Source organism: Elaeis guineensis, chromosome 12, assembly GCF_000442705.2.
Source record: "Elaeis guineensis isolate ETL-2024a chromosome 12, EG11, whole genome shotgun sequence".
In the NCBI taxonomy this organism is placed as follows: Eukaryota; Viridiplantae; Streptophyta; class Magnoliopsida; order Arecales; family Arecaceae; genus Elaeis; species Elaeis guineensis.
Genome location: NC_026004.2, coordinates 33,221,086 through 33,293,174, shown reverse-complemented (window position 1 = coordinate 33,293,174; position 72,089 = coordinate 33,221,086). Strand labels below are relative to the sequence as shown.

The window sequence follows — 72,089 nt, the reverse complement described above, 5'->3', positions numbered from 1 at the left end:
AAAAAGATGAGTGAGCCAGTGAAGTTTTAGATTTGATACATATTGATGTATGTGGACCCATGAACACAAGTGCCAAAGATGGGTATCATTATTTCATTACGTTTATAGACGACCTATCGAGGTATTGGTATATTTATTTAATGACATATAAGTTAGAATCGTTTGAAATATTCAAACGATTCTGTAATGAAGTAGAGAAACAAACTAGCAAGAGTATTAAAACTCTTTGGTCTGATCGAAGAGGTGAATACCTCTCCAGTAAGTTTTTGACATACTTAGAAGAGAATGAAACTCTCTCATAATAGACCCCTCCTGCAACACCACAGCATAATGGTGTATCGAAAAGGAGGAATCAAATCCTGTTAGACATAATTCGATCTATAATAGACTTTGTAAGTCTGTCGATCTTCTTTTGGAGATATGTACTCGAGTCGGCTTGTTATATTTTAAATAAAATTTTAAGTAAATCCATAAGTAAAACATCATATGAGATCTGGACAGGCCGTAAGCCAGTATTTTCTCATCTTAGGATTTGGGGGTGTCTGACTTATGTCAAACATTTGAAAACTAACAAGCTTGGATCTAGGTCTGACAAGTGTCTATTTGTAGAGTATCCAAAAGAGACAAGAGATATTACTTCTACCTTACTGATAAACAGAAAGTGATCGTCAGCAATAGGGCAGTCTTTTTAGAAAAAAAGTTTTTTTGGGAAGGAATTAATACCTCAAAGATTGAACTTGATGAAGTTCGATCGGTAGAAAAACCGACACAATCTAGTAAACCCATAGAATTAAATTTGATTAGATCAAATCCAGAACCTATTGTAGAAATATCTTTAAGGAGATCCAGTAGAATACCGCATCAATCAGACAAATATTATGATTTCTTGGTCCAAAATGATGATTCAGTTGAACTCAATAAAAACAACGAGGATCCGATCACCTACATAGATGTGATGTAGAGGTCTGACTTCGATAAGTGGCTAGAAACCATGAAATCTAAAATGTAGTCCATGAAGGTCAACGATGTATGGACATTAGTTGACTTACTTGAAGGGATAAAACCTATAGGGTGTAAGTGGATCTTCAAAAAAAAGAGAGTTGCAGACGGAAAGGTTAAGACCTATAAAATCTATCTGGTTGTCAAGGATTATCATCAATATTATAGTATTGACTATGACGAGATTGAAAGAAAAGTATCCTATAAGCCAATCGCAAGTGTGTTGCGATGAAACTTTCTTTACAATTTTCCAACTCATGAAATGATATTTATTATTTGAAGCATTGATTCATCATATTAGCTGCATCATATTATATCTAAGATTATGATGAACCCCAAAGATTAGGACAATGATTTTAGGAGACATGAATGGGTCATGCTAGTGAGACCTAAAATCTTAATCTTAAATATTCCTGATCATAGGAGCATTGAGTCAGGGATCAATGTTTTAGATAGACTAGCACATTCTATAAATGCTCAATGAAGAGGGTGGCAGATCTCACTAGCCACTTGTGTCAGACACTAATATAAGGATGTGGGTGCTCATTTGAGAAATGAGTCCACTGAATCGACTCGATGAAAAAGAACATCTTATGGAAGCCTTATTTGCATGTCAAAGATGGTTCTCTAAGTGAGAGTTGTGCAAGTGATCCTTAGACCTAAAACCATCATGAAATCTTGTGCACATAAATTCATATTTTGGTTCATACCCAGGCATGACATTAAGACATGTATGGGGTGTTCTGGATATGATAGAGTGTGTATGAAGATTGTGAGTAAGTCAACATAGAATCAATCACTCCTAATAAGAGGAGATCGCATCCTGTATATTCTCAATCCTAGATGACTCGAGAAAAGTCTTTTGGCCAAAAGCAAGAAGGAGATTAGAAAGAGTTTTTAAGCTTCTTCATTGGAGTCATCATTGGTTAATTGAGAATCGATATGAATATGTGTTTGAATTTGACATGATTCTATACTAATGAATATATTCAGGGTGCAAGGATGATCGAAAGATTGAATTGTACGATAATTTATCACTGAATGATATATTTGATATTTTTATCAAATTTTATATCTTCTAAATAGTCATGTTACATTGCTAGATATCAATCTTGACTTATAGATTTTTTATCGAATTAAAGAGTTTAATTCGATCGTCAATTAGAAAGGATTCTAATTGTTGAACTCGGATTAGCTCAATTGGACGTAAATCGCTTAGATTGAAATATAATCAAATTTGGTCAACTTATATCCGGACCTACTAACGACTAGATGTGGAATCCAATGGGTCACACACATATAAAAATTGACCAAGGATCCTTTTGAAAAAGATTGATTGGAATTTTGGATTCAATCAGGGTTTCGGTAAGCATGCTAGCACGTGTGGAAACCCTTGCTCCTTTGGAGACCAATTTGGTCCCATCCCTTGTTAATTAGCTAGCCCAATTTGATAGATATTTAGGTCAGGTCATGATACCTAGAAGCAGCCTAAATTAGGCACCACATCTCATGGTAACGCCAAATATGAAGAGTCCAAGTTGTGGTGGACTCTTGGTGTAAAACAGGTTCTGCCTATAAGTGTTGGCATGGGCAGAAGAAAAAAAATTTTTTTTTATGGGATTAAATTATGTGTGGTAGCTTACATTACCCTTTATCCTCTAGTACATATCTTAAAGTATGAGATATATTTTTTCTAGAGTTTTTTGAGAAGAAAAAAAATTGAGAAAAGAAGGATGTCTCACGCGCGTGCGCAGAAGTGTCGCATCTCTCTATGATTTGGAGAGTCCTTCTCCCTATCAAGTGCTTTTATATTGGAATAATTTTTGATGATAATATTTTAAATTTGATAATATATTTTTGATAATTTTTTTAGAATTTTTTCAGACTTATCTGGATGCCAAACGGATGCCATAAGTCGGTCCTGATGCCTGCGCGTGCGGTGATCAGCATTCATGTGAAGAGGTGCAAGGATATCATCCTTTTGTGAGAATTTTATCACTATTTTTGATTTTTTTGGAATCTAAATTGAATCCCCAATCCACATAGATTTTTGAGGATTTTTCTGATTTGAGAAGGGATGTGAAAATATCCCTTCTTTGGTTGCACGTGCACAGACCAGGGTGCTGATCGATGTATCATGGATAAGAGTCCTTCTGCTTGAAGGAACTCTTATCTTTGATAATTAGATCAGATATGCCTTTTGGATAAGGCATGTCCCTCTCTTTTGGTATCCCTCTAGTGGCTATAAATAGGCTGGGGCACTAGGTATCCGATGAATCTAAGAGGGGTTTCCAATTTCTCTCCTGTTGCTCTCCTTTCTTTCTTACAATCTATCTTAGTTTTAGGACAAGGCTTTGGGATTTAAGACAAAGCCTTATCTGATCCTAACAAGGGTTATAAGGGTCCTAAAAATGAAAAATCAGAAGTCCAGAGGAGGTTCTAAGAGGGTGAGGTCAGATTCTTGAAGAAACTTGACCGGTACGAGGCTAGTCGAGTTTTAGGGGCTAGAACTCTTGAAGCAAGATGAAGAAGGAGCACTGTCTTTGGTTCAATTTTCATATGGATCACCATTGGAGGGTGGACACTTGGATGCTTTGTGAAAATTGAGATTAGCGCTACAGGTATTCTTCTTATCCTAATTTATATTTATTATGCTTTGATTATTATAGTCAAGAATTTCTGGGCATTAGAACTTTCGGTGCATTGGGTGTTTTGAATAAAAATTTTAAACACCTAACCCTTCTGCTGCGCCACTGGAGACCAATAGAGATGTTTTCTCCTATGGTAATGCTCAAATCTATTCGGATTATGCTTGTGATAGCAGCACATTTGGACTATGAAATCTGGCAAATGGATGTGAAAATAGCCTTCCTAAATGGAGAGCTAGAAGAAAAGGTGTATATGATACAACCGGAATGTTTCATATCCATAGATGAGCCTAAGATGTGTAAGTTTTAGAGGTTCATTTATGGACTTAAGCAGGCATCTCGGAGTTGGAACATGCATTTCGATAAAGTGATCAGAACGTATGGCTTCATTAAGAATAAAGAAAATCACTGTATATACAAGTGGATTAATAACTCTGTGGTAGTATTCTTGTTTTATACGTGGATGATATTTTTTTAATTGAGAATAACATCCCTGCATTACAGAGAATAAAGGTTTGGCTGTCATCATAGTTTTTCATGAAGGATTTGGAAGAAGCATCCTACATCTTTGGGATGAAGATCTATAGAGATAAATCTAAGAGGTTGATTAAATTATTCCAGTCCACGTACATTGATACTATGCTGAAAAAGTTTAGTATGGAGAATTTCAAAAAAGACTATCTTCTGATAGGTCATGAAATTTTTCTCTCAAAAAGTGATTGTCCGACAACTCCTCAAGAAAAAGAACGTATGAGTAAAATTTTATATGCTTTGACAGTGAGATTTATTATGTACATCATGACATATATGAGATCGGATGTGACATATTCACTAGAGATAGTGAGCAGATACCAGTCCGATCCAGGTGAGAACCACTGAAAGGTCGTAAAGATCATCTTTAAGTATTTAAAAAATACTAAAGATCAATAACTTATCTATAAAAAATCTGACTTAAAACTTGTGGGGTTTATGGACTTCAATTTTTAGTCGGATCTGAAGCGAAAATTCAATGCAGGGGCAAAATGGTAATTTTAATTTTTTTTCAAAATTACTATTTTACAGTGGAATTATTAATTAATCTCATTAATTAATACTAATTAACCCTACACTAGGATCTAAATATGATACAACAGCATGCATTTAAATTTGAAATTCAAATTTGAAACAGTAAACTTTTTACTGTACTGTGTTTAGAACACATCACCTTTTGCGGGTAGTCGATCATCGTAATCTGATCACCGTCGGAGGGTTCTGATCATCACGTCATAGTCATACTAGTATCTGGCCTCTGTGAATCATTCACACAAAGCTCCCGTCTGATTGGCTCCTCACGAATGCTAGTTCGTGATTTCATCCTTTTGATGGCTGATGTTGATCAAACTCCTTCGATCGATGTGTGCTGACTCCTCGGATGCTCTGGATCATCTACACGATTGGTTGAGAGGCTGATGGATCTCTCTCTAAAATTTGGTGGACTCACGACACTCGTGGCACACCAATCTCACTTCCCAAACCCTAGGTAGAAACCCTAGGGTACACACCAAAAACCCTGCGCCCAATTTTTTTTCTTTTCTTTCTTTTTCTCTCGAAAGGTTTTGGACCTTCACCTTATGCACAAGGCTTCCTCACACCCCACTTTCTTTCTCAAAATTTTTCTACACATGCCCCAGCTCCCTATCTCTTTTAAAACAGTTCAAAACGTGTCTTATCCGCGTGAGAGGATAAAGACAAGTGGTTACACATTTGAATTCAAATCAAATTTGAATTCAAACTAAAACCAACTCATCCCTATCCACTTGGGTGTGAGAAGAGAAAATGCGAGTCTGCTTTGTGTATGGAAAGGTTTCACGAGAAACTCTTTCTCATGTGAGATGTGGGGCGCTAAAGTGGATAATGTCATGTATGCGCAAGAGATAAGTTATCCATTCAAATTCAAACATGCTTTGAATTTGAATGGCTAACTAATCATCTTTATCCAAATATTGATGCACAAGAGTGGGCGTGAGAAGGGCTTTGCGTGAGGAAAAATTCACGAGAAGTTTCTTCTCGTGAATTCAAATGGGCGCAGAGATTTAAGGTGGTGCAGGGATTCAAATTCAAATGGTGGTTTGATCTTAATTGAACCAACCTAATCAAAATAGGTTAAGCACAATTAGACTAAATTAAACCCAACTTAATTAGGCTTAAGTAGGCTCAATAAAATCTTAATCAAATTAAAAATTGACTAAGCCCAACCCCTGATCAAATCAGGGACCAAACCATCTCGACGATTAGGTCAACTCTTAACCTAATCGGGTCAAACCCAACTGAATCCAATTCAATTAGACTTGATCCAAAAATAATTACTCAATCAAATTGAGTTAATTAATGATCAAATCACTAATAAAATCTCTCATAATTATTGAGTCCAAATCCGATGGGCAATCGGGTATCAAAGTCCATCAATATGAAACCTTGATCGAAGAGTTCAAATTTTAAATTCAAAATTTGAAATTCAAAATTTTGACCCCGATACCCAAAATGTGTGGAACTCATCATCAGAGAATCCTAATTCTCAATCATAGAGTTCCAGACACATAAGACTCATGATCAGCCATCAGATAAGAAAGGAACCTCTAATGTGTGTGACCCCGCAGGTTCGAACCTAAGCCGGTAGCATCGGAACCAATTTCTGTACTAATCGAAGTGACCATCTAGCAATAGTACCCGATGATCGGATAGGTCGAATAGTCGCAATCGCAACATTCAGAACCTACGTGAATATGGTTACCGTATAATTCATCCCTTTTGACCCCTGTGTTTAGGATGACTCAGGGTTAAACTGTCAACCCTGATAAGATCATCCGAATCGTGCTCAACTCAATTAGTCCTGTGACTCCTCACTAGGACTACCCTGGCCAAGATTTTGCTAAATTGAAACACGACTGTACACAGCTCCTAAACTGGAGTGGTCAATCCCATCTTGACACACGCACCGATAAGTCAAGTACTTGACTACACCCAGCAGCCTTCCGTCACTGAATTAAAAATTCAGGTAGTCCAGTGCCTAAGTGCAATGAGTTGCTTGCAAGTCACCATGGCGGTCTCAGGTCGGAGGGACATTTATACCCATATCCCATCGGAGCAAATCTTGACAGCAGAAATAGCTCCGGAGTCGGTTACGTTCGATGCAGATGTACCATTACATCTCACCTGTATGCCATACCAGTGTCTCCACACTCTTTGGTTATGAGGACAACCAACCCATATGGCACATAATGACCTATGCTCGATAAATGTTGTCGTCCTTGGTAACAACGTATCATTTGATCGCGAACAGGTTTAAGGACTCAGCGATAAATCCTCCTTTGTCGAGTCTAAATAGTCCTAAGGGCTTCACCACAACACAGGAGTTCATTAGAAGATGAAACATTTATGATGAAAAAATGCCAAAATAACTTTTATTTATTTATAATTCATGTACTAAAATAAAAGGAGCACAACCGTCAACAGACTGACGATTGACTTTGGGACACTATTTCCAACAGGATCATGATGACAGTAAGAGCATATCGGGATATATTTATATTCCGAACGATGAAGTAATTTACTAGAAGAGTTTTAAGCAGCACACCATGGCCGACTCTACATGCGAGGTGAAATATATCACGGCATCTGATGTTGTGAAAGAAGCTGTGTGGTTACGAAAGTTCATCAACGAGCTCGGAGTAGCACCCTCCCTTGATGGCTCCATCTTGTTGTACTGCGATAGCACTGGCGCCATTGCTCAAGTGAAGGAACCAAAGTCACATCAGTAGACCAAGCACATTCTACGTCGCTACCACCTAGTCTGAGAGATCATGGATCGAGGTGACGTCGAGTTTCAGAAGATCGATGAAAAGGAGAATCTGACTGACCTAGTTACTAAAATTCTCAGTGCCAAGGAGTTCGAAGATTATAAATCAAAGATGGATATACGATACTGTACCTATTGACTTTAGTCCAAGTGAAAGTTATTGAGAATTATGTCCTAAAGTCGATCGTTAGTCTATTGATGGTTGAGCTAATCATTGTAATTATATATAAATTATTGAATTAATAAATATTATTTAATTTTTTTATCACTGTGTGTACATCTTATTTGAACTCCTGTATTTTGTAATAAAATTTTTAGGACTATTTGAATCGATATATGAGGATATATCGACCAAATGATATGCTATTATTAGGACGATAGCTATATCAAGTATAGGTCGTTATGTGCGATGTGTGTTGATTGTCCTCTTGACCAAAGAGTGTGAAGACACTGACATGACATACAAGTAACATGTAGGAGTACATCTCGCTGAACATGACTAATTGCTGAGCACTCTGCTATTAAGAGTAGCTCACGAAGGATATGGGTATAAGTATCCCTTCGACTTGAGATCACCATGATGACTTGCAAGCAACTCACTGTGCTTTGGTATCGGACTATCTGAATTTTTAATTCAATGATGAAAAATTTTTAATCCAAAAACTCCCATGATTAATCCACTGTGGTTGCACTCAATACAAGCCCATGTATACCCATGACTCGATATACTCTCACCCTCTTGGATCCAAACTTAGTCCAAACATGGATTAGCCCACTCAAGATCTAAATCTACTGGGCCTCAAAACCATTAAGCCCCCAATCTTTGGGCCTCAAGACCGTGGAGGGCAAAACCTCCACCCTGGGATCAAATTGATCCCAGCCCTAGGATCCAAATCTGTCCTAGACTCATCGAGTCAATATCATGGCTCCTCATCTGACCTTCCAAGGCTTAGAAGCACTATACCTAAGCTTACAATCTTCATCTTGACGTGCTAAAGCTTTGACAAATTTTGCACGGTATATCTGTACCAACCTACTATCGTCGTGTACCCTGACAGTATCCTGTGCAAACTCTATCACCAATGCCAAATTCTTTAGCCTTGAAGCTCTCTAGGAGGCCTCTGAGATATCCACCTCTCCTTGAACTGAAGGTTCTTTCTTATATTTGAGAACCCACTTATGTCCTATAGAATTTTTTCTACTGAACAGCTGCACCAACCACTGCTTCAGGCTCTCTTGGAGGGACTGTAGCTCTTCTGGCATGCTCTAAATCCATCTATCTTTTTCTTAGCTTATCTCAACCTCCTCATAGGTTTCAAGGTCCCTCTCACTGCAATCAATGCATATGACACTGTCTCCTCAGAGCCATTCTTTTCTGACTATCATACATTTTGCATCAACTTATGCAATGCAACACCGTAACTAGTGCTAAAATTTTTTTTCTTTCCTTGCATCCTTCGACCCTAAACTTATGCCAAACCTCCCTCCACATATGGAGGCATCTCTGGATAGCGCTCCATCTAAATATTAAGTCCTCCTGGTGCACCTATGAAAGGCAAAATTGAAAATGAGGTCAGCTACCCATATTGTCCTGTTGAGCCTTCTACTACTCCTCTACCACTACTGCTGTCGTTTCGGATCCTCCACACATCATAGATCCTTCCAAAACCACTAAGAGAAAATTTTCCTCTGAATCAGCAACAACACTTAGGGAATCTATCCCTTCGCTTTCTCCCTTGCACTTCTTCCAAAATGGACAATTTCGCTTAAAATACCCTATTTCATTATACTTAAAACACCTTGCCTCCTTGCTATTTTTCGAAACTTGTCCCCCCTTGTGCTCACTCCTATTTTTTCCTCTCTTGGGCTTCTTCATTACAATGAGGCCCTCCTGAGAAACACCCTCCTTTGTTATTCGTTCCTTCTACTCATTGGATCTAAAAACTAAGACTATATCTTTATAATATAATATCTTCTTACATACAACAGGATCGTCACCAATAAATCAAAACTATCGGACAGCAAGCATAGCAAGAGCAAGCTCTTATCCTCCTCTTCCATCTTCACCTTAAGGTTTTGCAAATCCATGCTCATTTGGTCGAACTGCTGAATATGACTCATAATATCTCTGCCTTCATACATCCGAAGACTGTATAATTACTTATTCAGCATCAACTTATTGTACATATTCTTTTCCATATATATGATGTGCAACCTAAATTATAACCCTTTAGGTGACCTTTCCTTTAATACACCATACAAAATTGAGTCTGCCAAACAACCCCTAATCATTGAACATGTCCTCTTTTTCAAAAAACTGTACTATCTATCTATCATATCCTCCGGCCTTTCTACCAAGATCGGATCCAATTCGAGTTAGACCAACAAATCCTCCATCCTAATCTTCCACATTGAAAAGCTTTTCTTCCTATCAAATTTTTCAAACTCCATCTTCCTCTCACTACTCATGGTCAGCACCAACCATAACCACAATAAAAGTAGATCAGATTTGAGAAGGTATACCTTGGAAGAGGGCGTGCAGATTTTTCTTTTCTTGGAGAACTTCCTTCCTTCTTTCTCTCCATGCAACCAAATGTTGAGAGACTCTTTTTTCTGGCTCCTACCACATGTAGAGGCCCTCACCAAGGTCTGAAAAATTTGAAACTAGCAAGAAAAGGATCAAAGAAGGATGCAAATAGGGATTCCTAGTGCGACGAAGACTTCTTTTGTTGGCTGTCTTGCACTGCACCATGCACTCCATGGACTTCTTTCCTTCCACACCCAACCAGACTCTGATACCAATTATTGAAAAACTTTTTTGGGGGCATGGAGACCTAGAACCAAACATAAATAGCCAACAAAAGGGGGTGGGAAGAAAGAGAGAGCCAAATATGGCAAGCGGCTACAAACCTACTAGGTTCCAAATCTCCACACCCTCAAGAAAGTTTCCTAACAAAAATGGATGGAAAATCTTTCCCTGAGAAATTGACATTAGATAATTTTGGTCTTTTATATCCTTAAATGGTCTATCTGACTTGGGTTATTGTAATGTCCACTTTACATGGTGTAATAATCGAAATGATTAGGCAAAAATGTGGAAGAGAATCGATAAAGATTTTGCTACTAGAGGTTGGATTTAAAGTTTGCTTAATTTTCAAGTGCACCATCTACCTCGAATTACTTCTAAGCATCATCTTATGTTTTTGAGCTATAATTGAAATTGCTTGCAAGCCTCCTTTTAGATAAGAAAAGTTTTAGTTATATTTACCACAATCTTGGGATATTGTGCAGAGTGTATGGAATATTTTTATTAGAGTGGATGATAGGTACCACATGATGAGAAAGTTAGAGCTTACTAAACAAAGGTTAAGATCATGGAATAGATTAGTAGTGGAAGATAATTTTAAAAGATTCAAGGAAGTTGAAAAGTCATCTTGGAGCTATAAGAGGGGTGTGAGGAGGGAGGTCTTTCTGATGGAGATGTAACCATTCTCCAATCCAAGCTTGCTCCACATTATAATTCTCATGTGTGCCAAAAAGAAATTATGTGGATACAAAATCAAGAATTAAATGGTTCTAGGAAGGTGACAAGAATATAAATTTTCTTCACCAAGCTACTATTATTAGGAGTAAACAAAATGGAGTTCTTTTTCTTAAAGATGCTAGTGAAAATAATATTGAGGATGAAGCAGCAATTAGAAGTGACTATTTAATGACTTTAGTATCAGATGGATTGAGGATAGATGAGAAGAATGTAAATCATATTGATGTTCCACCGCCCTCTACTATTGATCTGAGTTTGATAATGAGTTTCTTCTTAGAACAATTTTGGATGCTAAAGTTGAATCTACATTAAGGAATAAAGCTCCGAGTTTAGATGGTTTTCTTCTTTTCTCTTTTGAATACTATTGGCTAATCATTCATAAAGATATATGCCTTATAATGAAATAAATTTTTACTATTTATTCTATGCATGCATCAAGGAAGCATTTTTTTATTACTCTAACCAGTGCATCTCTCTCGATCTCATTATTGTCCATCAGTTTATATACCTCTCCATATAAGATTATTGCTAAATTGATGGCTAATCAGATGTAACATGTGCTACAACCATTTAAATCACGAACAAGATGCATTTATTAAAAGTAGAAATATTTTTAATAATGTTCTTATGGCTAGGAGATTATATTTACTTATAATGAGTACCAATGTGATGTAATGTTATGACGGTAAAATTGGATATGGGGAGAGCATATGATAGAGTTCAGTGGTATTTTTTTATTCTCCTCTCTACAGTTGTTTGATTTTCAGAATGCTTAGATAACTAATTGAATTTGGAATTGTATTAAGTCACCCTCTTTTTGCTATCCTAATCAATGGAACTCCTAATTCTTTTCACTCTTCTATTAGTGTGTAACCAGATTGTCCTTTATCTCCATATTTATTTAGTATTTATACTAATGGGCTATTGAGAAAATTAAAAATAGTGGCAGAGAATAATTCATTAGCTGTATATCAACCTAGCTGAACAGGATTATCTACTTCTCATCTTCTATTTATAAATGATTATATATTATTTACTAAGGCAAATATTGGTTCATATTTCAGCATTAGAAGGTGTGATGATTAAAGATCTCTTCATCCCTGGTGAAAGAAAATGGAATCAACTATTTCTTACTCAAGTTTTCTCGATAGAATCAAGTTAGAGCGAAAGAAAATAGAATCAATCGTTTCTTACTCAAGCCTTCTCAATGGAATTAGTGGATCAAGTTATCTTTGTTCCTATACCTCATGGTGATATTGGAGATAGGTTGGTTTGTGATTCATCCTCTAGTCTAATTATTAAGCTATCTGATCTTTATAGAACTTTTTTATTCAAACATTAACTAGTTCAGAATGTTGCTTGGATTTAGAGGTTACGAGTCCACCCCAGAGTTACTTTGTTTATGTTGAAATTAGAATAGCATTGGCTTCCATATAGGGCTAAATTATATCAATATGTACATTGCAATTTATTGTGATATGTGCACAGAGGTGGAGGAATCTATATTTCATATTATATTATCATGCAGAGTAGCATCTTAGATATGGAGACAATTACTTCAATATCGAATGCATCTATCTTTTGTTTGTCCCTGAATGAATTTCGACAAATCATCAAAGAGAGCTTTTTCAGCAATGATAAGAGAGACGAAGCAACTTTGATTTGTTATATTGCTTATAATATTTAGTTGGCAATACATGAATATAGTTTTCTAAGGTACATGACTAAAAGCTTCTGTTCAAGCTCATGATTTTCTTCAAGCAACTATTGCTAACGAATCTTTAAGAGGAAGGACAATTCTGTAGCTCTCTTTTTGTAATTTCTACATCTCCCACATATCATATATTTCTCTCATAAGCAATCACCCCTTATTTTGGCCTCAAGATCAATCTTGATGGCAGTGTTCTGGAACGAGGTGTTTCTGATGGAGCAAGTTTTGTTGTCGAAAAGCTAGTAGTATTTTTATTGCAGCATATAGTGTTAGGATCTATAATACCACAATTCCAGTGGCAGAATTATATATGGTTTGCGAGGAATTAAACTATGGTATATACACATTAGGAGCTTCATAGATTTGTTTAGAGGATGATTTTACGACAGTTGTCATATTGCTTTCTAATCCACCTCCCACTGATGATCGTTTGCATCCTCTATTGTAGGATTGTTGGAAAATATGGTGCTCTTTGCTCTCGATTAGTATCCCACCATACAGGATCAACTTTGTGCGGTTCTCCTACTGATCTTCCATTTTAATTTTAAAATATTTTATTTTTTGATCCGTATTTAGTTTAATTTAATGTATCCAATTTACCAAAAAAAAAAAAAAGTGGAGTTCTGCTTCTATGTAGATTTATTTCTCCATCCAAGAATCCTTGTCTAAAACCTTTATTTAGATAGTTAACAGTAAATCAGTTGTTGGACACCCAACGACAAGCAGATTAAAGAAAAATTCTCTGCATTCCAATAAAACCGGTGGCCAAACACATTCCCGATCCAACGGGGCACCATACCAATGATCCCAATCCATGAAACTCTATCAATCTCCAGGATATACAGGAAAAGTTTCGTGATTGATCCGTGGACTAATATCCAACAAAAGACAATGCTCGCCGCCCCACCTCAAAATTTTGGATACGTAATGGTAGCCCATACCCGGACGGCAGTTGACGGAGAGAAGATATCAATGAACGGAAGACGGTTGGAAACTTACCAATAGCCGACACCTCTCCCAACTACCCTCCATTAACACTGTTCCAATCCTCTCACAACCGAATATGCTCCCATGCAAACGTCTCTTTAATATTCCTCAACTTCCGGGCCAGGATATCTTATACCAGGGCAGTTTATCGTGCACGGTTATGGATAAGAACAAGAACTGGAAACAATATTTTCGGTCCAATCTGCACTGCTTAGAAAAACACACAAAAAAACAAAAAACAGAAAAAATACTGAAAAGAAACGTGAAACATGCATGTTATACCCACAATATCATGACTTTGATTTTTCTCCTCGTCTATGTTTCATTTGAATTTACTTCTATTTTATCTTTTAAAATTGGACTCTTAATTAAGTTGGTGAAATTGGCCTGAGTTCACGTATATAAAATAAAATAAAATAAAAAAACAGTTAGGCATCAACTTTTATCCTGTACTCGTTAAGAGTCCTCGATGGTAAGGCGTCTTGACCCAAACTTAACTCGCTCGTACGGACGCCCGCATAGATGGATATTGGATTATGATGATCCTTTTGCGGCCACCGTGGAGTTCTTAAATTTTTTCCATCTCCTCCCCACAACTCAGCAGGAGCCACTTTTTAGTCTCCCAACAGTAACGATCGAGCGGTCTCTCCCTTATTATATAAAGACTTGGAGTCCCAGAAGATCTCCAGCGAGAGAGTCCTCTTCTAGTTATATCAAAAGACTGCATTGTGTTTGGAGTTCCAAAGGAACTCTTAGCGTCACCATTGCCGCGACTCGTGAGAAAGGACTCCAACTAACACTTGGCCTCATCGGCACTGCATGCAACCTTAGAGTTTGCTATATATATACCCTTCTAGTTTAGTTTAAGGAGAAGGAAGGATCGAGGAGGAAGAAGTAAGAATATTCCCAAGCTCCATGGAGAGGACAGAGGAGCCTCCATTGACTCATGCCGAAAACGAGGAATTCCTTCGGATTCTAAGAGAGAGGATGATAGAGTATGGAGAGAACAAAACTTCAATTTATTTTTCTTTTATTTTGTCTTTCCTCTTGTTCATTAATCTGTTGTTGGTATTGCAGGTTAGGCGTTCAAGTTCCAAAAATGGAGATCCGGTTCGAGAACATGTTCGTCGAGGCCAACGTGCAGGCACGCCGGCATGCCCTTCCGACGCTGTTCAACACTGTCGTCAAAAGTATGCAGGTATTGGAGTTCTCCATTTTTGGAACTAGTTATTTTCTGTTTTTTATTTTCCTCCAAATTTCAGGTAATTTAATAAATTTTTAAATGCATCCTAAATGATATTTTTGGTTGGTTTGTTCGGCAAAATTATTTTTAGTTTGATCGACAATATCTGTACGTTTTAGTTTTCATCAATCATGGATAGTAGTGTAGAACTTGATGATCTAGGAATTAAGAAGATGGAAGAGAGGTGATACAATAACCTAACTTTTACTCCGTAGCCTATAACTGCAATCAAGGACAGTTGACACACGCGAAAAGCACTTGCAGTACATGGAGCAACCCAAGCCGTACATGCAGAATTCCGCATGCAGTAGTTGTGGAATTCTGATCTGTTTCATAAAGTCCATGTTTGTTAAGAAGAATGAAGATATAAGAATCATGTTTACGTTAAAAGAAATGCATCATAGTGAAAAAAAAATCCTGCAACCAATAATTCCTCATCCTCATTACCTTTGCTTTGGTAGAATTCTCTTCATTACCTCTTTTGTTAAAGCAAAATCACACAAGTAACAATCTACCATGCATTTTATTGAAAAGAATGAATGAATTGCCACAACGAAAGAGTCTAGACGACTAGCAAACAGAGAAAAATGAATTACTAACTTACCAACAAACCAAAAAGATAAATAAATAAATAAATTTTATAAGGATCCCAAAATTGACATATATTGGATTTTCAATCATGTTAGTCGGTCCGTTAAAGTTCTCTAGATCTATAGATGACCAAAAAGTTAATAATCGTCCAGCCGTGTGATCTAGAGGACATGTTGATGACCATTTGACGAGAACCCAAATCTAGTTTCCACCAAGAGCACTGCTGGCTGAACCCAAAAGTGGGACAGGGACAAGGAGACATTAACTGTGGCAGATTCAGGTATTGAGATAGATGTTTCACTGGAGTAGTTAATAGACTAATTATTAAAAAATAGGAGGGTAGGTGCCGTTTGTGGCTTGAATCACCTCGGAACTTTTCCTTTCTCCTTTCCATCCTAAAACAAAGGAGATCTTTCTACCTTCACAAATTCTTTTTAAAAAAAAAAAACAAACAAACACAACGACCTCCCGAGAGAGACGGAGAGAAAGAGATGGGAGTGGTGGTCCTGGATGGCCATCTTCCGCTTTCTCCAAGTTGGAGGGGGAAAACACAATAAATCTTCTCTCCCGTACTGTCCCATCTCTCAAGGGTCAGAACAACCGATAAAGACAGTCCCGGTTATTAAAGAACTCTTACGGTCAAAAACCTATCAACACCGCTCTTTTTGCATGGGCTCTTTTTTTTTTTTTTTTTGTTACAACGCTCAGGGTTTTTCAGTCCCATCATATGACATTGGAATCTCCACGCTGAGACTCGAATTGCAATTGTAAAATAGAACGAAATTAGCAGCCCATGCAAAATCTGTGACAGTGTCCATGTAAATTAAAATCCAGATTTTGGCACGAAAGCTTCAAAGTCAGAGTACCAGACACCAAGAAATTATATTCTACGCTTATCGTTACAGATTGGCAGGATATAATTTCTCTCCTCGAAGCTTATCACAATTAATGGGTGTAGATTAAAAAGGAGACAAAATTGGCCCGTTTGGTGATGGTTTCGTAGAATTGTACCCTTCGCCGCAAGCATTTTTCATGCGTCGGTCAAGCAGTATAAACAGAGAGGGAAGAAGAAAAGAGTTTATTACGTGTAAGTTATGCTTTATAACGTTCATGGGCGATAATTTCTGACTTCGGACTCATGTGGGGGGCTAATGGTTCACATCCCGGTATCTACTCCCGTTGGTCAATATTTCTGACTTTGGACTCATGTGAGGGGCCATTGTTGACCATATTTTGCACCCATGTCAACTAAATTTTTACTCTTGCTACCTTAGAATTCAAAATATTAGGTGCACATTATGAGGATTGCCTCGAATGACTTCAATAAGAGATAGGACACTCTTGGGCTGAACCCTGATTGATTTAATTATAGAGATACCTAACTACTGATGCATGACCGCATATGGTAATGAAAAAAAAAGAGGAGAATTCTTGATTCCAAGACTCATTTGGCTATATATCTTTCTGACTTTTTATGCATTGTCCCTGACTTTTATTTTCATATGTTTGAGATGCGTAGAAGTTTATTAATAGCAAATTCAAACTATGACTGGTCAAAATCAACATTAGCGATGGAGATTTTTCTGCACGGAACTCGAGACGGCCTCCTTCCAGGTCACCTATGAGTCATCTGACATGCAGTTGAATCTGCATGCAGAAACATGGAGCTCATATGCCTTGCGTGCAGGCAAGAAAAGCCTACACAAAGTCTGTAGAGGTTTAACACTCAACAAACAATAAGAGAAAATGAAGGAAGAAGACAAAAGATAGAGCAATGACGTGGTATCAATGTCCATGATTCGCGGATTAGCCATAAGTATGAAGCCGCCAAAATGCTTGCTTATTTTGAAAGAAATCAATCTTGTTGATTCCAACTACATGTCAACCCAATAATAGCTATCACATCTATCATCCACCCCACCCGACGTCTTCTCTTAGTAAATTATCATCAATAATTGAGGAATATGTAGTAGTAATTTTGAATTTGGAGGAAATACCTGAGGCAAAACATATTTAAAAACCGGTGCACTATAGCTGAATATAATGGATGCAAATTAATGGAACTAAAATGAAAACGGAAAGAGTAATGATGAGGTTATGATGGTTGGGAGGGGGATGGTTATGAAGAGTACAAAGAGTGATGGTTATGATACATCAGGGCTTTTGAGATGTGACGTTGTATTTTAGCTGGTTTTATCTTTAATTTTTTTTTTTTTTAATTAGCCATGACTAGCATGTATCCTGAATTTCTATATTAATTGTGATCATGATGATATCTTCAAATTTAAATTTAATTTTATTGTTAATAATCATTATATACCATGTCTTCTTTTATTCTTTGATTATATATGATTCCCAAGTGAGAACTTAAATGGGTTGTTCGGTGTGTATGTTGTAAAATAAATGTTTAAAATAAATAGGTTTTATTACCCAAAAAACAAAGGTTAACTTCGGGCTTCCATTTTCCGACCCGATTATGAGTAGGTTGGCATTTGGTTGAGACGTTTTTGGGCTAGACCCAACTAGAACCAACTTGGCCCATTGCCAACAAGGGCAGAAGAGCCGCATAGGAATGAAAGTTTAGCCAGATTAGATAGAGTCTGTTGGGCACCTTAATGGAAGATGATGACAAGGGCCTAAGTACTAATGAAGTGGCTAATTTGGGTTGCTTTGTAATAGATAAAAGAATTTGTTCATGAATTCCATCAGGGAAAATATTTTGATGCCCCTTATTTGCTCAATAACAATTCTTCAAACCCATTAATGCTGCCACTGCAACTTCTTAATTAACCATCCCCCATACATTGTACCAAGTCCCATGAGTTACACCAATCCCCTTGCAACATGCATTAAAAGAGCCTATCCATCCTCTCGTATATTTGGTGAAACATTAAAAAAAAAAAAATGAGCATGATTCCCTATTCTCTTTAGCACAAGAGAAATGAAAGAAAGTATGGAAGATATTTATAATTTTTTTATTAAACTACCTTTTGATAAAAAATTATTATTAATTTATAACTTATTTATACTCAACAAGTATGGATGTATAAACTTGCAAATTTTATAATTATAATTATATAAAATTATATAAACACTTAATTTAATTTAACAAATAATTTTATAAATTGATTATAAATGAATTAATTTATTATATATTAATTATATAAATACTAATTAATTTATAATTTATTTAAATATTTAATTAATTTTATGCAAATAGTCAATTAAAAATAGTAGATATAAATAAAAAAATAGAAGATAATTTTAATTATTTAATTATGATTATAAAATTAAAATAATTAATAATCTAATTTAATTATATATGATTGATAGTACAGATAAAATAAATATATATATAAATAACATGAATGAAAAAGTAAAAAAATATTATAATTTTATTAAAAAATAATAATGAATAATTTTATCGATGCAAAAATTTATCCCTCATAAACTTCATCCATCCTTCCTACATCTTCTCAAATTAGAAAAATAAAAATTGATGAACCAGAATGAATAGACAATCCCGCCATTTCATCTACCCTCCTTAAAACCTTTTGAACCAAATGATGGATAAAAACCATTCATCTTTCTAATCCCATCCATTCTTTCTCTTATAACTCTAGCCAAACATAGAGATAATGTGCACGTAGTAGACACTATCCAGAAAATCATTTCAACATATAAGGTTTCAATGAAACTGTTCCTTTAAATTCATTTGAAAAGTAAAGGACTTTCTTTTGTTGAATTCTTAACTAATTAGCTTAGTATAAAGCCAGATCAACCTCATTCTAGAAACGAAGTTAAGCATCAAGACCGTAAAACAAAAATACCAAAAATAATACAAAAGAAATAGTAAGTTTAATCAGATATTTTTTGGTCACATTTTAGCACATACCGGTCAGAAGATTGAAAATATCACTTTCAAGAAAGTGGTCTTACAAAAATAAGCTTGAGATAAGTTAGGTGCTTAGGATAGAGGTTGAGCTAGAAGAGCTTCACTAATGGGCTGAGTGACTTGCCCATATTAGTTCACCCCTGAATTCAGTGGAAAAAGAGTACAAATAATCATCAGTTGGTGCCACTGCGACCAAATACAGGGTTGTGGAAACAGAAGTCTTCTGTCCAACTGCCATTCTACAAATATTGTGTCCGGCTCGAGAGTGAGAAAAAGCAGGAAAAGGGCCACTTATAATTCTTGAAAACATAATTCCTGCTAGGAATGCAGTAATTCGTGTTAGCCCAACAAAAGCAGGAAAATTATCCGAAACAACATCTTTTTTCACTGACAATTATCCAAAACATAACAATTATCTAGAAACCAGTAATTTAGAATGAAGCAAGAAGACATTCTCATGGATGAAATCAGGAGGAAATATAATATTGCCTTAGTACACAATATGATCAATAAGAATCATCAACATGAATTGGTGCCTCTTAAAATCTACAAAATTTTGACACTACTAAAATAATATGGCAAATTCTGCAGCCGAGTCTGAGAATCAAACAAGTAAAACATTAATAAGTCTATCATCCAGGAATCAAAAATTTGATTATCATTTCTACAGGCATCCCAAATTCAATCATCCAATCCCCAAATGTCAAAATAAAATCAACATAAAAGGCACAAATGACTGAGAGAAATCATTCTGAGGTAAGCCATAACATCAACCTCAGATGGGGGAATGAGTTTTCAGACTTACTGGGGACAAGCATGTTGATGACAACAGCATGGAGGGAGGTGCCACATTAGCACATGGTGAGGTGCTTGCAAGAACAAATACCGAGGTACCGAGGAGAAGTGGTGAGGTATCAAGGTGATGCTATGAAGCTGAGCAGGATCCATTCGGAGGAAGCCGAGTGGGAGGAACTGAGGAAGCCACTACAGAGGAAGATGGCCACTTAGGATTCCAATTGGAGAACTACAAAGAGGTCATCCAAGAATCAGGGATTCCCAGTGACAACAATTTTTTTCCAAAAAAAAGGGTCGAATCGGATAGAACCAGCCGGCTTGACCAATTTCTCCTGTTCTTTTGGATTTGACCGAATTTTGACCTAAATATCCTTTATACTGGACCGGACAGATGACCGACCCTGGTTCAACCAGTCAAACCAGCCGATCCGGTCCTGTTTTAGAAATATTGGTAACCAATGTAATGCAAGACAGCAGAGATTGAGTAACATGGTTAAAAAATGCAAGATGATTGAACATAGTATAAGTAGGTTGGTTGGTCATAGTTTTCGGTCCCAGCTTGTGGACACTTATCCATGCTAGTTGTTTCGCCATAGGAGCCAGGTATTATCAAGCTGAAAAATATTGTGCTAGCAAAATAAAGCTCTTTTTCTTAAGATAGAAGTAAAGCCCAATTATCAATAAAATTTTAAAAAAAATTAAAGGAAAAAACATAGGTGCATATTGCAAGTTAATTGAAAAAAATAGCTATTTTCTTAAATGCTTCAAAGAATCCCATACTTTACGACATTAAGTTAGTTTTATTTTTCATTTTTGAGAGTAAAATATGAGTTCCCCATGGATTCATTTTATGAGAAAGGAAATGTTCTACCAAGAAAAAAGAAAGGAAATGAGTACAAAAATTAAACATTTAAAAGAGGAAGCTGAGACACTAAAGGATACAAGATTTTTCTCAAAAGGATCAACATTAGAGGCAAAATTCTCAGAATAAACATAACTCTATTCTTCCAGCTGGACTACATCTCACGAACAACTGAAACCAGTTCTTACTCTTCCTGTTGAAGATTTTACCTTTGAAGCCATAATTTCCACCAAATGACCATAATTTCTACCAGAAAATGATATTAAGTTAGTTATTTGAATCTTAATGAATATAAAGGTATTTCTTCTACTCGGATTAAGATATTAAATGGATAGTTATTCTGTCTTCTACTGGGATGAATAATGCTTGTATAGTTGTTCTGTCAAAACTTTATATTTTATCATTCAAGAAGGGCCATAAGCGTTTTACTTTAAAAACTATAGAAAAGATAACATTTTCCATTCTTTTGTATTGCAATGATATCATGTTATAAATTGGATGATTTGTTTCAACAGTGAACTTCTATAGATATATGCTCTTATCTGTAGCACCATTTATATTTTCTTAGTGTAGAGTCTGTAGACTATTCTCTCCAAGTTGCACAGAAACTTTGACTAGAGTTAATGATAATGGCATTATGCTATCACTCTTCTCAAAAAAGAAAAAGTTCAATGCTATCAGAATGCAAGTTTTCCAGCTTCTAACTCAGATAAGAGCTCAATAGATAAATATGTAATATGAAACAGGAAATGATGGGATTTTTGAACTTCAGCCCTGCAAAGAAAAAATCTATCAAACTTCTCAATGGAGTGAAGGGGTTGATAAGGCCATCAAGGTATGGAATCATGCTATGCTTAGTTGAACATTTTCCTGGAAAAAATTGTTTCTTTCATATCTTCATAGTTCATACAACAAATACGAATTTGAGATCATAATTCCAAAGCTTTCTTTTATTCATCCTGTATTTTTATTCAATGAATTAGTCATCAGCATCTCAAAATAGGAAAAATATCTATGTTGCATAAACCTTAACCAATTGTAGGTAAATATGCTCTGTGTTTACATAAATCTACAAGCTATATTTAGAATAATGAATACTAAATATCTCAATCATGAAATATTTATTGGATCATGTTCACAATGAGAGCAACTAAGGCCATATTAGTTTATGTTTTGTGCCCTGTATTCTTTGATAGGGTGGAGGGTAGATGAGGCTTATGGGCAACTTGTATCCACATAATCAAAAGCCTATCCTAAAACCCCTAAACCTTCTGGCCTCAAAAAAGTTGTAGCCAGAACAAAGATTAACATTTTGGTTTCAGCGCTGTGCGAATAGCTAACAATACCATGCCATATCATATCAAACATGAGACAAGCTGATAATAAAAAGCCAGTACTGGTGTGTTATAGCAGTGGCACACATCTCATCCTAACCAACAGACCATATCAACATTGTATCAGCTCAGCACAACAACACCAGAACAGTCCGAAACTCTAAGCATTTAACACAGAAACATATTATTTATTTCAAAGAGGTGCTTTACAAAGTGGATTATGCAATTTTGAGAGTATTTCAAAACAATTATCACAAATATATATTTCAGAGATATGTAGTTTAAAATACTCCAGTTAGGTTGAGGTTACTTGCCGAATCTAAGTCTAACAAGAAAGCCCTTCTTAAACATAATCTTCTCTAACACCTAACGAATATAGATAATTTATACATCAAACATATACCCTAGAGCCCTTTAATTGGTCTAAATAACCCTAAATCTGCTATATAATCATTCTTTTGTACAATTAATAAGAAACTTTACTAAAGGCAAAGTATCGTCTTCAGTTACATGCTGAGTAGTTGGCTCTTAGTACTAAAAATATTAAATATAAGAAAGAAAGTCCTTTTTTTTCCTTTCAAAGTTGTCTTTAAGAAAGATAAGGAAAGTGATAACAAAATAATGATCTAACATAACCAAAAAAAAAAAAGATGATGTACGCACCAGTAAACTTTAAGTGTTGCGTAAACTGGTGGCATGATACGCCTGTCAATTTATTATTTTGTGAATATTAACATATATCTTCATCTTTTTTTGTTGTTTTATCTTTCTTTTTGAAACATTGTACAACTTAATCGCTTAATTCAGATTCTAAGTAGTTTAATTATTTATAAGATTCTTGACCATGGAAGATAGTACCATCCCGAACCAAGGCATACTGAATCGCTTGATTTGGGGCGTACCGAACCATAATGGGTGCGGACCGACATAGTTCCTCCCCTCGTTTTTAGAAATCAGGGGAGGGAGGGGCATAGGGAGAAGGAGAGGAAGAGAGAGAGGGGGGGAGAAATCGAGAGGGAGAGAGAGAGAGGGGGGTTTTGAGCCCCCATCTCCTCCAATTACAGGAAAGCAAGGCCTCTCCTTTTTTGGTGTGGTTGGAGACGGGGGCTTGAAAGCCCTCTCTCTCCCTCAACCCCCACTCCCTCTCTCTCTCTCCTTCTCCCCCTCTTCCTCCCTCTCCCTCCCTCCTCTATCTTTTTTCCACTCTTTCCTTCTCCTTCTCCCCCTCCCTCATCGTCTCTGTTTGTGTCGGTACAGGCCTGGAATGGAATGGTATCATACCATGCCATCGGGCAACTAGTACAGATATTGGTACTGGCACAGCACCTTGCTTTTGACCTTCATACAGTAAGTCTTTTTCCAAGTAGCTAACCAATATGAATTTTTATTACTACCTTACATTTACAACCATCCAACATAAATGGATATAGGCTTTTCCACCATCTTATTTAAGAGTCAAACAAACTAAGAAAAAAAAACCTAAATCATTTTGCCCATAGATTTTCTCCAATCAACTAATTAATATGAACTTGCACAACTATTATGCCTTTATAGCTGTCTAATATAAAAGGATATGGATTTTTTTCACCACCTTATCTAGGATTTAAGCATACTTAAAAGAAAAACTAAATATTTTTCCTTGCAATCAAATTTTCAAACTTAATTAAGTGTCACAAGAAGATAGAATCTAGCCATATTAAATAGATTATTACACTATTTTGTACCAATAACTTATTTCTTAGTATATTATAGCATATGTAAAATGGATTGGTAGATTTTCATACCTAAATAATGATATCTTAATTCTCTAAATATATAAGAAATGACATAAAAAGTGATATAATCATATGGTATTTTCCTCTTCAACTATTCTATGCCTCACATGATGGATTGCAACTTCTAATATGTAATCGAAAAATTTAGCATGTTATACCAAGAGGATCAACAAATTCACTATATTTTAAATCAAAAATATTATTCTACTCGTGATTTTGATTCAATTAGTTCAAGACCATATGCAAATGAAAACAACTCTTTTGTTCCCATTTTTAATTTTCTATCATAATATCAAACTACCTTATTGCTGGAACAATATAATTATTATGATGAATAATAAGACTTCATAAACATATTTCTTATTATTTTTTCCATATACTTAAACACTGTATTAGAAAGCTATCTGAAATGATTTTTTCCCTACAAAAATTGATATTTGTAAAACATTTACAAAGCATGAAAAAAAGCAAACTATTGACTACTTGATGAGATGAAGATATTGAGTTACAAGAATTTTCTTAATTTAAAAAAAAAAACTATTCAATTTTTAAGTTTAGAAAAAAAGATACATTCTGATATCTTTTTAAATTTTGAGATTAGACGTTTAAAGATTATATATATATATAATTTAAGATGATATTTGATTAACAAAGAATTTATGTGATATTGTCCATTTAAAATTTAAAATTACAAAACATCAAATTTGTTAGCTCCTTTAGAAAACTACATAACTCATCTTTTTGCATATGCTGCTTTAACTAAATTATCTTTTTTGATATGTTGTTTGATGACACAATAAACTAAACAATTTTAGGACAAAATTTTCAATCATTTGCTAATCTCATTTGTCGAATGTGGATTAGTATAAGAAAGATTTTACTTAGTTTTTAGTTATAATTTTTATATATCAACATCCACAAGAATCTATAAATAAAAAAATATTGGAGAAAAGGTCTTGAATTAAATATGTGAATTGAAGACAAGAATTTTTTATGGGCATTGGACTTATTAGTTGTCCTAGTTCACAAGCTTAGATAGATATGCACATGCTAGTTTTAATAGCAACAGATGCAGAATGATGCCACATATTCATTATCCTACATATAGTCATTTATTTATATTAATCACTGATATCATGATACTAATTTCTATTACTAATTAACCCTTGTGATATTGGATGAGGTAAATTATAGATATGCCATATCTAAACTGATGTAGAGCCAGTTTAATGAAGCTTTAAAACCATAAAGTTAAGTCTAAATCGAAGAAGATAACTTATTTGATAATCTTAGTCAACTGTACATTGAATTATGTTATATGAAACTTTACAATAACTCAGAAAACAAATATCAGGAAATTTTTATTTTAGTTTCAAAAATGAATGCCAACATAAACTTATGACTGAAGCTATGTATTCATTCCTATCTATTGATATGAAATATTAATTTTGAATTGATTTGCATAAATATAAACTTACATATCTAAAATCATTAATTCAATTTTACGTTACGACAAATAAATGTCTTTTTATCAGGATGACACTTGTTCTTGGGCCACCAGGATCAGGAAAGTCAACATTATTGAGAGCTTTGTCAGGAAATTTGGATCCCACCCTAAAAGTAAGTAATAATTCAGCAGTTTTGCTTCCTAAATGATTATCATGGATCTTAATTTTGAAATGCTTATATCTTTTAGTACTTTAATTGGTCCAATTTTGATTTTTCCCTTTTCCTCTTCTTAAACATACATATGCAACTAGTTCACTGGAAGAGTCACGTATAATGGTGAAGAACTTAGTCCTTCCACTCCTCAATGTGTTTGTGCATATGTTAGCCAACATGACCTCCATCATGCCGAGATGACTGTGAGGGAGACGTTAGACTTCTCTGGACGCATGTTTGGAACCAGTAAAATATTTGGTAAGGATTACGGAATTTATATCTTTTCATCATACTTAAAGATAAACTATGTGCTTCCATTGGTACATAAGCACTGTCTTTTCATGTCAAATTGTGTTGTAAAGAAACAATGGAATCATTGTATACTCTAATTATTTATCTTTCAATAATGGAGATGTATATCACAGTAAATTCTAAAAAAATAGATCTTCACATAATCCTAGTGACATAAAATTTTTAAAAAATAAAAAGAATTATAAAATATAGTGTGATAGACTTCAATATAATGTATCAAATAAGACAGATGAAGCTTCAAGAAAAGCCTGAATAAGACACTACAAAAGTATTGGGGAAGCAGGGAACAGAAAACAATAATGCAGTAGTATTTAGAAATTAATGAGACATATATCCAAAAGGCATCAAAACCTTTGACAAATAAATAACTGAGTTGGTTTTTCCTCCATACACATACATTATATATTTATATGCGCAATGTATGGGCACAAAAGTGTATGTGAACACCTATAATGATACAGATACCCATATTGTGATACACATAACACAACCACATTGACCTATACTACATGCATGCATTTAAAAATTTAAGTGGAAAAAGTTTCTTAACAATTGAAAGAAAACCCTATAATTCAAAAGCATTTATAGGAAATGTTCTTAATTGCAACTAGATTTATTTAGGCATTCATCTAATGTTTATTAGAAATAAGTAGTGTTATTTTTTAGTAACTAATATATGTGTTATTGCTACCTAAATATCGCTACCAAGAAAAGAATCAATTTACTTGACTAGCATCTTTTGGCAACTTGAATTGATTATCTGGTTGTGTTTATCTTAGAGATGTTGGGGGAAGCATTTGAAAGGAAGAATAATACCATCAAAAACAAACTAGATTTGGAGACAGATGCCATCATAAAGGTGATGGTTTAGTTTATCATTTGTTTCCCATGCTAGGCCTCATAATAAAGATATAGCATCTATCATACTGACTTTTGTTTTATGCCAACTTTATACAGGCCACCACTTGTGGAGAAAGCAAAAACCCTACAACAAATTATATCATCAAGGTACTAATTTTTTTAATTTAACATTTCAAACCTTTTTTTAACTACTTCATAAAATAAGAAATTTATGGAGTAAAAAACTTTTAATTTATTTAGTGCAAACATATTGCATTTAAATCCATATGAATGCATAGCTTGAAAGGAGCACGACTTGCATTATATAATATATAACATGATTCTAGATTCTTTCATGGTAAATAATGAAAAAAAATTACAAATGATTCTTCTAACATCACTAATTTGGCAGTAATCAATTTAGTATCATCAAAACAACAATTGACAACTATTTTATCATCATGATAATTAAGTTTTTGAAGCACCATATCTTGATAGATTGTGGCCTAATATTACCCAACCTTAGAAGATGCTTGAAAACTATATTAGCCATAGGAAATACTAGCATGAATTTAATGATGAACAATGTAAAGGTAATAACAAGAAAACATATTGGGCACTTCTTCGAAAAAAACACTGGAATGCATACTTTCTATTGATAAAAGTTCTTGAACAGAGGTTCAGATGCTTGGTTAGAAATTGTTGTAAGGACAATCATTAGTGACACATGAAGCAGCTTCATAAAGAAGGTTTTATACTCTGCTGATGATCGAGCAAAAATATTTCAAAGATGCATAAAGTTGCCCTGATATCACTAGATTAGAATCAATCTTACATTCATGTTAGACTGATGGGTATTCGTACGGGAGTGTTTTTTTTCAAATGAACTCTATGATTTAAAGTCAAGGTTGCTAAAGTCCAAAACTCCAAGCTAAGCTTGTGGACAGGGTTAGCAATCTTGGAACTAGGTACTGTACCACCTTGGTATAGGATCGGTACAATATAGTACCATGTCCCTTGATAGTAGGTAGCTTCTACATAGCATAGTCCTAGTTCACTGTTTTCTGTTTTTCAATTTTTTAGTTGTTATGATTATTTTGAGGCCTAGGGATCTTGGTAATGTGAATTAAGATTGTTTTAATGTTATTTTTTATTTTATATTGGTCTTGGAGACCTTATGGTTGCTTGATGATCATACATTATAAACCACCTCATTCATTAGCATGAATTTCATAAAGTGGATCTACATCTTTTAAAAAAGGATCATATTTTTAGACATATAAGTGACGTTATAATTTAATTTCACTTAATACAGGTGATAATTTATAAAATAATACAAAAAATATGCATGCCCTAGAAAATATGTCCCAATTACAAATACATGCCATATTTTTCATGATTTTTAGTTGAATTAATAATTTTTTAGTTATTAAGCATCTAAAAATTAGATAATTTATTTGTAATGCAAAAAATGGTGGGATTACCTCAAAAATTACTTCTAAATTATCTATACCGAATAACAGTTTTTAATATTTTGATTTTGCTAAATATTTTGATTTAATTAAAAATATTTAATTATAAAATATTTATAAGATTAATTTTAATTTGGATTAATGTAGAACCCTACTGGGGTACTACATATATACTTTCAGCTATAGATACGTCTTAATCACCACTTATTTTGGAAATTTATTTGAATTTGGACCTTAATCTACGTGGCCATAACTATGTCCAAATTTAAACAAATTGCTGCCAAAAAGGACAACACATAAGATGCACAAACCTATAGAAGCTACCTATTCAATTTAAGATGTTATTTTTTAACAAAAAAAAAATTGTAATTAAAAAATTACATATTCAACAGAAAACATGAATTCTTCTTCGGTGCATAGATCACCTTTAGATATTCAATATATCATGAAATCATGCCAAGATACAAAATTTTAGCATGTTCCCCTTTATTTTATCATTTTCCAACCTATTTTAGGCATAAAAGAAAAAAAAGGAGAAGAACGAAAATGAGGGAGGGGATTATCCTAATCTCCGCTTGGATTGGGCTCAAAACCACAAAACATCTTTTCTCCCCTAATTTTCCTCACCTTCCCACCCTTCTCTTCATGTTGTCAGCAGAAAAAGGAGGAGAAAGGCATCAAGATGCTCCTCACTCTTATAGTCACAGGGGGCTCGGAACCGACTTGAACCAAGTCATACCCAAAAGAACCAGCAGTTCAACTCAGTTCAGACCGAGTTCCAAACTAAACTAGCAAACCGATCTGGTGGTCGGTCTTGCAAACATTGCTTGTTGGAAAGCTTTTATGTAGAAATTTATAAAAATCCAAGACTTTAAGAAAAGCTTGAGGAAAAGCTCCTACAGAAATTTGGCATAAACTAATGGCCTCTTGCAATGATTCTATGGCAAAGTTCACATACAAGTTAAATAGAAGATGAAATTATGCTTAAAAGTAGTCCATTTGAGAAAATGATGAATATTTCCAAATACAAGATATTCAAACTGACGACCACTTTCATTTCAACTTAACAAGAATCGATAGCATATTGAATATTTGTCAACTCATAAACATTGTGATGCAATTATTACAAAGTGATTGTATCGGTAGTATTTGTTTTGTCTTTAATATGTCAATCTAACCTTTTTGGGGTTCTTATAACCTATTATACTCTACAGATGCTTGGCTTATATGAGTGTGCCGATACCATAATAGGAGATGAGATGAGAAGAGGGGTTTCTGGTGGGCAAAAGAAAAGAGTGACCATTGGTATGTGCCTAATGAATCTTACTATGTTTTCCCATTATAATTGCATAATAAGATTGCTCTTTTGATAGGAACTATATTTCTTCCTCGGAGTCTATTTTTAAAAAAATCAACAAGTACCCATGTTCTCGACAATATTACATAGAACAATATAAGAAGTTTCTTGCCATTGGCGGTGTGAATTTGTTATTTACATAAAACTAAAAAAGTTATTAATACTCTGGTGATTCCTAAGATACTTGGATGTATCAAGTAACTTGGCACAAGGCTTGAATAGATCAGTTTTAGAAAGTATGAAATCCTTGTCATATAAATCATTTCTAATTGAAGAAATATTAACATCTTAGCATGGTTCTTGCTTCTCCCCTTGCATTTTAGTTATGTTTATGCTCAATTCAATTAGGTAATATTATACCTACTTATAAATTATCTTACTGACAAATAGAAGACAAATATTTAACTAATATGGTTCTCTCTCACCCTCTCTCTATGCATGTATGTATGTATCAAAAGACTCACCCTCCATTTGTGTGCATATGTATGCATGTAAATCAAGTTAGTCCGACTTGATAGACTAGATTAGAATAAAACTAAATGCTTACTACATCCAGTTCATTTGGAAACCAAGAATATCAAATTGGTAAAAGTTAACAGAGAAAAAGATACCACCAATTATTTTAGCCATTTTAGTTTAACCATGCCATTTCTCTTACATAAATAGTGTGCTTCTGCACATATTAAATTATCACACTTACAAGCACAAGAAGAAAGCATGTCCTCAAGATAAAATACCAAATTTAAAGTTAGTCATTGAAGGAACATTACAAAATTCATAAGCAGATTTCAAAGAAGAAATTTTGTTATGACATAAGACTAGGTTCATTTTTTAAATAATGATCATATGTCACACCTTTTAGCAGTATTTGTTATTTCTTCTACACAAACGTTGTTAAAAATTCATGTAGGAAAGTAATAATAAAAACAGTAAAAAAAAAGGCATAATATACTTCAAGATTACATGCTAAAAGTTTATATAGGTACAACTAAATTATACGAAATTAATTATCAGTACTTATGATTAATCACTATCTAGATAATGGCAAAGTCATGATGTATTAAAAGAAAACTAGTTCAAATACTTGGAAGTATCATATGGAAGGAAATGGACATGTTCAAATGGCTGCTTACTTTGTTGTCAAAATCTTACAATCCAAAGAACGATGACCCTCATGTTTAAATAACGATCAGATGATATTCAATGTCTAATCCATATTACAAATCTTAGGATCATGTGAACTATAATACCATATGAAATATAAGACCTAAGTTCAACATGTTATTAACATATCGAAAAATGTTGAACGTCCAGTTCATGATTCACTTGACATTTTTAATGACATTTGTTTATATATCATAAGACCAACAATCCAATTAAGTTCTAAGATAAACAAGAAAGAAAACTGGAACATCTTAGAATTAAAAGCTAAAAGACAATTTTTATATCTTTACAGCATTCTATTTTAGAAGACGCATATATTGATATTTTTGGAGTGATGAATCATGGTCTATTGAGTCTAAAAAATTATGGTTTACTTTGCCTGGGGAAGTGTAAAAACTCTCATCTATGATGCCATAGGTTAACTATAGAAAAAAGAGAGCTATTTTTTTCTTTTAGAAGGAAAAGGAAAGGAAACAAAATTACATAAAGTCTGATAATGATGATAGAAACATCATTAGTTATTTTTATTTGTTCTTTGGGCCTGAGCCATCATATTTCCTTCTCTTTTTTTGAAATTAGGAAAGGTTATCATAATTACCTGTATCACAGTATATGCATATATTTAGCAAAGGGCCACAGCTCTCCCCAAAAAACCAAGAGAAGAGATAGAGAGAGACTTGGAAGAGACTTGGAAATCCGCATAGAGTTTTTGGTAGTAAAGAATTCACAATGGTTCCTAATAGGCTTGGCCCTGACTAAGATTAAATGCAATTAACACCCTCTCCTCTCCTGCAACAAAAAAAACTGGTGGGAGGGAAGGAATATTAGTTCTTTTGTCCACTCCCGCTCAGCTGTCTGTTTGAATTTTATCTTTCCAGCCACTCTCCACCTAAAGCTTGTGGCCCCCCACCTCTCTCTCTATCTCTATCCCTCCCAGTCCATATGTTCTGCTTACTTGTTCATAAAATAATGAAAAGAAAATGTAGCAGTGACCAACATCCACTCTGGCAAATAGACCCCCAAAACTTCTATCCAGAGTCCAGACATCCTCTTCCCTTTCACAATGCTTTCCTAAGCTCTCTCTTTCTTTCTTTCCATAATTTGGCAAGAATTCTCTCACATTTCTCACCATTTCCTATAGTCCCTCTCCATGTTGGAATTTCTCTAAGATGGCCACGTCCCTCAATAAAAGTATGTAGTTTCTTTTTCTTCATAGTATCATCTTTCCATAATATTTTTTTTCAACTACCATGTGTGCTATCCTACCATATTATGTTGCCCTGAAATGTGGATTTATCTTCTCCTTTATTGTACCGTATCTTAGGTTTTTGTATTACTACATATTTTGTTGCACAATGGAACAATGAAATGATTCCTTTCTTAAATGTCCAAGGTCTTTATTTATTAAATTCACAAACATAGACATCTATAATATCATTTTCTAGACTCCTTTCATATTATTGTGATTATGCTGCCTATATAGCAAAATGTCCATGACTTTAGAAAGAATTTTTTAGTGTGTGAAGAATTTTAATAATCACCAATAATGAAAATTCTGAAAGCTTTTATTATCATGGCTACTGCATTTTCTGTGACCCGCATGAGAATAATCCTAGCTCTGCCCCTCGGATAAACTATATATATGGAAACATGGTGGTGGAAACTTCATTTTTTATGTTACATATAATTGTCTATTATAATTCATTCATTTGCTTTTTCAATCAATTCATTTCTGATTTTATTGTTTTTATCTTTCAAAAAATATAGCAAAGAATCATAGGATCTGATCCAATGCAGTCCAACCTGCTCTATGATATGCAAGTTGACCCTAATCCTAGCAACATTAGCTACTAAACCAGACCTCCATGTAGGTATGACAACCATCTTCTCCAAATGTATCCATAGTCTATATTCTTTAAGTTATAAAAGTTATCCTCATTTGCCTCATGTAATCTCCAGCAGCTTACATGTGAAAAATGTTCCATATATGATATAACTACCTTTACATAGGTTTCAAAGGAAAAAAGAAATCTTAGATGCCCACAAGTGTTGAGCACATAAATCTTTACACAAACTTGGATGAAAAGGAAATAATCAAAGGACAGGTAATTGATGCTAACAATGATTGCTTTGACAAGTTTACCTTGAATTGCAAAGAATTTCTTCTTATGCACTTAGCTCAATAAAAAAAAAACTAAAGTTCTCCCTAAAACAGGAAAGAAAATATATGTAATACTTGTATTTACTACAAAAGATGGAAATCAAGAGTAGATCTACTTTATTGTGAAATAATCCTTGTAGTTAACAACAACCTTATGTTCAAGATCTTTATTTTGGACTGAAAAGAAAATAATCAAAGGACAAGTCATTGATGCTAATCAAGGTACGTCATCTTGATACTAGGCCCCATACCAGTGCCACCCTATTACTATGTCGGTGTAGGGCCAGTTTGGTGCATCGAGTGTCATTACACCCCCCCTTTCTATGTACCAATATCAAACCGGTATGGTACGGTATGCCCCATACCATTTGGTTCGGTATGGTATAGCATACCTTAATGCTGGCAATGATTACTTTGACAAGTTTATCTCAAATTGCAATGAATTTATTCTTATACCAAGTAGCTCAATAAAAAAAAAATTTAAATTTCTTCCTAAAACAGAAAGAAAATATATGTAATACTTTGTATTTACTATAGAAGATGGAAATCCAGCCCAAACCTACTTTATTGTGAAACAATCCTTGCAGTTGACAACAGCTTTATGTATGGGATCTATATTTCTGACCGAACATCAACACCACTGCAATCCTTAAGTTTAATCACGTAACAAATTCATCTTCATTCTTCTCCCATTGTACCTTCATTTTATTTGACCACGTCAATTGAGGAACATGAAATGAACAAATGTGTATCCTTCTTACCTATTTACCCGTTAAAGTAGAACGTTCCAATTGATCACTACCTCATAATGCTCCAAAAAAGCATATTTATGTAAAAGACTCTTACAACTTCCTTTTCAGATGATGTGCAATAGAAAATTAAATAATGAGCTACAAGATGTCATGCATGTCTGATTTTCATATGAAGCACCAATATCCAAAAGCATGTGAAAGGTTTCGAGTTACAACCTTACTCTAAAGTGCTTGATGCTCCTCTCTTTCTTTATGAGGTTGTCTTATCATCTGCTCAACATATAAGAGAAAATATTAGAATACAAAGTTAACACGAGTTTTCACATTAGCGATTATCATAGAAGACATATTAGATGCATTGATGAACTCTGGTGCCCTATGCTTTTGTGGCAACAATACAACAACATTATATAAGCAAATTCTTAATCAATTAGCATAATCAACTAGGCAAACATAAATATAACCATTCATGGATGAAGAATAGATATGGTCCATGGTCTAAATGGATTCCAAGCCAAAAGTTCATAGGACTGCTGCATCAAAAATGAATCGTTCAGCAAAAATCCTAAATGATGGGTATGTAATATTGTTCATAGTGCTTGATGATTAAAAGCCAACAAGAGTGAGTTCTTTGTTAGATATTACTTTACAAAAATAGTGAGAAAAGGAGAAAAAATATAGCCAAGAGAAAATTTTGTCCAATTTACAGCTTTGGCATTACTGGACATCAACAAAAAATTATTACTATGAAAAAAAAAAAGAAGATTTATGGTTTATTCGTACACAACTTACACATTATATAAGTGTAAAAAAAGATAATCTGCAGAACTAGCATTTACATAAATGAACAAAGATAGATGTCAGCAAACCCATTTCTAAAGCTTTTATCCTTCATAATTTAACTCATTTCCAGAAAATCTCGCCACTCTAAATTCCTTCACATCTGATAATTGTATTGTATGTCTTTTTGAGATAAGATTAGATAAAACACAGCAGTCAATATTCTCCTTTCTGTGTTTCTTAAGCTCTCACATATCTCATGGTTTGAAGTGCACTAAAGCCTGCTACCCAACAGTGCCTTAGCTCATTACGTTCTTCTTGCTTATTTTCTTTCTAATAAAATTACAACATATCAATACCTATATTCCTTTAGTGATAATAGTAAAATAGCAAACCATAGTATTATAGGCTTAAATATCTTAGATCATATTTGTAATTAGACAAAGAAAATGAAATGGTATTATGTACAAAAAATGTAGGCCAATATATTTTTTACTAGCAAGAAAATATATCAATCCAATTTAGGAAACAACAATAAGGTTACATGAAAATCATTAGTCTACCTTCTATCTATTCTTTTATATAATGAAGAATGCATATATAAGGTTTTTATGTTACAGGAGAGATGCTAGTTGGCCTTGCAAGAAGCTTCTTTATGGATGACATATCGACTGGATTAGATAGCTCAACCACCTTTGAGATTATCAAGTTTCTCAGGCAAATGGCACATTTAATGGATCTTACCATAGTCATTTCCTTGCTTCAACCGCCACCTGAGACATTTGAATTATTTGACGATATCATCCTTTTATGTGAGGGACAAATTGCTTATCAAGGGCCTCGGGAGAATGTTCTTGAATTTTTTGAGTTAATGGGTTTTAAATGCCCAGAAAGGAAGAATATAGCAGACTTTCTTCAAGAGGTACCTGTTTATGAACTAGTTTATTACTCTTTAACTATGATTTTTGACATTTTATAACAGTATTTCTACATTATATTGTTCAAAGCTTGAGTTCCACTCTATCAATCTTAAATGCTTTTGTTAACTAAGAATTTGTTCTTCATTGAAATAGCTGGTGAAAAATAATTCATCAAGATGGCCAGATGTACTGTAAATGAAAATTTATTTATGTAAATTATTTTCTTTAAAAATCTACTGAAACAAAAATTAAAAGTAAGATCAAATACAATTAAGTTCAAATTTTAACTAATGTCATCATGCTGCAACAGTCTAACTTCAGTCAGGAACAACAACACAATGTTCTTTATAGAAAAGTAAACGTCATAATATGCTGTTAGGTTAACTAAGGATTAGTCAGATGCAGATCTATTCCGTATTTAATCTGATAGGATGGTATGCAGTGAAGACCCATATCCATTAATTAAATGGACCAAAAAGTGTCAGCAGCTAAATATCCAATAAGACGCAGAAACAGATCCGCAAGTGCTTATATGGCAATATTTGTTAGACATATCCTTTCATATAACTGTTTAAGTAGTAAAATGACATTTCCAATCAACTGTTAATAACTCTACTATACTTTGTTCTCCCTCTTTGGGCTATAGAATTCTACTGATAATGACACTAAAGCTCAAAAACATTCAACTAGAAATCTACCAGTTGAACTTGCTCCCTAAACCAAACACTTTGATGCAAACAGTCCATCAAAAACCCCATGCCTGTTAGAGTTTTATTCAGTTAAACATCATGCAACATTTTTCCCTCAATTTTCTACCTTAACATGGTAAACCTGTCTAATGACCAACCTTAGCTAAATTATGAAGCTCCAAAGCATAGACGATGAAGATTCAACATTGCAACATATTTCGTTATTGTACAACACCTAATGGTAGCTTCATCCTTTCAGAAACATGAACATGAACCATCTTTCGACACCACTCTGTGAGTCCCCCTCTTTTGTCAACTTCCCAAGGGGTTCATGCTTCAATACGTTGTTGCACACTTGTTTTTCATTTTTGTCCTTGTTCATCTTTAACTTTCCTCACAAGAAGGTACCAATTACCTTCTCCCTATCAACTGTTTGGGTATCTTATTCAAATTCCTATGAATCTCTTGGATCATTCCAACTTGTTACATAAGGTTACTTTTCCTTAACTTTCAGTAACTGCCAGTAAATTCTTTACTGAAAAGGCAAAAATTTTAGAAAGCTATTTGACATTCTTTAAGGACTTCCAGTAACTGTCCGCAAGAAAACCCAAAACTTCTAATAAAGTGCAAACTTCCTCAAAAAAAGAAATTGTGGTTAAACCGTGATCAGCTTATTTGTTTAATTATCATCTGAAAATGGGTTTGCACTGACTGATTTTATCAAATACTCATCTGCTAACATCTGAAACCATTTTTAACATTTGCTGCTAAATTATGGACAGGTCACTTCAAGAATGGATCAAGGACAATATTGGGCTGGTAATCAAAGGGAATACCGATACCTTTCAGTTGGCAAATTTGTAGAATCTTTTCATTCTTCTCATCTGGGTCAACTTCTAGAGAAGGAGCTCTCCAAACCAAGTGATTTTGCCAAGAGCAATTCATCAACTAAAATTAACGACAGCCATAAAATCTCAAAGTGGGAGGTTTTCAAGGCATGCTTCTCAAGGGAACTTTTACTCTTAAAGAGGAATTTCCCAGTGCACTTATTCAAGATCATACAGATAACACTGTTGGCAATTGTGATCATGACACTTTTCCTCCGAACAGAAATGAATCACAATTCAATCATGGATGGGAACAAGTTTCTTGGAGCTGTCTTCATTGGTGTGGTAATAGTGAAGTTCAATGGCATGACTGAGCTGGCAATGACAATAAGGAGACTTCCCATTTTCTACAAGCAGAGAGAATTGTTACAATTGCCTGGGTGGGCTATCCTTCTTTCAATTTTCATCCTTAGTCTCCCAATGTCACTGGTAGAGACAGGCATATGGACCGGCTTAACATACTTTGTTATTGGCTTTGCACCTTCAGCAGTTAGGTACGAGTCTTTTTTTTTTTTACCTCTCCAATTAAAATAGTAATGAAATTTTTTTACCTCTCCAATTAAAATAGTAATGAAATAGAATACTAAAACAAGCATGTTTGCAATGTTCTTTCCTTGGCTCTTGTAGGTTTTTTCAGCAGTTTCTATCACTTTTCTGTGTGCATCAGATGTCAATGAGCCTCTTCCGTTTTATTGCTGTATTGGGAAGAACACAAGTAATGGCAAACACCCTAGGATCTGCAACTCTTATTGCAGTATATATACTCGGAGGGTTTGTTGTATCAAAAGGTTAATTGTTTATTCTTTGCATATTTGAAGCAAATCATATCCAAGAATATGGTTTGATAACTTACATATCATTTCCATCCCGACTAATTTTGTCTCTTCATTCAGACAATATCCAACCATGGCTGCTTTGGGGATACTGGGCCTCTCCCTTGACCTATGGACAGAATGCAGTAGCACTCAATGAATTTCTTGATAAAAGATGGAGCACGGTAAGATCTAATTTACCCTGGCACACAAAAAGTTCTGGAAAGTTAGATGTGCATCTTCCTAGCATGGAATAATAATAGATCACATTCCAAAGAGATACAAATAAAGTCTTGTCAGACTCTTGTTATTTTGAAAAGTTAGTTCAAAACAAGGATGCAATTGAGAATCAATAATGATCTTTGCTTACCCTTAAAAAAGAGTTTAATAGCATTCAAAATTAAATTATTAGAACATATGACAAAAGTTCTAATGGTATTCTCTTGTTTTTGGCAAACAATGATCTTTTCTTTTGACAGAAAATACATTATGAGTACATTGATGCTGACACTGTTGGAAAGGCTGTCCTCAAATTGAGAGGGATGCCCACAGAATGGCATTGGTTCTGGATATGTGTAGCAGTTTTGCTCAGCTTCTCTCTTTTCTTCAACATTCTCAGTATCTTTGCTTTAGAGTTTCTCAACCGTATGTATTCTTTGCTTCGCCATGTGTTTTACATGCTTTAACATATCACAAAAGAATAAAGCTAAATAGATTTGAGGATTTCTGATTGCAATCATTAACTTTTTGCAGCTCCACATAAGCATCAAGTCATCATTGGTGCTAAAGCTGAAGGCATAAAACAGAACAAAACAGCTGATGAACAAAAAATAAATGGGACAGCTCCAAGGCATGGAATGATTTTGCCATTTCAGCCTCTGACCCTTGTATTTGACCATATCAATTATTACGTAGACATGCCTAAAGTAAATCCTCTTACTTCACCACCAACTCACACCAAGTACTCGTTGAATCCAATACTGATCACAGTTTTTTTTCCTTACTGAACATTCTTTATTACTGTGATCAGGAGATGAAGAAGCATGGAGTAAATAAGAAGAGGCTTCAGCTTTTACGGGATGTCAGTGGTGCATTCAGGCCGGGAGTTCTAACTGCATTAATGGGAATAACTGGTGCAGGAAAAACCACATTGCTAGATGTTTTGGCAGGAAGGAAGACTGGTGGATTCATTGAAGGCAATATAAAAATATCTGGATATCTGAAAAAGCAAGAGACATTTGCTAGGATTTCAGGATACTGTGAACAGATGGATATCCACTCTCCGTTCGTAACTGTATATGAATCGCTACAATACTCTGCATGGCTTCGTCTGCCTTCCTATGTTGAAGCACATGAAAGAAATGTATGTTCCTCAAAACATATTTTGTTCCCTTCTTTTCGTTGTTTATAGGAATGCTTGTCTATTGTAATCAAAGTAAATCTAACCCCGAGATCTATCCCAAACTTTAGATGTTTATAGAAGAAGTCATGCACTTGGTTGAGCTAACACCACTGAAGAATGCAATGGTGGGTCTTCCGGGAATTTATGGTCTGTCAGCTGAACAACGAAAAAGGCTCACAATAGCAGTAGAGTTAGTTTCTAGTCCATCCATCATATTCATGGATGAACCTACATCTGGTTTGGATGCTCGTGCTGCAGCAATTGTCATGAGGGCAGTAAGAAAGACAGTGGACACTGGGCGCACCGTTGTTTGCACAATCCATCAGCCAAGCATCGAGATTTTTGAATCTTTTGACGAGGTAGGTACTAGTTTGATGCTTTACATACTAATAATCATAAGAGGAAGATAAGAAATAACATGATGCAGTAAGAGCTATAAAAATAATAAACAGAATTACTAATTCTTCTTAGGTAAAACATGAAGTTAACATCAAGCAAGAGGAGAATATATATGCTTAGACAAGAACCAACTGACATGGTTGTACAAAATCTCCTCTTAAGATCCAAGCTAATGAAATGAGTCCTATCTATTGTAGTATACTTGGACTTTTCAATGTCTACACATGGACTGATTTTACATTGACAGGAGACTACTAGAAACAAAAAGAATCTCAGACTTGGGTTCCAATAAGGGAAGAAAATATCACAATATTGCATAAAGAAAATGCTGAATTTTAACATCATAGAAAGGATTGCAATCTTGGACTGTACCATCTATAAAAGGATGTATCATACCAGACTAATAGGATACTGTGACTCAGTATGCCCCCATATCTAGTGTCACCGAGGTATGTACCATACCAACACTCCGTACAGGGTGTACCAGTTGCTCACCAGTATGTGGTCCAAATTACGATTGCAAATCTTGCATCATGAAGAATAACATTAAAACTTCTCAAAGCTTCCAGAGCCAAGACTGATATTTTATCATGCCTGTGTAGTCTAAAAATAAGATAAGGTCATCAATACTACAAGAAATGCTCTAATATTAATTATTGGCGTTCCTATTGACTACTCTTTGCAGTTACTACTAATGAAAAGAGGAGGGCAGCTCATTTACAATGGTTCTCTAGGCCCTCTATCTTGTAATATGATTCAATATTTTGAGGTAAGACCGTTTCAGTTGCATCTCTTTACTTTATAAATGGAGAGAGGATGGACAGGTGACTTTAAGCCTTTTCTGTGCAGTCTATCCCAGGAGTTCCTAAAATCAAAAATGGCCAAAACCCAGCAGCATGGATGTTAGACATTACTTCTCCTGCCATGGAATATACTGTTTGCATCGACTATGCAGAGATCTTCCACAACTCTTCTCTATACAGGTAAGCTAATAAAAGGTAAAAATAACAGTGAAGACTAAAGATAAAGAAAACAAGATCATCATTGATTATTTGATTGGATACTTTATGTCACAGAGAAAACGTGGAACTAGTTGATAAGCTGAGTAAACCAACGCCAAACTCACAGGAGCTGAACTTTCCATCTGGATATTGGCAAAGTTTTAAATCTCAGTGCATGGCATGCTTGTGGAAACAGCATAGATCATACTGGAAAAATCCAGAACACAATGTTGTTCGTTTTGTAACTACAATTGCAACTTCACTTCTGTTCGGCATAGTCTTCTGGCAAATTGGTTCCAAAATGTGAGCTCAAAAATAAAATGAAGTCTCTAGTCCCTGCTTCTTGATTTCAAAGATCTTAACTTGGTTCTTTTCACTGAAAAACAGTACCAACGAACAAGATATATTCAACATACTAGGAGTCATGTATGCATCAGCACTGTTTCTAGGCTTCGTAAATGCCAGCATAGTGCAGCCCGTTGTGGGGATGGAGAGAACTGTATTCTATCGAGAAAGATCAGCTGGGATGTACTCTTCCATGCCCTATGCTATTGCTCAGGTAATCTACTATCCACATTTGTTTTATACTGAAGTAAATAATTCTACTTAAAGTTTGACCTTGATGAGTCATTCTGGATAAAAGTTTTTCAATTTTCCCTGAGAAGCCAAAGCATATAGAGGCCAGCTGACCCTTGTTTTTCTTGCTTCAGACTCCATTTTGGTAGTTTTTAGTGAACGAAGTACCTTTCTGGGAAGCATGTCAACATTCAAGCACTCTTTTAGTTGTAAATTTAATTCAAAAAGAAATGGCAGCATCTTGATCCCATTTTTATTTTATTTCATAAGATGTAGAAAATGTTTTCATGTACATTAGCTAGTTTCATCTGCTGGAACAATTTAGGTACTGCATACATCAACCATAATAGATCCTATCAGAAGACAGTGGTACCAAGACACCCCTTGCACCAGTATCATATGAGCAAATGGTATTTCAACTCTATCTTGTTATCCCAGAACCAGGAGACGTACCATATAATAGTACAGCCCATGCGTACTAGAACATGTACTGGTATCGGTATTTGAAATCTTGATATGCCGATTGAGGTAATTCATGCCAGTAGCATGATGTGCTATCATTGGCAAAATAGGTTATGGGTTATTCCATGTTATAGCCATGCTAGGCACATGCTATAAAATACCATGTGTCAAGCACTAGCATGAAGCCAATACCATGCTAGCAGTCACACTCCGATAAAGTATTGACAATGGAATGCCGAACCGCCCTGAATCGGGCGGTTCGAAGCATGTGCCAAATTGTACTGGCGGCCAACCAGTGCGGTTCAAGCATTCAATTCGGAATGCTAGCAAAAATGGAGCGAGGAAGAAGGAAATAGAGGAAGAGAGAGAAAGAGGAGGAAAGAGAAGAAGAGGAAAAGGCCGAAGGTGGCCAACGATGCCCCGCCGAGGCCGTCACAGTCCCTTGCAAGAAGAGATTAGAGAAAGATAAAGAGAAAGGGAGATGAAGAGAAATGGAGGGAGGGAGAGGTTGCAAGGAGGCCGCCGGAGCGCCGTCAGACAGCAAAAATCGACCTTGTGGATGCTGCGGGTTCAAAACAGGTGCAATCCGCCCCAATTCTTCATTTTCTTTTTAACATGATGCACAATGAAGCCTTTATGGCCCTCTAGTGGCCAACACCGGCATCTCCTCCAGCCTCCCTTTCCTTCCCTCCCTCTCCCTTCTCTCTCTTTTTCTCCCTTATTCTCCCTTGTTTCCATATCGGTTCGTACCGGTACGGTCCGATATGGAGATGTACCAACTTGTACGGTCAACCGATCGACACGAGGTCCAATTCCAAGTAAGCGAACCTTGATTGATATGATGGGTATTCTAATGCATTGTGTGCGCTCACTTGCACTTTTCTTCCAATACTGACAAATCATTTCACTTCTACCTGTATTCCTTTCCAAACTGGCCAAATATGGCCAAATTGATTCTAGACCTTGCTTCGCCCAAATAGAAGAGAAAAAAGTGTGAGCAACTATTTGCTTATACAAGTAGTAATAGATCTTTATTTTGAAATGACTATTGTTGTTCCAGAAATAATTTGAAAAATGGATAACAAAATTCGTTATCATACATAAAAGGCATGGTTCCTGTTCAGGAGATATTTTCTATGGTTTGTAATAGTAACACTGCTCAAACATAAATAGCTAAGAACAGTGGTATTATCAATCAAAATAACTAAAAAAGTTTTTTAGAATCTCTTTTGAGAAAAAAAAAGGTCCCACCTAAGGTTGGCTAGTTGGAATTGAGGCTTAGATCAGTCAGCCAGCAGCATAATTCGGTACGCCTACATATCGTTCCGTGCCTGGTCCGAACCAGCACAACAGAGAGTGGAGAAAGGGAGAACTAAAGAGAAGAGAGAGAGAGAGAGGAGGGAGAGGAAGGGAACACAGAGGCTAGTGGCAGCTGTCGAAGGGCTACAGAGGCCCTTAGATAACGGAAAGAGCAGGCGAGAGTGAGAAGCAGAGAGAGAAAAAGAGAGGGGGAGGGAATAAGAGAGAGAGGGCAAGGAGGTGGTAGCCACTGAAGAGCTAGACCTATCAACGGGTCGGATTCGGATCAGAACCTGGATATCCAGACCCAGACCCGATCTTAGTTACTGGCACCGGATCCAGACCCGAATACCCGATGGGTCTAGCTTTGAAGTACTAGATCCGGACCCTAATGGTTCCCGGATATCCAGACCCGGTTCTAGGATCCGAAACTTATATTTAAAGTCTGAAAAAAAATCTAAAAATTATACAATAACCTAGAAAAACACCTAAAAATTATACAATCATATGATCATACAAATAAAAGTATAAAAGTTGTTCAAATTCAACAAATAAAACTCCAATTAAAGCATCCAAAAACATAACAATATATAATTATAATAACAACATACAATTATAATATATATATATAATTAGGATCCTAGGTCTATCGGGTCTGGATATTAAATATCCAGACCCTATCCGTTTACATGATGGTTCATCGGATCCGGATCCGGATCCGAGTAAACGGGTCCAATACTAATACCAGACCCGGATCCGTCAAGTAAATACCCGCGGGTCTCAGATCTGGATCCGATCCGTTGACAGCTCTACGGAGATCTGCAGAGGCCCCCCTACAAGCGAATCTCCCTCCCTGCCCTCCTCTGAATTGAAATGGGGGCGATTTGCTTCGCTATGAGTCAACACAAAAATAAAACGCAATCAAAACATGGGTGAGTCGCCCCTATTTCAATCTAGAGGAGGGTAGGGAGAGATCCAGTCATCTAAGGGCCTCCGCAGTCCTCCAACAGCCGCCACCAGCCTCCACACTCTCTCCCTCTCCTTCCCTCCCTCTCTCTCCCTCCCCCGTCTCTCTCTATATTTTCCTTTCTCCAGAGGAGGGCAAAGCTCCGGCCGCCCTTTAACAACCTCCGGTGGCCTCCCTGGCATTTTCCTCTCCTTTCCTCCCCCCCTTTTTCTTTTCTTCTCTTTCCTTCTCCCTCCTCCCATCCTTGCTGGTGTCTCGTTTCAAACACCAGAACCACTTCGATCAGCCACCAATATGGTTCGGCATGCCCCAAATCGGATAGTTCGGGACAGGTCCACCATCCATGGTCCCATCTATATTATAATTACCTTGGTCCGATATCTTGAGGATGCACCACTCAAATCTCAAACTTAAAACTGTCCAGTTCTAAGTTGAGGGGTATGACCACCAACTTTTTGCAAGTAATTCATGTAAAGAAAAACTAGGTTCTTGTAGCATGGAGAATCAGAAATATCTACTACTAACGTGCTACAAAATGACAAGAATTGCATTATGGACATACTAACACAGTTTTTGGCTAAAGGAATCTAGCATTATGAACCATCTTATGGATATTAGTAGGGTATTTCTAATGATTGCTTTGTAATGGGCATGTCATAGTTTGAAGTAATTAATCATCATAAAACTATGTTTACACACTAATAATAACACCATGGTTGTAAAATAGGATGTTACATGCATTCCACCGATCTTGTTGATACTATGAGAAGCTTCCTGATAGATAGTAGTCCACTCCAAGTACCGCCTCACATACTCTCTGTACTTAAAAGAATTGGGTGGGCATGGAGAGCGCTGCTCACACAAGTATCCTATTGCATGAGAATGGTTTTGAAGGAGTTAATCATAAAGCAGACAATCTATCCCTGAGTTAAAACCATGATGATGAGACAATAGAGATAAACCTATCTTCACTCACCGTCAACAGATCTCATCACCCTTTGAAATAGTATGTACCATCCTCAGTAGCCTCTAATTGATCTTGTCTTCTAGAGGATTGAGACTCGGGGAGCCTCTCATGGCATAGGTTCTTCAATTTCCAGTCAGATACGAGTTAATGCAAGGAAAAAAGCAAATGGAATTATCTTTCAAAACATTAACTAAAGATAAATTGGTTTTTCATGATCATGCTTTTGATGCAATGCGACAAAATGATTTTGCACATTATTGCTGCATCCAATCCCTAGAGCAGAGATCAATCTTCGAAACAAAGATAAAGCCAAAGAAGACTGTTGTGCAACAACTCTGAACCATCCAAAACATAAGGTTGTTTAGGATAATAGAGAGCTAAATTAAAAGGGGAAAGCAGAATATGAGTCCATAACATTGCAGATCAGCTCAGATAATGTGTATTGAAGCAACACGTGCCAATGCAAGCCAAAAAGCAAAGGTTCTTGGTCCGCAGGGGCATTAAAATGGTACAGACTGTTGATCATGCCCATAACTTACAGGCATGTATGTGCCACTAATAACAAAAAAAATATGACCCAGAACTTACCACATAATGACTCATTGTTGGAAATATCAAAAACAGAATCTATGTGATCAAACTACTAATTTCAGATTTTGTATGGTGTAATTTCCAGAAAACGAACTCTTTTTGAACTGTATGCTTGCTATCCACTATTCATAACATCAGCTAATCCATAAGTTAGGTCTCTCACACTTGGAGAAAGTAAATATATAGACTTGCAAACTGCAAGGACGTTATAAACATTAAATAAACGATCGTTCATCTAACTCATTTCCATGACGTATTATGACGTGATGAAGCGAGGATAGGCCCTGGTGCAAGGATAACACTGCTCCAGTGTAATCTAAGTAGCATAGGTCTAAAACATGAAAACAACCTTTCCGCATGTAGGGGCAAGGCTGCGAACATCTGACCTTCCCCACACCCTGCAGTGGCAGAAGCCTCATACACTAGGACACCCTTTACAATGACATGATGAAGCATAACTGTAAAAGCAAACATAATTTTAACAATCATGATCAGCACACACTTCAATTAAATTTTTAAAAAAGAAAAAAAATTAATCAAACGGTGCTTTGATAATGATTGTTAGGGACTTATAAACATTAAATAAACGATTGTTCATCTAACTCATTTCCATGACATATTATGACATAATGAAGTAGGGGTAGGTCCTGGTGCAACAATAAGGCTGCTCCAGTGTAATCTAAGTGTCATAGGTCCAAAACACAAAAACAGCTTTTCCACATGTAAGGGCAAGGCTGTGAACATCTGACCTTCCCCACACCTTGCAGTGGCAACCGGCAGGAACCTCATACGCTAAGACACCCTTTACAATGACATGATGAAGCATAACTGTAAAAGTGAACATAATTTTAACAATCATGATCAGCACATACTTCAATTACATTTTTAAAAAAGAAGAAAAATTAATTTAACGGTGTTTTGATCATGATTGTTATGGACCTTCTAATGAACCAAATATTAGATGCAGAATATTTCAAGATCCTCAAAAAATAGGATGGATTGTCCCTTTACATGGATGGTAAGTCCTGTATGAACAGATTATTGTCCATGGTCCATCATAAAGGTTGGAATTTGGATTAAATACAAGAAATATCCTCCAATTACACATATCAAATTTGTACTAGCATTATTGTATCTTGCTCATTAGGCATGTCATGAATACAGAGCCCAAGCTCTGATAGAAAAGGATGATATACAGTTAGCATAACTTCTCCTCTTTCAAGCTTTCAGATGAAATGAAATCTGAATCAAATTTGGTTTTCATGTGCAGGTGGCCATTGAAATTCCGTACGTTATATTGCAAGTCGTTATCTTCTCATTTATTGCATATCCAATGATAGGATTTCAATTCACAGCAGTGAAATTCATTTGGTTCATGCTCTTCACGATGTTAAGCTTTACCTACTTCACACTTTACGGGATGATGACAGTCGCACTCACACCAACCCAAGAGATAGCTGCCATTCTCTCCTTCCTCATCTTTGTTTTGTGGAATGTCTTCTCTGGTTTCATAGTTTCTAGAAAGGTACATGAAATCCCTATCTTCACTATTATTTTTGCAAAAAGCCATACAGGATGCCATAATGACAGTTGACTGTGCTATTGCAGATGATACCACTTTGGTGGAGATGGTTTTATTGGGCTGATCCTGCAGCATGGACTGTTTATGGTCTCATGTTTTCCCAATTGGGTGACAGAGTTGAACTTATCCATGTCCCAGGGAGCCCAGATCAGACCATAAAAGAGTTTCTTGAGGATTACCTTGGTTTTCAAGATCAATATTTCCCACTCATAGTAATCCTTCACATTGGAGTTATTGTCTTATTCTCCTTTGTGTTCGGTTTCAGCATAAAACATCTAAATTTCCAGAAGAGATGATATACAGAAAACAGATACTAAAAGCAAGGAGGAAGAGCATACTCAACACATTTGAGCTCACCAGCAACTTCACCACAAGAGATTCAGATCTTCGATAATCTTTTTTTCCCCTTTCCCTCTCTTCATCCAAAGGATGGATCATAGGGATCTAAAAATGTTTCATGCAGTGTAAAATGATTAGAGCATAATGTCAAAAATGTAACTTCCCAATAAGCAGTAGATAGAAATATAAGATGTAAATACAGAATTGTATCTCCCAACATGAAAACAAGTTGAAAAGGAATTGTATGCAGGCAAACGAACTGGTGCAGCAACAAGTAAATAAGTACAGATTCTAGTCACGGGCCTAATAACATAGGAAAAAAAAGATAAATTGTGAAGAATCATCCTTAGATCATTACCACTTGGTAATCTAATATTGCTTACAAAGGTGGAAATACAAATTAGACTTGTTTCTTCATAGAGTCAACCTGACAACTAAATGAAGGGATGACAGAGTCCTGGAACATGGTGAAATGGCATATATAACAAACTAAAACTACTTAAAATAATTCAATTATTCTATAATTATAAAATAATTTACACATAATTACAAGACAAATCAACTCAAAATTTGACCATTTTCTCAAACCAACTAAGCAATTTGATAAAATATCTGTTTCTGAACACAGGTGTGAGATGAACTTCAAGTAATTTGAGTTAAAGCTGACATGGTTAACTTTCAAGATGAATAAACAAGTTTTAAACTAATTTTTGTGGATCAAGTATAAGAAACAAAGATGAAGGAATAGAATCTAGGTTAAGAAAGATAACTGATTTTTTTTAATCTTCAGATATTGATTAATGTTTAGTGGATTGGAAAATATAATCCTATTGTTGTTCCTGTTGTAATCTTGATGCAGGTTAAGGTTAATAACTGAAATTAATGGGCAAACCTACTTAAAGATTTTCTATCACTTAGATTGGAGGCCCATCCCTAAAATATATGAAAATCTAAGCATGATTTGATTTTCCTATATGGATCCCAATATGTTAATTTTTTTCAAGATCTTTACTTGAAAGCTTTTGGCTACAAAAGACAATTAGCCTGAGCCCATCACAATACAACACATACATACAGAGAGTTGGATTAATTTATCCCCATAAATTTGTTTCTGTGTTGAACTTGGCAAGAGAGAAATTTATAAAATACCTAAATAAAAAAAGATAAAAACTATAGATATAGATCAAAATTAGATGCACTAAGTGGAATTATACTAGGGTTTCGGTCAAAGATAGGGATAGTGAAAAAAGGACTAACAATATAGTAACTTCATAATTTATTGATTGAGGCTTCTAAATAAATTATTTAGAGAATCACAAGGAGTTATATGATGATTTGCATGAGCATGTTTAGTCCTACGCTAGCTTGTGTATTAGGGTAGACCTGAGTACTTAAGCAAGGCCATGGACCCCAATTAATAACTTCTAACTAGCCATATTTGGATGAGGTCCTAGATTATTACAAATGGTATTAGAGTTCACCTAGCCCATGATTTACGTGATAAGAGGACACTGCCACACAAACTGTTTTGGCATTGACCACGAGCTGGTCATAGATTTTGTAATGGATTTGGATCCTTCCTCTGTCAATGATGCCAAGGCTTAAATGAGGAAGCATGTGTTCAGTGTAACATCATGAGTGCAATGGGTAGGTCTTGGGCATTTAAAGCAAGGCCAAGGATGCCAATTAATAATTTCTCACAAGCTATTTTTAGGTGAGGTCCTAGATCATTACAAATGGTACTAAAGCTAACTTAGCACACAACCCATCTGGCTAGTGCAGCACACAAATTATTTTGTGGCTAACAATAAGCCAGTCATGGTGTTTATGATAGGACTCTTCCCTTGATGAGGATGCCAACTTAAATGGAGGAGTATGCAAGGACATGTAGAGTGGCAATTTACTCAACCTCATTGGGTATCTGATCCAATCCTAATGGGCGGGTTTTACACGACCTATTTAGAGTCAGCGGCAGGGACGGGTAATGGTGATACACCTGCACCCCACCCCCCCCCCCCCCCCCCAAAAAAAAACAAGAGAAGCTGACCCAATTATACATAAACCTGGAACACTTGGATCCTCCCCACCCTTCACTTCAAATCCGGATTATATTATATACATTATTAACTCATGAAGTTTATTTTTCTTCGTACTTTTTAGGATCATCTCCACCACAAGGTAACAAAATTCAAATTATCCTTGATGATTATGATGATAATGGAGAAAAAGGTAATGTGATCAATCCTAAGAAAAATTAATCATCTGAAAGGCTGCAATATAGATGTTTAGTTATTCGTTTCTTCAGTTGATTGTTTTTCTTTGTTTAAGGAACATTTGATTTCCTAAAGAACAATATTTTGTTTATTATTTCTATTATTGTTGAAAATTTGGTTTGTTATATTCTAGGTCTTCTATTCTTATTTCGTTTATTATACGAAATATTGCGATTTACTTTCATATTTTTTATTTATTTTATTTGTATGCAAAAGTAATGACTTTTGTAGCTTCACCCGCCCTACCCCATGCCATGTAACTCTACCTACCATACCCCACCCCAACCCATGCTGCCTAACTCTACCCACCCCACCCTACCCCAAGACTGGTACAAAGCACGAATGGGTAATGGCCTACCCAAACCATACCCACCCCATAGCCATTCCTTAAGGACATGCATGAGCATGTGCTTAGTCCCACGTAAGTGTGTGTAGGGGACTTCCTCTAGCAAGGATCCTCGAGCTTAAAGGAAGGAAGCGTGCGAGGGCAAGCAAAGTGTCTGTTTAGCCTCATATCGGGTGTATGTTGGAGAGGTCGTTGGTATTTAAGCAAGACCAAGACCCGATTAGTAACTTCTAGATAGCCCTTTCTAGGTGGGGTCTTGGGTCATTACTATGATGATTATGATAATAATGCTACATCATCAATGTTTAGTAAGTGTCACGTATGTAAAGAAAGCCACATAATAAAAAGTTACCTGTTGAAGCAACAACCAATATGTTAAATCAAGAGATAGCTACCAAGGGAGCATGCATGGAAAAACAACCAAGAACATTATTAAAGGAGGCACACTCTCTACATGATACAGTCTTAAATTCCAGTCTCAACACTAACAAAGGCTTCTAAGCCTTTTCTTTGGTCTTTGTATATAATCTTCAATTATTTCTAACCTTGCAGTCTTTTAAGTATCTCAAGTTCTTTTGTAGTCTGTACCCTTTTAAATCTGCTCAAGGTTTTATTGTCATAATATTCCAATCATTTTGAATGGATTAACCTTCTCATGATCTCTTCTTAATATTTTCAAGCAAGTGTCAACTCCATGGATCAATTGAATCACGTTTGACAGCCCAAGAAAACATTATTGAATATCTGGGTCAATCTTTGCTCAAATTAAAATATTAAAAAACAGAAATCTTTCAATCAAACTATTGCATCATGTATTATTTGGTAATTAGTAATTCCATTATACAGCATGTATTTTGTGGTACTTGGGTAATTCCTTCATGCGGCAAATATGGAGTTCTCTTCATTGAGGCATGGGAAAGAGCCTGCAAAGGACCAATCACCTGGCCTAATATCATTCTATTCGTGGCATATGTAGCATTCCCAAAAATTCATATGAAAACATAATCCAAGATGGGTCTTGATGGTTTTATATTGTAGCAACATATTCCACAAAAAATCAGCGTAGTCTTTTTAGATAATTTTATCAAACATCAACACATATTGAGTCCCTTCATAAATTGATATTGGCTCAAATAAATCAGATAGTGCACCTATTTACATTTTATCTGGATCTCTCTGTCAAGCATGTTTACATGGTAATTGGCTCAGCAATGAGATGTTGTCTATCATTTTGTATTTATCATCACAAATATTATCCATGAAGTTTTGTAACAGAAGTTTCTACCAGTTGAAACCCCTAATTTCATAACAAGACCGAGGATAACACCTAAAATGACGCTCGTCCTATGACGTTAGTTCATGCCAATGCATTCAGATACAAACGATTGACACTATAAGAACATCGAAGGAGCAGGATAAATAAGAAAGAGAAAAATAAAAGAAAAGAATCGATTTTAACAGCAATTTTGCATCGAATCATTTCAAAAACTTTAAAAAAAATGAAAAAAAAAATCCAAGTTGAGGAGTTTAAGGCGACTGGCGACGGTAGTCAAAAAGTTGAGCGGATGTTTTGAATCCTCTAGCGTATGAGGAGCTTCAAGCTCTTGCTGCCAAGCTTGGTCCGGTGATCCCAGGAACATGAGATGAACGACCAATGCGGAGCCTCGAACGGGAGCGAGTTTTGATGACCAACTAATCCGCACGTTTTGGACGGATTGATCGATGATTGGGGCCGGGGGGACGGGGGGGGGGGGGAGTGGGAACTGGGGGTCGAACACACGTCTGATGCTCGACGAAATGAATGACTTGAAATGTTCGTGAGCTCTCTTAGTTTGCGGGGTTTGTAAATGTCCAGGACGGTGCGCTAGAGACAGAGGGAGCGGGAGAGACCGGTTTTGCTGGATTTTTTTTCAGAGAAAATTTATGGCCAGACATAAGTTTCAGGGGGTAAATTGGTCGCAGCATTACTCGAGTCACCGAATCCATAAATTAATTTTTTTACTGATTTATTATTAATTTTAAAATAATTTATAAAAATAATATTTTTTAAAAAATATTTACAAAAATACTGTTCGTAAAAAATCATCCTATCATAGAGTAACTTTAGGTACCAACTAGCCCACCCTCACGTCATGTGGGAGGGATGAATTAGCCAAAAAAAATCATGATTTGAAAGAGCGACTTTATGAGCTGCCCTATCAAAAGACGACTCACAAAGCCGCCTTTCCATAAGGCAACTCACAAAATCGTCCTATTACATGGCGACTTTATGTGCTTCGTTGGATCAGTCTAGTCGGATCCTCCTCCATTGGATGGATCGGTGCTATTAGGCAAATACTCTCTCACTAGTTGGCAAATACTCTCTCACACAAGTTGAAGTGTTTCTCACATATATTGTATGCCTGCATGGCAGCAATGACTTAAAAAGGAGCGAATGCCCGTGACCTAACAGGAGTGTTTTAGGATGCTCGTGATCCAACAGAGCAGTGCAGTTAGGTTATAGTGAATCCTGCCTTTGTGGTGCTGCCTGAAAAATAAGAAAGAAAGAGATAAGTAGATGGAGCTAAGATTTGAACTTTGATCGGAGCTGAATTGAACTTGAATTAAATAGAAGGAATTTTGAAATCTACACGTATGGTTGATCTTCTTGTCCGTATACCTGAGCGGATGCCCATGACCTAACAGGCAGAGTGATTGTTTAGGATGCCCGTGACCCAACAGGGCAGTGCAATTAGGTTATGGAGATGCTGCCTATAACGAAAAACAGAAAAGAAGAAGATAAGTAGGAGTCAAACTTGGATCAAATAGAAGGAGGTAAGATGTTGACATGAAAATTGACCGAAACATTGCCACAGAAAAGAAAAGGTGCCATAAGATGTAGGTGCCTACACCTGATGTAGGCGCCTACATCAAGGATGTAGGCGCCTACATCCCTGATGTAGGTGCCTACACTGATGTAGGCTCCATGAGTCAAATTTGGATCAAATAGGAGTCAAACTTGAATCAAATAAAAGGAGCTAATTTGAACTTGAATAGAAGGAGGTAAGATATTGACATGGAAATTGATCGAAATATTGTCACGAAAAAGAGAAGGTGCCATAGGATGTAGGCGCCTAGATCCCTGATGTAGATGCCTACATCTATTCTATTGGTTCCGATGTAGGCATTTACATCCATTCTATTGGTTTTGATTTTAGGCGCCTTCGTTCCACTGCTTTTATATTCATTGGACCCAAGGCACCGAACTAGTTCAGAATATTAACTTCATCTTTTTTTTTTCCTTTCATTCCTCTCAAAATTTCTAGCTCTCATCTCCATAACCATCATACTATCTCTACTCACATCTTAAATTTTAAACCAAAAATCTTCTTTCCATCTCCGGCCAACCTTCGAAAGATGGCTCCAAAGATGCATCTTCTCCAATGCCAAAGAGCAATTAAAAGTGAAAGCAGAAGGGGAGGAAGAGCAAGTGAAGCACCAGCTTCATCACCTCCTTCAAGATCACCTACCAAAAGTGAAAGCAGAAGGAGAAGAGGAGCAAGCGAAGCACCAGCTCACCTCCTTCGAGATCACCTCCTCCAAGAACTCTAGTAAGTAATAAAAATATTCTCTCAGATCGTATTATTGATATGAATTTTTTAAATTCAGAGGGATTCGAGATTGCAAATTTGATTAGATCTATGGGATAGAAATTCATCTGCACGGTTGAAGCCCCAGTGTTTATAAAATTAGTTAGAGAATTTTATGAGAATATTTCATTTGAAGAAGATACAGTATCATCTTCAGTGAAAGAAAAAAAAAATTATTTTGATGATGAAATACTAGGATAAATTTTAAAACTTCCAACCGTAGGTGACCTATGGGACAGTAAAGAAGATAAAAGTGTAAGAATAGAAACTGTTCTTGGGATAGAGGATCACGGTCAATTCTATAAAATTCATGGGCGACACTTAAATATTGAAATGAGACTCCTCTATATCATTGTTTGCTGGATTATACAATCTAGAGCAGGAGGATTTGATATTGTAATAGAAAAAGACTTAACAATTATGTATCATGTAGTCCAATGCATCCTACTCAACCTTTCAAGAATGATTATCAATACTATGCAAGAAGCGATGGGTAGAACATAGATATCCCTACCTTATGCCATGATTTTAACCCATATCTTTAAACATTATAGAGTAATGATTCAAAGTGAATAATCAATAAAATTAGGCAGAGGTAGCAAAATCAATGAAGGAGCCCTCCACAGAATGCATTGGTTTAAAACTGATGATGGTGAGTGGACTAGAAAAGATGGAAGCAGAGAACATGAGGAAGCTAAGGAAGAAAGACCTCAATTTAATAGAAGTGAAGCAGGACCTTCCAGATCTAGATCTACGGAACATATGGAGCCTGTTGATCAAGTTAGGATGACTCCAGATATGGTCCGTGCAATCGCTTGGGAGGTTGCATCTATTCTTCAGTCCTCATCTTCAGAAAAGAGTACTGCACGTATGGATCCTAGCGGCATACATAGTTCTTCGTTCGAGTAAAAATTGGATAATCTTATTTCAGCGGTGCAGGACATAAGACAGGATATTCGTAATTTGATTTATCGTATCGAGAAATTAGAGAGATATTCACCTCATACAGATATGCAACATCAGCTAAGCAAGATTATCTACACTCTTAGAGTGCTCCAAATTGTGTTACAGAGAGAATCAGGTGGGATAGAAAGATAAAATATTCTTTCTACTGGATCAGAGCTTTCAGATAGATTAGTATTCATTATTCCATACTTACATCCATTTGTGTCATGCACCAGCACCCATTTACTCAGATCATTAAGTAGATATGTTTTTAGATATTGAAAGTAATTGGGCCATGTTCTCTCAATATGTTGCATGCTTCGATCAAACTTTCAGGATTGATTTTGCTTTATAGTTTGATAGAAATAAACTAAAAATACAATATCATAGAATCAACCATTTAAGTTAGCCTCAATATGTCGAAGACATAATCTATGATATCCATATGGTGCTGTCCATCCAACAGATTGATCTAAAATAACAGCTAATATTTCTTTATGCTGGTCTAAAATTATGCCAATCCCCATACGATCACGTGCCGCATAATAGCGCAAATGCCATAAAAATTATGACCAACTACTACGGTTCTCGCCTTCATAAATAACAAATACTAGAGGATATATACTTTCATTTTCATCTCTTCCCACAGTGATCATGAGAGTACCTTTATATCAACCGTATAGATGTGTTGCATCGATACTAATCAGTGGACGACAGAACTAGAAGCTCTGAATGCATGGACCAAATATCCAAAAAACTCGATGGAACACCTCTGTATTTGCCCCTGTTGTAAGAAATTTTATAAAATCTACCACGGTCTCCTTATTGGCATGATAAACTGCAGCTAGCCAAGGATCCAATACATTATAGGACTCTATCCAATCTCCAAATAGTTCATCCATAACAATTTGTTTAGCTATCTATATTTTTTTATAAGATGCCTCGCACTGTCTTGCATCACGTACATAAGCCTGACAGGCTGATATGGATATGGATATCTCTACTCTAACTGATCCTCTAATGATATCGGCAATCATGCGTGCATCAAGCTGTGGATGATCTCACATCACATCTGTATTCAAGTATGCGTGTGGCTCTTTATATACCGTAATCTTCCATCGCTGCATCTTGATCCGAAGGAATGCACGAAGATGCCAACTACAAATATCAGACTATTTAAACATGATACTCTATTTAACTCTATCTGACTTGATGACTTTAAAAGGATGGTGGACGTGAATGGTATATTATTTCACGACACATTGGACTTGTTCTTTCGATCCAAATACCATTCCTTTTCTTAACTCTTCATTCCCACCAAATAATGGATGTTCTGGTAAAGCTCCATGGGATGCGGCCTCATCATCATCGGATGCATCAACTAGCCTGAATTCAGGAACAAGGGGTGCCTCATGTGATGGAACATCTTCTTCTGCACTAGATTCTCTACTATCATTGCCATCAGACTTTGCATCATCATCCTCATCTTCATTATCAGTAGGATTAGGATCATAACTAACAGTGACTTCATTTTCAAATAAAGTTATCTTAGCCATTACAGTTCCCTATCCTCTTAGTCCGGCATATGTTGTATGTGGCTGATTAAGTGATACAGGATCATGCTCCACGTGCTTCACGGTAGCTGCCACATAACTAGGATCGGCACTCGTATCATCAAATATGGTGTTATATGAATACTGATATGCAGACTCCATACCTACCATGTACTGAGGACTACTAGTCACAGATGCTGCTGGTCCACCAATGGTACATACAGGGATGCCTTCGTACTAATATCAGCTTTATCGACTATTAAAGCTGTATCAGATAGAGAACCACTCATCTCCGACTGCGTAAGCAGGGCAGATACAGCATGAGACATACTAACATATTGTTCGTCACCATCCAAAACTCCTATCGCTGTCGGCTCAATAAAAATTTCAACAGCTCGAAAAACTCCCTCTGATGGAATGTTCAAGATGATGTTCGTGTTCTGATCATCTTCAATAGATACAGTCAAATGCTGTCCAACGGTATGCATCGAAAATCTATATAATAAGAAAACTCGATAGTAATTGGGGTTCCATCCGGTGACAGCATAGCAGACTCGCACAAACTCTAGATATGTTGCGTTTCGGTCCACCATGATCATCCGAATTCTTCCACCAACATAATATATTTCATTAGCATTATGACTGATCCTTCCATCTCAATAGAAGATAACAGTGACAAGACTTGGATTCATTTTGTTGAAAATTATTATGAGAAGTAACTGCATGAACATATAAACAGATGTTCATTAGAAGAAAGTATGTAATATTTCAAATGACTTACATAATAAATGCATCCTATTGCTGTCTACTAAGTAAAGTTAGGTCCTATCTCATTCAGAAATTATATTAATTTTATAAATAATTATGATAATCAACCGATGTGCAATAAGGGTCGAAAAAAATTGCAATAGTATTTTCCCTTAGTTCTCTCCACACGGCTGAAAATGTGTGAAGAGAACTAAAGAAAAATACTGTTCGAAATTTCTTCCAACCCCTATTGCACATTGATTAATTATCAAAATTACCTATAGAATTAATTGCAATTCTCAAATTATCCAAACTGGATAATCAATTGATCAATGTACAGAATTCTCTCATCCATACTAAAAAAATATAATTATATGAATGTTTTAGAATATGTACATTAATCAAAAGATGGGTCTTTGGTTTCATATAATGCAAAATTTTTAGAAAATATAGACTTAATGGTTGGGCCACGAATATATAGGATTTTGGGCCAACCAACCATATTAAATTACTTTCCTCTTGTACAAATTACCTTCCGTTATAAAATTATAAATAAATATTATAAAAATAAATTTATAATTTAAATAAAAAATAAATCATAAAAATTTAAAAAAAATATCTTTGAGGAATACCGACGGCAATACGAGGAGGTACGTCAGGGAAAAGGAGGGGATTGGGGTTCTCACGTCGAGAGGAGGGAGGGCCGCCTGATAAGTGGTATATTTTTATATTTATTTTAGATATTTTTGATAATTTATGGTGCTAATATCTTCTAAAAATCTAATTTCATAAATAAATTAGATTTTATTATAAAAATAACTAATTTTAAAAAAATATTAAATTAGAAAATATTTTTGAAAAATAGATGTTAAATTAATTGAGCAATTTAAGCACCAAATATTGAAGAATTTTAAAAAATTTAATACATATTTTTTAAAAATTTTTTAGATAAAAATTGGAGCAAAAATCAAGCAAAAATATCCTAAAAAATAATTTTTATTACCATTAGTGCACGGTGGACCGACCACTCGGTCCACAGAATCAAGGGCATGGTCCATAAGAATAGTTCATGGTCCATGACATGGTCTACAGGCGGATGAAATTTTTTTTGCATTGATCAATGGTCCAGATCAAATCTGACACGAGATCTGATGGCCAGCATCATTCTCGACTTTGAATAGAATTTTTGGGCACGATCCAACATCCCAAATTTCATCCATCGCTCAATCCAACGGTTGCTGTTCATCCCAACTTTGTTAAGGAGAGATTTTGCACCATCTGATGGTCAGAATTCAATCTGGAGTATGATCGGATGGCTGAGAATAAATTCGACCCTGATAAGGAGAAAATAACTGGTTTTTGATCAAATTTGGGTAGTCCAATCAAGATCCGACGGCCAGAAAAATTAGATAAGGGTATGCTACAAATTCTAAGGGTTTTAGGACTCCTTTTGCTATAAAAAAAAAAAGTAAAAAATTCACCTCTAAATAGAGAGTCTAAGAATAAGTCTTAAGAGAAGAAAAAAATCAATAGAAAGTCAAAAAAATAAAAAAAAAATTAGATAGTTTTAGGGACCCAAAGGGAAGAAGAAGAGAAGTCGGTTCGCTCTACGGAGTACGAAGAAAGAAGGAGAGATCATCAACCATCTTTTCAATGAGACTGGACTGATCAACTTCAGATCTTTATTATATTTTTATTTTTATTTTATTTTATTATTTTTTTAAATTTTTTATACTGAAATTTTAATTTCAATTAATGTAAAATTTATTTTCTTACACTTTAAATTTCTGTCTTTTATTTTTATTGTAAGTAGATGCTAGGATCTAGTTAGTAGATCTTAGTATCAATTTATTTTCTACACTTTAAATTTTTATGATTTATTTTATTACAAATAAAAGTTAAGATCTAAATAGTAGATCTTAGTATTTGATTTATTTTTTACACTTTTAATTTTTATTTTTTGACTTAAATTTTTTTTTTTTAATTTTATTTTTTTATAAAATTAAAGATTTCAAATCAAAATCTTGCTTTCTCTGTGGATTCGATCTGACTCACTACTTTTTATATATTTTTAATTTTTATTAAAGTTAAAATTAGATTGATAATCATGGTGTCCTAACAATAACATCGCGATCATATCAATTTTTGACACCATTGTCGGGGAAGGCATCAATTTTAATATTTGATTTCTTTGATTTTCTTGTGAATATTGCTTACTAATTTTTTTGATTTTTTTATCTTTTTATAAAAAAAAAAAGAAAATTTTAAAAAAAAAAGAGATAGAAAGCTTCTAATTTTGCTTGGTGAGATCAATCCTAACCCTAACTATTTTTTTAATATTAATTACTATTTTTTTTTTCAAACTAACCTAAAATTTATCAACATAAATCTAATAAAAATTGCATGACAAGAGTAGAAACTTAATTATTAGAAGTATTCATCATCTTAGATTTTCTTTCGGTGATTGTTGGAGATAACGTATGCTTTCAAGTTTGATTAATTTCATGCATCTAATTTAGTTGTATAGAACTCCTTATTTGAAATTGGTTGTGCATATTTATCTCAAATCAATTTAAGGGCAACACCCATAAACAAGATAAGGTAGAGATTTTATCACTCTTTTTTAGCCCAAAAACAACCGACCAGCATCCTGTATTAACCCCAACCTAATTAAAATTTAGTAGACATTGACCCCTAAGATCAATTGAGTTCAGTTTGAGTATTATGGTGAAATCAAGTACAAAATAAGTTTGGACTCATCTCTAAAACTGGTGTCTAAGACAAGAGGTTACAAAGGCTAAGCCTAAGTAGACTCGTAGTTATTTAATTGGTTCCGTTAGCTTACTTGGCCAATCTAATTGGTGTCTAAGGCAAGCAATGGAGGGACCTCCATGGCCCCACCTCTTACCTAGCTAGTTGAAGGAAGTGCGAACATACTTAATTTGCATCCAAGCTAAGCCACTCTACATCAAACTATTAGGTCTAAGAAACCCATAGGTGTCTAGGTTTAATTGTTTGCTAACTTGATTGCAGTTAACAATTAACCACAACTAATTCTTCTCATCTTTCGTCTTTAGGTCTTGGGCTTTCTTAAGGATCTCACCTTTAGAACTTCTCTCTTTCATTCTCTTCTCTTCTCTTTCTACTTCTTCTTAAAAAAAAAAATCTGAACCACACATATTAGGATTTGCACTGGTACATGCATGGTATAAATTTTTTTATTCTGATCTAGTTGAACCTAATTCTGAAATTGAACGGTTGATCTATGATAAAATTGATAATAAAATGGCTGAAAATCTTGAGAACCACTTAGGCAGATGAAAGAATATTTTATTCTTTCCACCTATAATCCATCGATGTTCTCATCATTCTATGGGACCAAACATTCATACTCTAATCCTAAGGTCAATTTGAATCTGATAGCTCAAAAATTAGATAAAGTCGACCTTCTTATAGATAAATGTCTAACCCTAGATCTACAATCTCTTACGTAATACACACCACCTTTCAATTATTAGGAGAATTATTTTATCTGTACTAGTCCAGCCCATTATGTGAGTGAATGTCCCACGGCTGTACAGTTTTCACCTTTCATCCAAGAACAAGTTCAAGCTACCCAAGGTTACTCCAATCCTATCAATGACCCATTCTTAAACACATATAACCAAGATTAGAGGAACCATCCTAATTTTTCTTGGAGACCCTAACAGACTCAGGCTTAGACCCAAATTCTTCTGGTGCAAAACTTTCAGAATATGCCATAATACTAAAATTATGCTTATAATAGAGGTCAGCCTAGTCAGTCTATCCAGTCATATTCCATTACAATCAGTCGTCATACCCACCTCTTCAACAGACCCTTCTAGTCGATGATAGATTTAACCAACTTCAACAAATAATTATGATCCAATAGTAATCCCTCATCAGGCTAGAAGCACAAATAGGTCAATTAGTAGAGTCTTCCATAAAGAGTGAACTACGTCAATTATCAAGCCAACCAATATCGAATTTCAAAAACAACCCTTCCATTCACCAACCATCTAGACCTAATCATCAATCTAATGTCCCACCTAAGAATCCTCAATTTGAAAATGATAAAGTAATCTCTGAGCTTAAAAGTGATAGGAATCTTAAGCACCCATATCAAGTCCAAGTGAGTGAGGCTAGTACTGATACTAACCAAAGTGTGAATTTAGAAGAGGAGGTTAGTACTGAGGCTAACCCAATAGAAGAACCTGAGTCCGAACTTGTTACTAATTTAAGTGAAAAAGACAAAGAAAAGAAGAGAGCAGATGAGTTACATGAGATATATAAATCAAGAGTCTCATTTTCTTCAGTCCTAGAAGCCGGTTCTTTCACTTCAGAATCACCTCCTCCAGAACTAAAGTCATCTTTGATCACATCTAAGTATGCATGTTTAAAATCAAGTGATACACTTTCAGCACCCATTGCTTCAAACTCAACTCCTAATCTAAAAACTCAATTCATGAGTATTTTAGAAGAATAAATAGGAGAAATTCTCAACAAACAAGAGTCTATGAATGGGTTTGTGAATTATCTTCTTAATATTAGAAAAATGAAACTGACAAAAAATGAGATTGTGAACTACTTTTTGAAGATTGGCAATAAAATACTGAAATATATCATAGGCTATCTTCCTGAGATTGGCAATCCAAAATCACTAGAATTTGTCAATCCAATATTTGATACTAGGTAGGTGAGAGAATCGGCATGGTCTGACTGGAGACAGTAAACTTAGCACTTTCTGGGAGATAACCTGATTTTAGTTTTAGCTTTTACTTTTTATTATTTTTTATATTTTATTTAGGTTAATCGAATCTTACTTTGTATCTTTTGTAAGGATCTGAAGATAATTTTGGCTAAGTTAGGAGAGAACGTTTTGAAAAGACTTCTGGATCAGGTGATATCCCTTTTTTTCTTTCTCTTTGCATGCACCTTTCATTTTTTCTACTCCATTGAGGACAATGTCGATTAAGTTAGGGGGGGAGAATAAAAATTTTTAAATTTTTTTAAGTCCTCAAGTAAGTTAGTGTTTAACATTTAAGCACCTGATTATACTTAAAGAATCGTGTTGGGTATAAAATACCCACAGCCGAAGCCCTCAGCAGAATCAGCTCCAGGAGGACTCCGCCCGGACTCCTACGGGAGCCGGGCTCCGTCCTCGACATCAACTGCCGGTAAGCCTTGTCCGGACTCCTACGGGAGCCGGACTTCGCCTTTGACTTTAATTGCAGGAAGACTCCGCCTGGACTCCTACGGGAGCCAAGCTTCGTCCTCGACACCAACGGCTGCAGACAGACTTCGTCCGGACTCCTACAGGAGCCGGACTCCGCCAACAACTTCAACCGCAAGCGGACTCCGCCCGGGCTCCTACGGGAGTCGGGCTTCGTCCTCAACTCCAGCAGCCGCAAGCAGACTCCGTCCGGACTCCTACGGGAGCCGGACTCCGCCAACAACTTCAACCGCAAGCGGACTCCGCTCGGGCTCCTACGGGAGCTGGGCTTCGTCCTCAACTCCAGCAGCCGCAAGCAGACTCCGTCCGGACTCCTACAGGAGCCGGACTCCGCCAACAACTTCAACCGCAAGCGGACTCCGCCCGGGCTCCTACGGGAGCCGGACTTCGTCCTCAACTCCAACAGCCGCAAACAGACTCCGTCCGGACTCCTACAGGAGCCGGACTCCGCCAACAACTTTCAACCGCAAGCGGACTCCGCCCGGGCTCCTATGGGAGCCGGGCTCCGTCCTCAACTCCAGCAGCTGCAAGCCGACTCCGTCCGGACTCCTACGGGAGCCGGACTCCACCAACAACTTCAACCGCAAGCGGACTCCGCCCGGGCTCCTACGGGAGCCGGGCTCCGTCCTCAACTCCAGCAGCTGCAAGCCGACTCCATCCGGACTCCTACGGGAGCCGGACTCCGCCAACAACTTCAACCGCAAGCGGACTCCGCCCGGGCTCCTACGGGAGCCGGGCTTCGTCCTCAACTCCAGCAGCCGCAAGCAGACTCCGTCCGGACTCCTACGGGAGCCGGACTCTGCCAACAACGTCAACCGCAAGCGGACTCTGCCCGGACTCCTACGGGAGCCGGGCTTCGTCCTCAACTCCAGCAGCCGCAAGCAGACTCCGTCCGGACTCCTACGGGAGCCAGACTCCGCCAACAACCTCAACCGCAAGCGGACTCCGCCCGGACTCCTACGGGAGCCGGGCTCCATCCTCAACATCAGCTGTCGGTAAGCCTTGTCCGGACTCCTACGAGAGCCGGACTTTGCATCTGATTTTGATTGCAGGGGATTCCACCCGGACTCCCACGGGAGCCGGACTCCACCCACTACCCCAACCGCAAGGAGGACTCCACCCGGACCCCAACGTGGGGGCCAGACTCCGACCGCTGCCGAACTTCAACCGACAGATCTGCACTCCCAGGCCACAATCACGGCCACGATTCTGCTACACTTCCTGCGGTGGATTCCGTGCAGCTCCACCACTCCCTGACAGGCCGCAGTAACGATCGCAGCACTGCTCCACTCCCTACGACGGATCCCACACGGCTCCATTACTACCTGACAGGCCACAATAAATGGCCACGATCCTACTCTACCTCCTGCAACGGATACCGCGCGATTCTCCCATCTGCTGGCAAGTCACGACAACAAATGCCGCCCCACTTCACGCGGCAGACTCCACGTGGCACGCCCCAGTGATAGCCACGGGTCCACTCCACTACTCTTCGCAGCAAACTCCGCCTGATCCTGGGCAGCCCACTGCCAGACGGTTACAGATATCGCCATCAATCCGTTACTTCCCCCGCCTATAAAAAAGAGGACCCAGATACGTTATTTCATAAGCTCATTTCTCATCTCAAAATTCTGCTAAATTCTTCGTTCGAGCACTCCATTCTTGTTGAGGCAGAGAACTAACTTGAGCGTCGGAGGGTCTTGCCGGAGCAACCCCACCTCCGGTTTAGACTTCCTTTGCAGGTCCCGACGGCGACCGCGGCTTCCCCGACTCCAGCTTCTCCGGCGCGAGCAGATTTTTGCACTAACAGGATTGGCGCTAGAGGAAGGGACTGTGTCTTCGCAGTACCCTTGTTCTTAAAGGAGCGTTCAACGGAGCCGCCTCACTCGATGCCTCCACGCAAGGCGTCCACGCGACGGTCCACGGCCTCCACGGCCAGATCTCAGGCTCCGATCTCCCCTCCTGTTTCTCAACCTCCTCCTCCTCCTCCAGCGGTGGCGGTCGGCGTGGAGCAGTTTGACTTGCTGGCACAGCAGGTCAGGGGCCTCGTAGAAGCTGTGCAAGCAATGCAGCAGCAGCAGCCGCAGGCGTCAGCGCATCCGGAAAGGGCGTCTCCGGAATGCCAGAACCCGACGGCGGGGCGGGCCACCTGAGCCAGTCGCCCCGTCCTTCCTGGGAAAACAAACCCGAGGGTAGAGAGCCCTCAATCGGACCACGACTCCACCCCTGGAAGATCCCTGCCCCCATTCTGCCAGAGGACCCTCGAGACTCGAAGTCGAGAGGATTTCCTGGACCGGAGGCTCCAGGAGATGAACCGACGGATTGAAGAACTCCGCCATGTGCCCCCCGCTTACGGTGAGGATATTTGTACTGACCCTCCCTTCTCCCAAATGATCATGCAGGAACCGATCCCGCCAAACTTCAAGCTTCCCCAGTTCGAAAGCTACGACGGGACTTCGGACCCGATTGATCATCTGGAGGCCTTCCGGACGATGATGCTGCTTCACGGTGCTCCTGACGCCATCTTGTGCCGGGCTTTCCCGTCTACCTTGAAGGGAGCGGCAAGGAACTGGTACTCGGCTTTGAAATCGAGTACCATCTTCTCCTTCGATCAAATGAGCCACCAATTTGTGGCCCATTTTGTCAGCAGTCGGCGCCCCCGGAAGGGTTCGGAGTCCCTCATCAATATCAAGCAGAGGGAAGGGGAGTCCATACGGGCCTACATCAACCACTTCAACATCGCGGTGTTGGAGGTCCGGAACTTGGACCAATCCGTTGCCATGGCCGCCCTGAAGGGCGGCCTTCAGAAGAATGATTTTTTGTTCTCCCTGGAGAAGAAGTATCCCAGGGATTTCGCTGATTTACTGGCTCGGGCTGAGGGATACGCCCGAGCAGAAGAAGCCTTCAAGATGAAGGATGAAGAGATGGCGAGGGAGCGGCAAGCGGGAGATTCGAGTAAACCCGCAGTTGAGAAAAGGCCAAAGGAAGCCCGGCTGCGCTCTCGATCCCCTCCCGGGCATAAGCGCGCCCATACTCCACCCCGGGCGCGCAGGCAGAGAAGCCCGGATCGCGGGGTTCGGTGGGGTTCCCCACCAGGGAGATTCCGCAGCTACGCCCCTCTCAACGCCTCGAAGGCCCAGGTACTGATGGAGGTCAGGGAACAGCTCCCTAGGCCGGAGAGGATGCGCACACACCCCGAGAAGTGCAACCCCAACAAATTTTGCCTCTACCACCGTGACCACGGCCACGACACAGAGGAATGCATCCAGCTCCAGGACGAGATCGAGGAGCTCATTCGGTGAGGTCGACTCAACAGATTCATCCGCCGCAGGCCTGAAGGTAAAGGAGACCGGCCAAGAGCCCTTCCACAGCCTGAACCGTCGAGAAGGGAGGAGCAACTCGGGGACCGGCCTCCCATCGGGACCATTGACTCCATCACCGGAGGGCCTCAAGGAGGAGCGGGCCACCCGCGACCGTGGAGCTCGAAAAACCTGTAAATGTATCACTTACGATTTCGCCTTGAATCTAATTTTCTTTCTACTTAACGTGCTCTTCCCACCTGGCGTGGATTCATTATGACTGGATACGACCCCTCCGAACACTTAAAACAGAGTTATGTCAGGAACAGGAGGAGAACCTCGTCCTGACATGAGCAAAGTCAAAGGCCCGATTCTTTTAGACCGGATGGGGGGAGAGGTCTTACAACGCCCTAATGTGCCCCAACAGCCATGTCAGGAACAGGAGGAGAACCTCGTCCTGACATGAGCAAAGTCAAAGGCCCGATTCTTTTAGACCGGATGGGGGGAGAGGCCTTACAACGCCCTAATGTGCCCCCACAGCCATGTCAGGAACAGGAGGAGAACCTCGTCCTGACATGAGCAAAGTCAAAGGCCCGGTTCTTTTAGACCGGATGGGGGGAGAGGCCTTACAACGCCCTAATGTGCCCCCACAGCCATGTCAGGAGCAGGAGGAGAATCTCGTCCTAACATGAGCAAAATCGAAGGCCCAGTTCTTTTAGACCGGATAGGGGGAGAGGCCTTACAACGCCCTAACGCGCCCCCACAGCCAAGCCGGGAACGGGAGGAGAACCTCGCCCTGGCTCAAGTAAAGGGGAAGGCTCGGACTCCTACGGGAGCCGGGTTCCATCCACAATGCCAAGGAAGACTTCACCCGGACTCCTATGGGAGCCGGATTTCGTCCACAACGCCAAGGAAGACTTCACCCGGACTCCTATGGGAGCCGGGTTCCGTCCACAACACCAAGGAAGATTTCACCCGGACTCCTACGGGAGCCAGGTTCCGTCCACAATGCCAAGAAAGACTTCACCCGGACTCCTACGGGAGTCGGGTTCTGTCCACAACGCCAAGGAAGACTTTACCCAGACTCCTACGGGAGTCGGGTTCCGTCCACAACGCCAAGGAAGACTTCACCCGAACTCCTACGGGAGCCGGGTTCCATCCACAATGCCAAGGAAGACTTCACCCGGACTCCTACGGGAGCCGGATTTCATCCACAACGCCAAGAAAGACTTCACCCGGACTCCTACGGGAGCTGGGTTTCGTCCACAACACCAAGAAAGACTTCACCCGGACTCCTACGGGAGCCGGGTTCCGTCCACAACGTCAAGGAAGACTTCACCCGGACTCCTACGGGAGCCGGGTTCCGTCCACAACGCCAAGGAAGACTTCACCCGAACTCCTACGGGAGTCGGGTTCCGTCCACAACGCCAAGGAAGACTTCAACCGGACTCCTACGGGAGTCGGGCTCCATCCACGACTTCTGCAGCAAGGGTTAATGGTGGCGAAACCCGGCCGCCTAACAAAGTCAGATGAAAGGAAAAAGTCCCCCCCCAACGACGTCTACATCAGGCAAGTCAAATGACAAGAAAGGTCCAGCAGACAGCAATATTAGTGCAACACGCGGACGAGGTAACACAAAACGCTCTTTTTATTCCATTTTCGATATACACACTACAAAGCCAGGAAGGCCAAGGAAAGAAGGGCAAAACGACAAAAAGGAAGTAACTACATGACAAGACAGAAAGACAAAAAGAGCTCTAAGGAGGCCCTGCTCCCTCTGACCTAGAGTTATCTATTCCGTCCCTCAACCAGAATTGCCTCAGATTCTCAATTTCTCCTTCTAGCTCTTTCCTCTTCCGCAGCGCATCCTGGAGCGCCCGACGAAGTTGCTGGCTCTCAGCCTCCGCCTCTCGATGCCTCTTCCTCAAAACTTCGGACTCCACCTCCGCGTCCACGACGGCCCGCCGTTCGAGTGCCAGTTGGATCTTCACTTGTTGCAGCTCGGCTGTCTTTTCCCCGAGGGAGACAGAAATCCTCTCAACGGTGCCCCTTAGGGCTTGAAGCTCTTCAGAATCTTGGACGGAAGTAAGCTGTGCCCTGCTAGCCAGCTGTCTTTGGAGACGGACGACTTCGTCAGCTGCCGTCCTGAATCTCCCTTTGTATTCTTCCACCTGCCTGCGCCAGCTAGCCCGTTGCACGTCGTGGCCCACCTCGGCATCCTGAAGCTGCTGCTGAAGGTCGGAAACCTTCTGCGACCACCTCTGGTCATCGTCGACCTGAGCCAAGAGCCGGGATGAATTTCCCTCCAGCTGGCCGATCTTCCCCTTCGCAGCTGACAGTTCCACCTTGAGGGCGCTGATCCTGGCAGCCTGGGCTCAAATTTGGTCGTTGGAGCTCTTCTTGCATTCCTCGAGCTCCTTTGCGAAGTTTGCCTTCCTCCGGCTATACTCCATGATCCCCTTCACATGGAGACTCCGAAAGTGGGCGGCCTCAGCGGCGGCTTCAGAGTGACCTTCTCTCGATTTGCGGAGCTCGACTTCCGCCTTCTTTAACTTCTTCGTCAGGTGAAGGACCTCCTTTTTCAACCGCTGAATCGTCGATTTCAGCGGGACCCCCAAGGGCAGGGGGAGCGCTTCTGCAGGACACTGCCATCGGAAGGTAAGGGCGTCAAAGAATGATTCATTGCAGAAAGAAAAACAGAGAGAAGGAGGGAGGAGGAAAGAGAAGCCGCCCGCAACAAGAAATTCAACTTTATTGATTGAATGGTTTTTAAAGACAAATGGAAAAGAAAAATCGCGACGACGTGAAGGTACAAGATCGGAGGTCTCAGACCTCAGGGGCGGGGGGTGGAGAACTCGGTGCGGGGGCTGCGACAGCAGTGGCGGCTGATGAGGGACCGGCCTCGTCTTCAGACTCCTCGCCTAGGAAGCCGAGGTCGAGCTCGGAGAATTTTCTGGCTACCTTCTCTTGGCAGAGCTCGAACCCCTTGATGAACGCTTCCTGACCGAATTGGACATTCAGGTCCCTCATCTCCGTGGAGGCCTTGAATTCCTCCACCGCAAGGGCTCTGGCCTCCGAGACCAGGACCAGAGTTTGCTCGACCAAGTGGGCGACCTCGGCCTCCGCCTTCCTCGCCGACTCCTCCAAGGTCTGCCTCTCCTCCTCTCGGGCTTGCTTCTCCCTTTCCAGGGCCTCCTGGAGGGCGGCTACTTCAGCCGTCTTCGCTTGGAGGCGAACAACCTCGGCTTGGCAGCGTTCCTCCGCCTGAAGAATGTCCCTCCTCATGCGGCTCACCGCCTCGATATAAGCGAAGAGCTGGTGCCCGATCTGCAAGGGCGGCTAGGGAATTAGAACAAAGGCCGAGTAGCCGTGTAAATAAAGATCCGCTTACCTCAAGGAAGGAACCCAAAGAATCCCAAGCCCACTGCTCAGGATTGGCGCGGTCGATCCTCTCCACGACGTCAGACAAAATACAGCCGTTGATCAGCTGCCTGATCAAGTCCCTATCATTGAAGGGATTCTCCGATCCCTCCTCGGAGCAGAGAGACTCGTCCGCGGCATTCCGGTGGCTGCTCGCCCTACGGGCCACCGATTTTTTCCTTTTCCCCGCGGTGGGCGCCTCCGTAGAGCAGACCCCCGGAGCGGGGGCCCTGGTCGGCGGACTCCTCGAGGAGGCCCGGGGGGCCGTTGGCTCGGCATCCGAGGGAATGTCGATGGCCGGGGCCGCCAGGGTGGGTGCAGCTAAGCTCGTCTCCTCCGTCCTGGCCCTCTTCGTCGATCCGGAGGTCGCAGCGCCCTTTCTCTTGTGGGCCCTCATGCCCCTGGCGAGCATCCGCGCTGCTTCAGCGTCCATTCCTAAAAAAAAAAAAAAAAGAGAAGAAAGAGAAAAAGAGAGAAAGAAAAGGAAAGAAGAAAAAGAAGCAAACCGATCAGTTGAAAAAAAAAAAAAAGGGAAAAAGAGAGAGAGAAAGAAAGAAACAGGAGGAGAAGGAAGAAGTGATAAAGATAAGAAGAGAAGAAAGGCATGAAAAGAAAAGATAAGGTAAAAGATGAATACTCGCTGGATCCTGGGGGCTCAGACCGATGTTGAAAAGAAACTGCTCCCTCATAAGGTTGGGAAGGGAAGGAGCGGAATAAGCTAGGAGCTTCTGGGCGGCCTGGAGGTCGTCCTCCCCCAGGCTGGGAGCCCATCGGACAGAATTCCTCAGAGAGCCCCAAGGGGGCAGGCCCAGTTCCAAGGTCGGGCAGTGGACGAAGAGGTATTTCCCCTTCCAATTGTGGATCGAAGAAGGGGCGCCTTTCAGCAACCCCTTCTTACCGAACTGGGGGGAGAAGTACCACTAGTCCTTCACCGAAGGATGGCGCTTGAAGGTATAAAAGTGTCTAAACAAGGAGAGGGACGGCTGGACCTCGACTACGTGGCAGAGGGAGAGAAATCCTATCAAAAACCTAAATGAATTCGGGGCCACGGAAGCGAGGGAGATGTCCAAAAAATGGAAGAGGGCAACAACAAAGGAAGGAAGTGGAAGCCGGAGTCCGGCCCGGAACGCTTCCTGGTACAAACAAAAGCGACCGGGAGGGGGAGTGCTGGCCCGATCAGAGGGGCCTGGCAGTTCCAGGTCGTACTTCAGAGGAACTCCATACTGAACCCTTATCAGAAGGAGTTCCTCCGAAGTCAAAGAACACAGAATAGCGCCCGGTGCGAAAACCGGGTGGAGCTCAGCCCCAGATGCAGGTTCGTCCATAGAGACGGGGACCTGGGGGTTTGAAGCAGAAGAACCCCCAGAACTGCAGGGAGCAGAAGAGCCAGAAGACATCTTGAGTAGCTTCGAAGGGGGACTCTAAAGGACCCTAAGAAGGCGGACAGAAGGGGGAGCGAGAGACCGCAGGCTAACTCGGAAGGATGCAAAAGTAATGACAGAAAAGAAGCCCCTAGGTGGTGAGAAGAAGGTTGGCACTAACCTATATCACTCTGGGGGACCTGAGGGACGAAAACAGGAGACGCCTACGGCTGTAGAAGACGCCCACTGAAACAAGGCTCTCGAAGATAAGGCAGACGTTGGTAAGAACTCAGGAACGGAGTAGGACGCCTAAAGGTGGGAGGACGGGTTTAAATAGACCCTGGAATCCGGCGCCATAATGATCGCGAATCCCCCCAGGCCAGTCCGCATCCGACACGTGTCCCACTCCCCCTGGCAGGCGGCTAAAAACGGCTGACGGTTAGCAGGATCATAATTGCACCGTACCTAGGCCAGTGTACCTACGGGAATTTCGAAGCGTCCCCTCGTACCGCTCCAATTCGAAAAGACTCCGGCACGCGCACATTTAATGCCAAAATATCTGGGAGCGGCGGTGCGCAGGATTCGAGGGGACGGCTTCGGCTGTGCCCGTCTCTCTGTACTTCCTTCATTCGAAATTCAAACTCGAAAGTAAGGGGACTGGTGTTGGGTATAAAATACCCACAGCCGAAGCCCTCAGCAGAATCAGCTCCAGGAGGACTCCGCCCGGACTCCTATGGGAGCCAGGCTCCGTCCTCGACATCAACTGCCGGTAAGCCTTGTCCGGACTCCTACGGGAGCCGGACTTCATCTTTGACTTTAATTGCAGGAAGACTCCGCCTGGACTCCTACGGGAGCCAGGCTTCGTCCTCGACACCAACGGCTGCAGACAGACTTCGTCCGGACTCCTACGGGAGCCGGACTCCGCCAACAACTTCAACCGCAAGCGGACTCCACCCGGGCTCCTACGGGAGCCGGGCTTCGTCCTCAACTCCAGCAGCCGCAAGCAGACTCCGTCCGGACTAATACGGGAGCCGGACTCCGCCAACAACTTCAACCGCAAGTGGACTCCGCCCGGGCTCCTACGGGAGCCGGGCTTCGTCCTCAACTCCAGCAGCCGCAAGCAGACTCCGTCCGGACTCCTACGGGAGCCAGACTCCGCCAACAACTTCAACCGCAAGCGGACTCCGCCCGGGCTCCTACGGGAGCCGGGCTTCATCCTCAACTCCAGCAGCCGCAAACAGACTCCGTCCGGACTCCTACAGGAGCCGGACTCCGCCAACAACTTTCAATCGCAAGCGGACTCCGCCCGGGCTCCTACGGGAGCCGGGCTCCGTCCTCAACTCCAGCAGCTGCAAGCCGACTCCGTCCGGACTCCTACGGGAGCCGGACTCTGCCAACAACTTCAACCGCAAGCAGACTCCGCCCGGGCTCCTACGGGAGCCGGGCTCCGTCCTCAACTCCAGCAGCTGCAAGCCGACTTCGTCCGGACTCCTACGGGAGTCGGACTCCGCCAACAACTTCAACCACAAGCGGACTCCGCCCGGGCTCCTACGGGAGCCGGGCTTCGTCCTCAACTCCAGCAGCCGCAAGCAGACTCCGTCCGGACTCCTACGGGAGCCGGACTCCGCCAACAACGTCAACCGCAAGCGG

General features: G+C 38.5%; 1 protein-coding gene and 1 long non-coding RNA gene across 38 annotated transcripts; one reads left to right on the top strand and one right to left on the bottom strand.

Annotated features, from left to right (window-relative positions):
• Positions 1–14,394: 14,394 nt before the first annotated feature.
• Positions 14,395–47,782, top strand: LOC105054712 (ABC transporter G family member 45). Its single transcript, XM_010936280.3, has 22 exons — positions 14,395–14,719; positions 14,802–14,922; positions 21,857–21,945; positions 25,755–25,839; positions 25,980–26,139; positions 26,973–27,052; positions 27,151–27,201; positions 29,720–29,810; positions 35,340–35,641; positions 37,111–37,709; positions 37,843–38,003; positions 38,109–38,212; positions 38,507–38,672; positions 38,781–38,953; positions 39,058–39,390; positions 39,498–39,788; positions 40,514–40,597; positions 40,678–40,811; positions 40,905–41,132; positions 41,217–41,388; positions 46,962–47,216; positions 47,300–47,782. The coding sequence occupies exons 1-22, from the start codon at positions 14,640–14,642 to the stop codon at positions 47,567–47,569; spliced, it is 4,029 nt and encodes a 1,342-aa protein (XP_010934582.1). The 5' UTR covers positions 14,395–14,639; the 3' UTR covers positions 47,570–47,782.
• On the bottom strand, positions 19,395–47,831 carry LOC105054711 (uncharacterized). Of its 37 annotated transcripts, none has more exons than XR_003802213.2 (9): positions 47,612–47,748; positions 46,441–46,519; positions 46,041–46,149; positions 45,110–45,220; positions 44,869–45,002; positions 40,225–40,353; positions 38,069–38,157; positions 34,156–34,209; positions 19,395–19,768 (listed from the first exon to the last, which is right to left on the bottom strand). It is a non-coding gene; the product is annotated as an uncharacterized lncRNA (long non-coding RNA). The 37 variants fall into 37 exon arrangements; XR_012135707.1 differs by having other exon boundaries at positions 46,078–46,149; XR_012135711.1 differs by lacking the exon at positions 46,041–46,149 and having other exon boundaries at positions 47,617–47,779.
• Between the last annotated feature and the right edge of the window lie 24,258 nt (positions 47,832–72,089).

Excerpts from the sequence above, each read along its gene's own strand:
- LOC105054712 (XM_010936280.3), top strand. The coding sequence starts at position 14,640 with ATGGAGAGGACAGAGGAGCCTCCATTGACTCATGCCGAAAACGAGGAA. Across the intron at positions 14,923-21,856 it reads CTGTCGTCAAAAGTATGCAG|GAAATGATGGGATTTTTGAA; the intron begins GTATTGGAGTTC and ends AATATGAAACAG. Across the intron at positions 47,217-47,299 it reads GTTTCATAGTTTCTAGAAAG|ATGATACCACTTTGGTGGAG; the intron begins GTACATGAAATC and ends GTGCTATTGCAG.